Source organism: Melanostigma gelatinosum (genome assembly GCF_949748355.1).
Source record: "Melanostigma gelatinosum genome assembly, chromosome: 18".
Classification (NCBI taxonomy): Eukaryota; Metazoa; Chordata; class Actinopteri; order Perciformes; family Zoarcidae; genus Melanostigma; species Melanostigma gelatinosum.
In genome coordinates, this window is record NC_136651.1 from 10,620,688 (window position 1) to 10,681,635 (window position 60,948).

General features: G+C 43.7%; 7 protein-coding genes across 8 annotated transcripts in view; 6 read left to right on the forward strand and 1 right to left on the reverse strand.

The window, feature by feature from the left end:
* LOC306792858 (uncharacterized protein) overlaps positions 1 to 2,684 on the reverse strand; it is a 3,770-nt gene extending 1,086 nt beyond the window's left edge. Inside the window, exons 1-2 of the mRNA XM_079290208.1 lie at positions 2,589 to 2,684; positions 1 to 2,092 (exon numbers count right to left, since the gene is read on the reverse strand). The exon at positions 1 to 2,092 is cut by the window's left edge and continues 1,086 nt beyond it. Of these exons, the coding sequence (XP_079146334.1) occupies positions 751 to 2,085 (1,335 nt within the window). The 5' untranslated portion in view covers positions 2,086 to 2,092; positions 2,589 to 2,684 and the 3' untranslated portion in view covers positions 1 to 750. The remainder of the gene's footprint in view (positions 2,093 to 2,588) is intronic.
* Positions 2,685 to 5,999: 3,315 nt separating this feature from the next.
* Positions 6,000 to 12,781, forward strand: LOC306792835 (protein phosphatase PTC7 homolog). The gene is made up of 6 exons (XM_079290175.1): positions 6,000 to 6,494; positions 7,571 to 7,750; positions 8,526 to 8,724; positions 9,736 to 9,859; positions 9,974 to 10,103; positions 10,359 to 12,781. Exons 1-6 carry the CDS (start codon positions 6,293 to 6,295, stop codon positions 10,415 to 10,417), a joined length of 894 nt encoding a protein of 297 aa, XP_079146301.1. The 5' UTR covers positions 6,000 to 6,292; the 3' UTR covers positions 10,418 to 12,781.
* Positions 12,782 to 14,088: 1,307 nt separating this feature from the next.
* On the forward strand, positions 14,089 to 20,864 carry LOC306792156 (TBC1 domain family member 10A-like). Of its 2 annotated transcripts, none has more exons than XM_079289181.1 (9): positions 14,089 to 14,481; positions 15,668 to 15,767; positions 16,067 to 16,174; positions 16,387 to 16,493; positions 16,596 to 16,710; positions 16,936 to 17,001; positions 17,655 to 17,844; positions 18,351 to 18,505; positions 18,697 to 20,864. In XM_079289181.1, the coding sequence occupies exons 1-9, from the start codon at positions 14,333 to 14,335 to the stop codon at positions 19,096 to 19,098; spliced, it is 1,392 nt and encodes a 463-aa protein (XP_079145307.1). In that variant the 5' UTR covers positions 14,089 to 14,332; the 3' UTR covers positions 19,099 to 20,864. The 2 variants fall into 2 exon arrangements, with proteins under 2 accessions (XP_079145307.1, XP_079145308.1); XM_079289182.1 differs by having other exon boundaries at positions 18,351 to 18,496.
* A 10,313-nt stretch (positions 20,865 to 31,177) lies between these two features.
* On the forward strand, positions 31,178 to 33,106 carry LOC306792691 (apelin receptor B-like). The gene has a single exon (XM_079289959.1). It carries the CDS (start codon positions 31,251 to 31,253, stop codon positions 32,316 to 32,318), a length of 1,068 nt encoding a protein of 355 aa, XP_079146085.1. The 5' UTR covers positions 31,178 to 31,250; the 3' UTR covers positions 32,319 to 33,106.
* Positions 33,107 to 37,795: 4,689 nt separating this feature from the next.
* Positions 37,796 to 40,558, forward strand: nfkbil1 (nuclear factor of kappa light polypeptide gene enhancer in B-cells inhibitor-like 1). The gene is made up of 4 exons (XM_079289923.1): positions 37,796 to 38,146; positions 38,235 to 38,347; positions 39,179 to 39,290; positions 39,374 to 40,558. Exons 1-4 carry the CDS (start codon positions 37,873 to 37,875, stop codon positions 39,964 to 39,966), a joined length of 1,092 nt encoding a protein of 363 aa, XP_079146049.1. The 5' UTR covers positions 37,796 to 37,872; the 3' UTR covers positions 39,967 to 40,558.
* A 1,315-nt stretch (positions 40,559 to 41,873) lies between these two features.
* atp6v0a2a (ATPase H+ transporting V0 subunit a2a) lies at positions 41,874 to 50,591 on the forward strand. Its single transcript, XM_079289876.1, has 20 exons — positions 41,874 to 41,990; positions 42,502 to 42,580; positions 42,758 to 42,858; positions 43,956 to 44,093; positions 44,239 to 44,336; positions 44,442 to 44,568; positions 45,468 to 45,550; positions 45,648 to 45,741; positions 45,813 to 46,025; positions 46,600 to 46,750; positions 46,846 to 46,985; positions 47,089 to 47,246; positions 47,360 to 47,450; positions 47,526 to 47,644; positions 47,958 to 48,168; positions 48,262 to 48,381; positions 48,468 to 48,590; positions 48,978 to 49,095; positions 49,200 to 49,371; positions 49,713 to 50,591. The coding sequence occupies exons 1-20, from the start codon at positions 41,880 to 41,882 to the stop codon at positions 49,813 to 49,815; spliced, it is 2,550 nt and encodes an 849-aa protein (XP_079146002.1). The 5' UTR covers positions 41,874 to 41,879; the 3' UTR covers positions 49,816 to 50,591.
* Positions 50,592 to 51,704: 1,113 nt separating this feature from the next.
* Positions 51,705 to 60,700, forward strand: osbp2a (oxysterol binding protein 2a; the record flags this gene model as incomplete). The annotated part of the gene is made up of 14 exons (XM_079289092.1): positions 51,705 to 51,871; positions 52,944 to 53,149; positions 56,475 to 56,719; positions 56,846 to 57,014; positions 57,656 to 57,776; positions 57,857 to 57,923; positions 58,025 to 58,162; positions 58,266 to 58,511; positions 58,629 to 58,749; positions 58,944 to 59,047; positions 59,234 to 59,329; positions 59,705 to 59,889; positions 60,020 to 60,240; positions 60,558 to 60,700. 14 exons carry the CDS (start codon positions 51,705 to 51,707, stop codon positions 60,698 to 60,700), a joined length of 2,229 nt encoding a protein of 742 aa, XP_079145218.1.
* Positions 60,701 to 60,948: the final 248 nt, after the last annotated feature.

Below are 60,948 nucleotides of genomic sequence, written 5' to 3' on the forward strand. Positions count from 1 at the left end.
AATTGTCGTGGACCTCATCAGTTCGAAACCTCAATCAAACCCCAGCTTTCACCAAACTACATGTAGCACTGCTGCACAGATTCAAAGCGCCAGGTTCAACAAATGCACCTATTGTTGTCAACAGCTGCAGGCACGGTAGCACATCAAAGGGCACATGCTCAGTGACGCCGCTTTACTATCAAGGGCTATTACATGCAACAATGAGTGAGTGTCATGTAGCTGCTCTTTACTTTGAGGACACCTTCAGTCTTATTTAGATTGTGGTCATACACGTTTTTAACTGTTTGTTGTGGGATAGTAAACCATTGCGCTTGGTCATTACACAACAATGCACATTTTCATTTTACACAATATCAGTCATATATCGTCACCATAAATTGTTACAAAAACTGAACTAAAGTACCCTGAATCTGCTCTCTATGCATTCAGTGCATTATAATGTGGAGCACATAAAAAAGTGAAACAGATGCTAAATAAATTATTGAAAGAGTTAACAGAAAGAGATTAGTGCAGCTTGTACGACACACAACTGATGATCTAACTGTAACATTTTAAAATAACAGCTGGCTCTTAAAAATGGCATCCTTTCTTAACATCATTTGTTACCTGCGGCGATAATAGAGGATTACATGAGACCCAGAGAGCTTGCTATGGAGATAATATAATTCAGCAGTGGTTTGGACGTGCAGATATAATGGAGGAAGCGGAAATCCATTTGGGATTTGATGGTAAAAGGAAGACTAATTGCTCTCACTGGAGAAGGAGCATGCTGGACAGCAGCATGAGGATGGAAGTGAAAAGTTGAATCACCCCGTAGCTCAGAGAGCCGCTGGGATTGGACTTTGACTGGATTTGTTGCTCGGCTTTTCGTTCCTCCAGAAAGCTCTCAGAGTACACCATGAACTCCTCGACACAGCGTCGGGACTTCACTTGGTCAATTAGGGCGGGGTATCCAATCTCCTCGATGCTGACGGTGTCGCCGTCATCTTGGCCACCTCCATCCTGCCTTTTAGGCATGGTCTTGTTGTTCATACAGCGCTCCATGAACTTGTCGTAGGACTCTGCCCGTGGAGGAGGTTTGTAGACATAATCACGGCCGTAGTCTTTCTTGTCTGTGGATTTGGTGCCATACTTGTTGTACATGTAGTTGTTGTAGTACTGCTCTTCTTGAGGGTTGTTGAAATTGAAGTGTGGTCGAGGGAAGCGCCCTAGTCCATATCCAACGGCCATCCCGGCCACAGCACCGACGCCTGCCGCCATCATGGCTTTTTTGGCAAAACCTGAAGAGCTGGGCTGGTAACCCATGCCCTGGACAGAACGAGAGAAAGGAGACCCTCCCATCCCTTGACCACCATAGCCGCCACCACCATAGCCTCCACCACCATAGCCGCCGCCACCACCATAGCCTCCTCCACCAAAGCGGGGACTGAGGATCTTATTATTTGGGTTCCAGTTGGTGTAACCACCAGCCCCTCCACCAGGGTAACCACCAGCCCCTCCACCAGGGTAACCACCAGCCCCTCCACCAGGGTAACCACCAGGCTGACCCCAACCCTGTCCTGTATTTCCCCCTCTGACTGGGTAACCTCCTCCAGCTGGGTACTGGTTGGGATATCCTCCTGGGTTGCCAGCTCTGCCTGGATATTGGTTGGGATAGCCCCCAGCGGGCGGATATCCACCTCCAGGGTTGCCAGCTCTGCCTGGATATTGGTTGGGATAGCCTCCGGCAGCTGGGTTCTGGTTTGGATAACCTCCAGGATTGGCTCTACCAGGATTCTGGTTTGGGTAACCTCCAGCTGCTGGATAACTCGGTGGGTTTTGTTTGGGAACTTGTTTGGGATTTGTGTTGCCTGCTCCTGGATAACTTCCGCCAGGAGGATATGGGTTGGGGTTGCGATTGGGACTCTGTGGCTGTCGAGGGTAGTTCGCTGGCTTAGAGGATGGCTTTGACTGCGTCCCACCCCTGTTGCTGGTAGAGGTTTTCTTACTGCTGCTACTGCTCCCTCTTTTAGCCCATGTCGATTCAGTGTTTAGGAGAAACACAATAAGAAGGGACACTAGGATCATCTCACCCACCTTTCCCATCTTGGCCCTAGAGAGAAAAGTGTGTCAAAGTAATGACCATAACAATAATGAAGCATCCAAAAAAACTAATATTCCTTTCCTTGTTATTTAGGATGGCACGCAAAATAGCCCAGTGCTGCATTTTCATATACAAATGAGCGACAATTTATTATTATATCACCATGTATGTTATTATATAGGCCATATAGCAAGACGTATTCAATCCAAAAATAGAATGTTACAACGATATTCAAGCGGAGCACTCACACCATTATTCCCTCGTTATTTATTTTATTCTAAAATAAATCGGCCTAGATGATTTAAATCAATATAACAGACATAACCACCGAGTAAGCGATGACCTGTTTTTATTTTTCAAATGGTGACCAAGCATTTCAGTATTATCCTGTCCAGTCGCTGAGATAAACAGAACCCTTCATCACACAGTGAGCCGCTTTGTTCTCTCGACTTCCCACAAAGACAAATCTAACAGCAACATGGCGTATAACGGAATTATTTCCTACCGTGAACTGTTTGTCTCTGCGCTTCGATGGTTATTCGGGGATAATGCCTCTCTCTCTCGGCTTCGTTGTGCGCTCTCTGGCTAGGGTGGATTATGTAGCTGGGGTGCGCTCGATTTTATGTGCAGCAAGTACACTGTGCAGGGACGAGAGGTGGGGACAGTTTGCTGTCACGCCCATGCGACGATCATCATGTAAACAAAAAAAAGCCAATAAAAGCTAAATGTAATATTTTCAGATGTGTTTTACTTTAACATATCTGTCTGTATATATAATATTGTTAGGTATATTTTAATAACTATTGTGTATTTTTACTTTTTTACTTAGTTAATATTATTTACTGTTTATTACTTATTTACAATACTTGTTTTGATCTTGTTTTTTACTATGTGTCTTGTTTGCACGATCCACTGTGCTGCTGTAATCCGGGACTAATAAAGGATTCTTTTATTTTACTTTATTTTATACACCACTTTTATAGACAGAGAAAAGTATTTGCTCCATTTTGGAGCTCACCTCTACAATTTAACCATGCTAACAACATATTTAAAGTCAAAGTCAAAGTCAAAGTTCACTTTATTGTCAAAGTTTCCACATGTGTTATGCATACAGAAAAATTTGAAATGCCGTTTCTTGCAGTCCCACAGTGTGATATAGACATGAACATATAACATATAATAGAATAAAATAGAATAAAATAGAAAAAAAGTTAAGAACATAAGGGCCTAGATAAAGGATTAACAAGAAGCTAAGTACTATCTAAAGATCTATCTAAAGATATATATCAAACTATCTAAAGATATATATCAAACACAATATACATAAAGGATTAACAAGAAACTAAGTACTATCTAAAGATATATATCAACACAGTCAACAGTAGTGCAGGTTATTATTGTCTTTAGTGCAAATATTTCTAGTGTAAGAGAATATTCCTTAAAGTATTTTTACAGTAGCAGCAGAGAATAAAAAGTGACTGGTGCTGGATGAGGGAAGGGTGTGTGAGGGGGAGTAGATGTCCTGGTATGTTCCATTTGAGGCAGTGGGGAAAGGTGGATGGGAGGGAGGGTAGAGAGGTCAGGGGAGAGATGGCAGAGATGGCAGGGGGGGAGAGAGGGGGAGCGAGAGGAGAGAGGGAGGGAGAGAGTTCAGCATCCTGACCGCCTGGTGGAAGAAGCTGTTCCTCAGCCGGGTAGAGCTCGAACGGAGACTGCGGAACCTTCTCCCTGAAGGCAGGAGGCTGAAGAGGCTGTTGGAGGGGTGGGTGGGGTCACCCGCAATGCCGAGTGCTTTGCGGGTGAGGCGGGTGTTGTAAATGTCCTGTAGTGTAGGGAGTGAGACTCCGATGATCCTCTGGGCAGAGTTCACAATGCGCTGCAGGCTCTTGCGGTTGGAGGCGGTGCAGCTTCCGAACCACAGCGTGATGGAGCTGCTGAGGATGCTCTCAGTGGCGCCTCGGTAGAATGAGAGCATGATGGGGGGGGGCTCCTGCTCGCTTGAGCTTCCTGATGAAGTACAGGCGTTGCTGGGCCTTCTTTGCCAGTGCAGTGGTGTTGCTGTTCCAGGTGAGGTCATCTGTGATTGTCACACCCAGGAATTTGGTGCTGCTCACCTGCTCCACAGCAGCACCATTGATGGTCAGAGGGAGGGGGGGTTGGGAGTGGGTTCTCCTGAAGTCAACAACAATCTCCTTTGTTTTCCCCACATTGAGGAAGAGATTGTTATTTTGGCACCAACGGACCAGCTGGTTCACTTCCTTCCTGTAGTTAGTCTCATCGTTGTGGCTGATGAGACCTACCACGGTAGTGTCGTCAGCGAACTTCACGATGTGGTTGGAGCTGTAGTTGGGTTTACAGTCATGGGTCAGCAGGGTGAAGAGAAGGGGGCTGAGCACACAACCTTGAGGGGCCCCCGTACTCAGTGTTAGTGTGTTCGAAGTGTTGTTGTTGACCTGAACAGCTTGTGGTCTCTCTGTGAGGAAGTCCAACAACCAGTTGCAGAGAGAGGGGCTGAGGCCCAGGTCTGTAAGTTTACACACAAGCACTTCATGATGGTAGAAGTCAATGCGACGGGGCGGTAGTCGTTGAAGCAGACTGGAGATGACTTCTTCGGCACAGGAATGATGGTGGTTTCCTTGAAGCACGTGGGAACAACAGCCTGGCTCAGGGAGGTGTTAAAGATGTCGGTGAGGACATCCGTGAGGTCCTCAGCCACACTGAGCTCCTCAGCCACACCCGTGCCTGCTTGAACATGTCCCAGTCTGTAGTACCAAAGCAGTCCTGAAGTGCAGCAGTACTGTCCTCCGGCCACACCCGTAACTGTTTTGAAACCGGTTTGGTAATCAATGCACTTGGTGATGTAACCTGTGACTGTCTCTGTGTATTCTTGAATGTTAATGTGATGGTTGTAGGTGGCTGCCTGCTTGAACATGTCCCAGTCTGTAGTACCAAAGCAGTCCTGAAGTGCAGCAGTACTGTCCTCCGGCCACACCCGTACCTGTTTTGAAACCGTTTTGGTAACCTTTACCCTTGCTCTGTAGGCCGGTTTCAGCAAGACAGTGAGGTGGTCGGAGAGGCCAATGTGGGGGAGGGGGGACACCTTGTACGCTCCCTTGATCGATTAACATACAAGGACTATGATTGGGAATAAATAAACTACGGTGAGAAATAACCATCATTGCAATTCAATTTCTTCTTAAAGCATTATTAGTTGTGTAATCAAAGAGGAACAAAAAATGATTATTGTTTGAAGAAAGTTAAAGTTAACTTGTAATGTGTTTATCGAAAAAAAGACAGAGCACATGAGAAAACCTGCTGCATCTGTGTCTGTCCCCTCCAACATGACTGACGGAGTTAATGTACTTGCTGTATATCAAAACGAGCGCACCCCCCTGGTCGGGTGCCGCATTTGGCAAACATTTACAAGTGAGGCTCCAAACTGTTGTCAAGGGAGGTCCAGTGAGTGGCCGAGAAAACATATGACATTAGTTATTACATTATCAAACGAATATCTTATATGATAGTGTGTGATTTGGTTCGGTAGGTAGACGTTTTTTTTCATAAACAAATAAATGCCGCAGAAAGAGTTGTCAATTGTTGAGTATGATCAAACAACATCAGGATCACATGGGCATCCAGGGTATGTAGGTATTTTTTTGGTGGGTTTACACTTTCTGGAGCCCTTCAATTGTAAAGTGACGTCATTATTCACACCGTCCGTTCCGTCCAGTTACTCAGAACAAGTGCACATCTAACATCGGCCCAGTGGCGTAGCTGCGCTCTCGACTGGAACCAGGAATTGCGGAAGAAGCTGCTCTGTCATTGGATGATGTCGCTGAGCCGTGACGTCAACGTTGTAAACGGTCAAAGTACCCGTATGTACTCCCGAGCTCTCTTATCCGGTACTTCAGCGGAAACATGTCGGGGAGGAGAGAGCCTTGCGGAGGAACTGCGTTTTTGAAATGTACACCTGAGACATAAACTGAACGTTTAATCTGTCCGGACGGACGAGTTAGCAAACTGCTGGGGCCAAGTTACTATTTCACGGAAGCCGGCTAGTCGGGAGCGAACGGACGGATTAAGACAAGACAGCCCGGGGATTGAGTGAGATAGCCGACTATCAGCAGGCAGGGACCGGGTGGGTAGAGAGATCGGGGGGATACAACGTGTGCGTGCTCAAAACAAGCCGGGCTTGCTGCTTAGAAGGGGATGTTATCCGTACTCTCGTATGGCAGACTGGTAGCCAGGGCTGTCCTGGGCGGACTCTCTCAGACGGACAGTCGGGACTACAGCCTGATCACCGCCAGTTGTGGCTTCGGCAAAGACTTTCGAAAGGGGATCCTGAAGAAAGGGATGTGCTACGGAGACGATGCCTGCTTCATTGCGCGCAACAAGAACGCCGATGTTTTGGGTAAGCTCTCTTGGCATAAATGAACTGAGTGGCTTGCACGAGCATGGATGGACCCCCTGTGTGCTCAGGTGACCTTCAGTGAGCTGCACGTGTACTGACCCCTCGGATGAAAACACAACAGCCCCCACCCCCTCTAAAAAACACAGCCACAACTTTTACCCCCGTGCCACCGTTATTTAAGCCGCGTTTAGCTCACTTGAACCCGGGTGATTGCTTCCAGAAGATCGATACCTCTTCAACCATGTGATTTATATGCATGCGCAGCGATGGTGCCGCGTCGTTTGTGGGTTGTTTTAAGGTGAAACACCGGGACGACCTTTCACCTAGTTGAGCTCCACATGAAGACTGCGTGGCGGTAATGCAAGATATTAAACACGTGAAAATCGGAGACATAGATACGCACAATTAAAGGTGGACAGGAGTGGAAAAATACATTATTACAACGTCGCAGACTTTGCACGACAATGTCTTGCAAAGGTCAGAATGGTTGAACATGGAGGCAGCCATGTTGCTAATAGCGTCGCTAGCCTGCTAGCTTAGCTGGGAGTAATTGCTTTGTTCTCACGTCTTACACATGGCGAGGTGGTAAAATGTGTAGTAAACTCCTCAGAAGTGGACTAAAGGTTGTCGTCATGACATTCTTTTTGGCTTTTTGCTTGATAACAGTAATCGATGCTGGTCCTTCATACTGCAGAGGGACATTTCAGGAGTGTTTTTTGTTAGTTTCTTATTTGAGGGAACTTGCACCTGTAGTTCAGAGAGAAAATGAAACTAAAGTCAAAGTGTGTCAGTCGGATGAGTGAACACAGGGAATTAGTGGAGATTCGTGCTCCGATGCTCGCTAACCAGTGATGTACATGGACAAGAAATAATAAGGCACTATAAAAGTGTGCTTTTAAAATCCAGCTCATAGCCTTTTTATTATTGTTATAAGACTTTCCTCCTTGTTCTACAGCTCTGATTTTTAATTTTTTTTAATTTTTAACTATTTAAAAAAAAAGGATGTTGGATGATGGAGAGCAGCATTTTAATTGACTGCCTGCTGTATTAAAATGTATTCCCTTTTCGTTCACCAGGTGTTGCAGACGGTGTAGGTGGCTGGCGGGACTACGGTGTCGACCCGTCCCAGTTCTCCACCACATTAATGAGAACCTGTGAGCGACTGGTGAAGGAGGGACGCTTCACTCCCAGTAGCCCAGTGGGCATCCTCACCTCTGGCTACTATGAGCTTCTACAGAACAAAGTCCCCCTGCTAGGTGAGTACACACAGATGATACCTCAGTGTACACACACACGGACGGACGGACGCTTCCCATGTGACCAGCCATTCTCTGAGCAATACAAAACGCAGCTGCAGGATGAGTCACAAAATTACTTAATAAATTAGACTGTATTTTGTAATGCTGCCGCTTGGAACTTAAGACTCTGGGACCTTGTGGGGATTAACAGTTTTCCTTTTACGCGGCCTGAACATTTAGTAACATACCAGTCGTCTGAAAGGTCAATAATTCCTCTGTAACTGACACTGCAGGACGGTTGAACAACGTTTAAAACCGTCCACACGCCCAACATGTGACCAAGGTCACATTTCTCCATATCTCTGAGTTACAGCGAGCACATGCGCTAAATATTAACCTCCTCCCCTCTTGTCACGCTGTTTATCAAGTGGCCTGCTTTTATTTTGGGAAGCTGTTCTGAGGTCTGCTCCTGACCTTCACTGCTTCGCGGTTGGCGCCTAAAACTGCAGTCACTGGGGATCTGGGACAGGCACGTTCCATGACCCCGGTGTTTTTTAAACATAATCTCGACCCACCACCATGGAAGCACGAAATTCATGAGGAGGGTGCACACAGAATTAGTGATGTACTGCTTTAGCAGCATTCTACCCCTCTCGAAAGACACACACTCTGTGCTTCTTTTCGATCCTAACTGGAAAATAAATGCCATCAGTTTCTTTTTCTTGATCTTTCATCACTGTTTACTCGATATAATATCCATAACCTTACTCTTGCTTTGCACTCCTCCCTGTAGGGAGCAGCACAGCCTGCATCCTGGTTCTGGATCGACGGAGTCACCGGCTACACACGTGCAACCTCGGTGACTCGGGCTTCCTGGTGGTTCGGGAAGGAGAGGTGGTTCATCGCTCAGACGAGCAGCAGCACTATTTCAACACGCCCTTCCAGCTGTCCATCGCTCCACCTGGATCTGAAGGGGTGGTGCTCAGTGACAGGTCAGTGATGTATAGGAATACAATGATTCATTGCTGGTAGCTTTACAAGACGCTACACAGGCATCTTTATACAAGTGGATCAGAGAAAGGTGAAAGTTAAATCGCCCCTTCTTTTTTTTTTTAAGTTCTGTTGCTGAGCTGCATCAGATTTGAACCTCTGCATGTGGAATAGTTGGATGTGCATGCCATTTTGCAAAGAAAATGTTTAAAAGAAAAGTGTGACCTTTCATTTTTCGTAAAACTCGATTTGTTGAAACATGCCTTATCCTCATGTGGGCAGCAAACATAGTTGCAGTTGGAACTTTCAGACGGTGTTTGCAGGATAAACAATACTTTCTTTGGCGTCACACTGATGGCCAAACTAAGCACCGCCTCCGCATCTTCTTATATGGCCAGCATGGAAAATCCCCTCATACCCTGTTTTTATAGTTTTTGGTTTACATTTGAGTGATTTTATTAGTAAACCCGCCATCCATCTTTTATCATCACAGCCTGATAAAATGCTACACTTATCAACGATGTCATTCCAAAATATTGCCCCATTTAAGTAATATTTTTAAGTTAGCCAGATACTAAAGGTGTCTCAACATTGAGAGTAGCATCATTGTTAACAAGGGATAAACCTTTAGACAAGTCTCACGGTCCTGTTTTCAAATGAGCCCCCCACTCCACTGGTTTAAACCTGTTCAACAGGGAGATGTTTTGAGGTACATTCGTTGCTCCATGCAGTGCCACCTTAAAATAAAAAAATCCTCAAGGCGAAGCATGAACATACGGTGAAAGGCTCTCAGTTTATAGTCTTGGGTAAGGCGCCAGCAAGCAACAGGACCTCCTGCAAGGACACACCGGGCAGTCTGCTTCCGAGTCAGATGTCGTAACAGAACGTGTTGGCAGAGTGACCTCTGACCTGCTTTTAATTCCATGTTGGACATTCTTGGCAGCAGCTCACGTGCCGCATGCTCCTATTACACTTGTGACTGATCTTTCCGTGCCTGTCCGTTTTCCCTCCAGCCCTGAAGCGGCTGACAGCTCCTCCTTCGACGTGCAGCTCGGTGACATCATCCTGACTGCGACAGACGGCCTGTTTGACAACATGCCGGACTACATGATACTCCAGGAGCTCAAAAAACTCAAGGTGTCTCTCCTGGAACATCAGTTTATTCAAGCATTCACACATACGGCATCCAGTATGTGTCGACATATTTTATGTCTTTTCAAATTTAATGTTCTTCTCTTTTGATCTCTTCAGACTTCCAACTATGACAGCATCCTGCAGACTGCACAGAGTATTGCAAAGCAAGCGCACGATCTTGCCTACGACCCCAATTATATGTCTCCTTTTGCACAGTTTGCCTGTGACAATGGTCTGAATGTAAGGGGTAAGTACACTGTGCTTCAGATGCTGTGTCTTTGGTAGTACAAATATTAGAAGTGGGGATGTTATTCTAAAATGTACAATAGACTGTCATTTTTGTATTTGATTGTAAATGAAAAAGAGTCCATAAAATGGTCAGATGTTTTAAAAAAAGCATACAGTCTACAATATTTAGACATGGATTACACATGTTTAGGGTTATTTTTTGGCTGCATTCACACCATAGATCCTCACACATTTGTTTTGTCTTGTTGTGCAGGAGGGAAGCCAGATGATATCACGGTGCTGCTGTCCATTGTGGCTGAATATACAGACTGAAAGTGTGTGTGTGTGTGTGTGTGTGTGTGTGTGTGTGTGTGTGTGTGTTTACGCTTCTCTGGGGCGAATCCTCTCTTCCTGTCTGCCTGAGTCTTCCACCTGCAGCCCTCCCAAAAATGCACTGCATCCCGTGGGCTGACGGGGGGGGGGAGGCCCAACAACACGACACACAGTCCTCGCTGCGGGGGCCGGCGTCCACCTGTGTACATTTTAGTTTTCTTCCACTGTTTTTGTTTTGGTGCTTGAACGGTTGAGGGGAAGCAGGCAGCTCGGACATTTCATGTTGACCGTGATGCAGGAGAAGCAGAGTACGACGGGCTGAGCCGTACCTTTCAGTCTCATTGTGGGGCATAAACACTTTTTAGGTGATGTGACTGGGAGACGGTCAAGGACGGGGCTTTAAAACCTGGTCGCCCTGATGTTAAAAAGTGAAAAATAGCAGGAGTAGGTGAAGGATTTGGATTCTTGGGAGAATAGTGATAGAGTTGAGTACTGAACCCGGCTAGCTGTTGTTCCAGTTGTTAGTCTGTTCCTCGTTGTAAATGTGTTTGAACAAAGCATCGAGATGGGCTGAGGAAGCTGAAGCTAGTAATGGAAGGGAGCTCTTAGAGAATAGGATTTAAAAGTTGGGTTTCAGTGTCTCGGTTTTGGGAATGTGAACGATGGAAGAGCCAACTAGTAATTGCTCCGATCAAAGAAACCTGCAAAGGGAAACCATAACGCTCGTTGGAGCTTACATGTGAACGTTGATCTTTTTTCTTTTTTTTGTCACTTGGCTGTACATATTTTTTGTGTTTTTTAGGGCCTGGTTCTGGCCTTTCTGTTGTCTTTGCTTCGGTTGTTTAAAGCTATTTCGTTACTATAGTGGATGATGTATACATGCGTTCATAAACATTTTTTCTTGTATAGATGTTGATCTTGAAGTGAGTTTTCTCAATCCTACACTTCCACTCGCTGAAATGAACAAGAGAGATTGATTGCTGCAACAGTTTTGTGGTAGGAAGGATGGTGAAGTGTGTGTGTGAGTGAGGTATTCATGTGAGAAGTCGATATTGGAATGTGCTGTGTATTTTAATGTCTGTGTCGCCACACAAAGCTAAAGCTTGCATCTGGGAATGCTTACAATTGCAATGATGGGTCAGGCACGAGTTTAAAGGAAAATATGTATTTTTTTTGTTATTTCGTTTTAAAAGTAAGAGTTTAAAGTGTTTGCTGACATGACATATGTGTGATCGATGACCGATCGAGCTATCTTAACGAGAATCAGGTTTGTGTACGCGCGTGTCTAAATGTTTTTTTAAATTATTTTTCTGTTCCTTCTTTCCCTTTAATTGTATTTGCTGGTTCTCTTTTGTAATCCAGATGTCTGTACATGAATTGACATGATTCATATCAACATGGTCACAATGATTGCGTGTGTATGTAAATTAGTGTGATGCGTCAAACAACATTTATCAACTGATAATACTGTTCTGCTCATGATAGTCTGCTCACCCGAGTGGTTTGGACAACGTCTTTACAGTTTAAAAGCAGGTGCACCAAAGACTCATTTTCTTTGTGTATGTCATACGCAACGCTTTGTTGTTACAAACATCATACAGCAGTAGTGTAAATTCCTTGTGCTCTGAATCTTGCGTGGTGGCCAGAGGTGCAAATGTTCAGAGGGGCATTCAAATGTCTTTTCTGTGCCTAAAGTTTGTTTTATCAGTGCAAAAGCTGTATTATATTGTGGGGTTTAAGTTATACGTGACTGGTTGCAAAGTATAAGACAGGTTTCTGAAACCAAAGAAGGAAAGCCATATATACACATAAAGGACATTATTATTATTATTATTATTATTATTAATAAAATATTATCCGTTATTGCCTGCACTGTTCATTTTGCATGGTTTGTCTCAGCTACGGGCACCATTTACGTTATCTTCACAGTTTTTTCCGTTGTCTTGGTGGTTTATAAAGGTTGTGAACTTGTATTTACTGCAACGGTAGCCATATACTTGACAGAGATGTAACCCATATGCAGAAGGAGTGGTGTGAACTAACAGTATTGGGGTGAGCACAGTTTCAGCCTTAACAAATAGCTAGACCTGTAATCAAGAGGCCTTTCCCGTCATTGCAAGCTTGCGATGTCTCCGTCATGTTGCCCTTGTGTTTGCTGTAAATGAAAGCCTGCCCCCGTCTTTCTCTCCTGTGAAAGTGTGCTCAAAGGTGCTTCTGCAGTCCGTATGGTATGATTGTCCTCTTTTCAGCAAGCGATGTTTGTATGTATGAGAGAAACACCTATGTCTACAGTGTAACAATGCAGGTCTAATTTATGTAAATATGTTTTGAAATATGTACAATATTTAAATAAAGAATCTAGTATTTATACTAAATTTGCTTGACTATTTTCATGACGCCGTTCCGTGTTTCATCTTCAGGAACAGATGTGCTGTTCATAAGAGACTCATCCAATCTTGCAAAGTGATTGACTGCTTTAATGAAGCGCCAATGACAAAGTGTGCAAATGCCCACAAACGTGCACTTATACCTTATTAGAAAATGGATTAAACGGATTTGCAGAGCGGTCACTTGTAGAGCAAAGCACATTTAGTCAAGCATCATTTTGAAGTACCTGTACTCTACATGAGTATTTCCATTTCTTGCTATTTTATAATTATACTCTATCATATTTCACAGGGAAACATTGTGTGTTTTACTCTATTTCATTTACTTGACGTCTTTATTACCATTGAAAACATTAACGAATAGAATATTACATATTTGACGACCTAGGAGTATAAATTAGCCCCAAAGCAGCTACAACAATAATGTGCTGCTTACATGTCAATGCAACAATAGCCCACTCAAACTCAATAAATCAAATTATGAATGCAGGACTATAACACATTATTACCATGAGCGCCACAGCCTAAAACAAAGCCCTGCTGAAGTATTTTGAATTATTCATTAAAGTAAATATGAAGTCGGCTTTATCGGCCAATCAAGTGTGCATACAAGAAATTCTGGTTTTCTTTAATCTCAAAACACACTGACAGACATAACGGCTAAAAACAAGGAAAACAAAGCGGAACTATGTAAAAATAGAATGTATATCATAAAGTATAATACTTAATGTAACTGTCTGCTTGTGTATATTAAAGGCTATTTTTCACCGATCATGCCCTTCATTTCATCTTATTAGATGTCATTGCTACCTTTAAATGGACCTAGTTAACATAAGATTTAGTTATTTGTCTCGGGAGGACAGATACTGCTGCATGCTATTATTAGACTATTAGTACCTCAAACATAAAATCACAAAATGAAGTGAAGAAAAATGGTGGATAAAGCCAAATGACATCCACCATTCAAAAACCTATCGAAGGACATTTAGACCACAAAAAGCTATGTAATAACAGGAGTTAAGCCTGCATGTGTGGTTTTCAGCAGTAGATGGCAGTGAAGAGTTAAAGGACACCATGGATGAATGTTGTGTTAACTCGTCTGTTCCAGCTCCTCTTCCTGCAGCCACCAGCTAACCTGCTGACAGCACAGATTCTGTTCAACATCAGCTGACAGCTCTGTGATGCTAGCATGTTAGCTTCAGAGCTAGCGAGCCGACACTGCACTGATTTACGTGTTTATCGACACAGCTGCATTTGCTCTCGACCAATTGTATTTCTGACTGACCTGGACATTGATTATGTGAACAGGTGTATCGTGAAACCAGCTCACGCCGTCTTAACACAAAGTGGATTTGTTTAGCACTAGCGAGCTAGCAGCTAAGGAAGCTACATCTTCCTAGCAGCCATAGCTAGCTGTGACAGGAGGGCGTCTTAATGGGGAGCTTTAAAGTGTCAGCTGAGCTTCCAAGAGTCGTCGGTAGAGTGAGTTAACGTATGTGAACACACTGCTGAGGTAAGTCTTGATTAAATGGCAAGAATTGGGCATGGCAATGGACTTGCCTCGCGCGACAGCAAAGAGAAGCTGACAGATGATGGGAGAGGATCCGACCCAGAGACAGAGACACAGGTGGACAAGTACGGGTTCACAGGAGGGGCCCAGCAGCACCGCGGACAGTCGTAAGTGGAGCTTCATGCGTGTTCTTATGTTCGTTGATGTATCCACAGACTGACTCGTTTCCTTCTTGCACCTAAGTGAAGACAGGTAAAAGTGAACAAAAATGCATGCTGTCTCTCTCTCTGTCTTTTGCTGTCCTGAAACCTCCCCCATGAGGCTAAGTCATCAAGTAACTGTTGGGAGAATGTGCCACTCCAAGAAGGAAAACAAAACATAGATTACTCAAGTACATAATTGGTTTATTACCCTCATTTTTAGCTGAATTTCTTTAAAGCAAATGTATGTCACAGGTTAGATAGAAATCTTTATTTTCCAATGTTGTGAATAAACTTGTGAGCCCCCAGATTGGGAACTACTAACATAGACCAGTGTAATTCCATATGAATGAGTCTGTAGTCTTTGTTCCTACGTTCCGTCTGTCACCGAACAGAGAGAGACCACATTACGTGTGCGTGCTGATCTCTCTTCACTGGCTTCCAGTAATGATTGTTTTTTGGGTACCAAATGGGCCTGCCAATACGTACGTCTCATTTGGACCCACACAATGTCCTCGTCTGTACTCTTTATCTGTGTTGCTTTCGACAAAATGGTGACACTGGAAGAACCAGGAAGCTCAGGCTCAGCTAAGACATTTATTTGATGGTTGTGTTCTGATTTAAAGGCATAAAGAAAACTGTCCTAATCGTAGTTCTTTAGACTCATTCGATCAGCCAAGTCACTGTTGTATCTAATAGAGATTCGTGATGCACGACTTGCGAACTCTCTTTAGCTTTTTTTTATGCAAAAGCATGTCCGTCAGCTCTTAAGTGTGTTTGTTTGAATTTGTTTGAAAGATCAGGACGGGAAAGTGTGTGCATAACAATATGACGGCTCCGATGTTCGATAAGACTGTAGTAAAGTGAGACGTTGATGTGGTTTTGTGTCGGAGGTAGTAGGGAACTGAACTCGGGGAAAGTTCTCCCGCGGCTTCCTGTTTTCCTTGTCCTTCGCTGCCGATGGCAAATGTTCAACCGTTTTGTCTGAGGTTAGGTTTCCTGTGTGGACAAGGAAGAGGTGAGCCACTGTTCCCGCCCCCTCTCGAGACAGGATCCCTTTGTCATAAGTACAGGGAAGTGACACAGCTATTGTCTATGCGTATAAAAAGAATATGTTTGCGTCTCTCTGTGACATTGTCCCCCATCTCCACAGTGCTGAAGAAATCCCCACTGAGGTGCTGAGGCAACGGGAGGCAAAATGGCTGGAGATGCTCAACAGCTGGGACAAGTGGATGGCCAAAAAACACAAGAAGGTGTGCTTCATGAGCTGTGAATTAAATCTGACTGAATGTTCACGTCTCTCTTTCTTTGTAAAGTTCCTCCGTGGACATGGTTCTTGTGGCGGCAGTTTTGAAATGGACGTAACAATATGAATTCATGTCAGATACTTAGCTGGAGAACCTTTTAATCACTCCATTATCATGACAGTTTTTTAAACGTAATCTTTGATCAGTTGCATCACACTGTCTTCCAATGTCTGTGGTTTCCCGTCGACTGTCTTTCTCTTGCTTTCTGCAGGCTCTTGAGTAACTGTGCATGTGTTGAATAACAGGTGAAGGAGCGCTGTCAGAAGGGGATCCCTCCATCCCTGCGTGGCCGGGCCTGGCTCTACCTCACTGGGGGCAAAGGGAGAAGGGAGCAAAACCAGGGCAAATTCCAGGTCAGTCGTATGTTTGTGATCTCTACTGACATCAAGTTATTCTACTTAAAACAAAAATCCTTTTACCCAAACTCCTGGAGAGGGGCTGGACTCTCTCAAGTCTTAAAACTTCACTGAGGCTTTGAGTTCCACGATTGACTGCTTTGCGATTTAAAAAGTGGCTCAAAACTGTCAAGTATAATCATGCAAAAGCTGGCGAAATGTGTTTTTAGGCACTGGACAATCAGCCAGGAGACCCTAAATGGGTAGATATTATTGAGCGGGACCTCCATCGACAGTTCCCCTTCCATGAAATGTTTGCAGCGAGAGGCGGTCACGGGTAAGCACTGCCATCCAAAGTCCTGTCTCAGGGGCCCATTGGTTCGCCAATGCGGCCGAACATAGTTTCTGAACATAATTTTACACGCGTTCGTGTGTTCAGGCAGCAAGACCTGCTCCGCGTGTTGAAGGCTTATACTCTGCATCGCCCTGAAGAGGGTTACTGTCAGGCTCAGGCTCCCATCGCTGCTGTACTCCTCATGCATATGCCAGCAGAGGTAAACACACATTCAACCTTTCCACAAGTCTTTTTTTCTCTAATACATCATGACAGTTAATACCGGGTACTCGCTGCCCTAAAGATACGGTTAAGAGGAATAGCGATACCTTAAACAATACTTCCCTGTATCAATGTTACACACACATAATAGCCACTATGTTTTGTTTTATTTCACATTTGACCATAATAAAAGCCTACTCTTGTTTCCTTTTCTTTGTCCTAGGATGCATTCTGGGTTCTTGTCCAGATTTGTGAGAAATACCTTCCTGGATACTACAGCACAGGGCTGGTAAGGGTCCAGACGGACACACTGTCGCATCATTTTGAAAGAGGACTTTGATATCATAAGAAGAACTTCTGAGTACAACCTGGAACAGGATTACATATTAACAGTGTTCAGCATGTCAATTATTATCTGAACCCTATACATATTGGTAAAAAAAGGAACCTATTGTCTGTTGTAAGCAAAAATACTCTCACAATACAGCAGCGATGCCCAAGAACACTGGGTTTCTGCATATCCGCCACATTATCGTACTGAATCTTTGCATATTTATATTTTCCAGGATTATCACTGCCCAATATTTATTGCCCACGTAGATTCTGCCCCAGTGTTCAAAATGATTGAAAGCACCGACTGTTTAACCAGCCAAACGGAAGTTCGAAAGATAAAACAGTCGGTTAACTTCAGTTTTTAGAGTCATTGCGTTGTATATGTGGCTGGTGGGGGTGTTAGATTTCTCAGGCCAGCGTGTCTCCAACTTGACACTGATATGCTCGCGACTTAATAACATGGACGAGATAATCAGAAAATGAGATTAAGCAAAGAGAAAGGTGTCTGTCTCTCCCTCTCTGTCTCTCCCTCCCTCCTTGGGTTTATATGTGGCTTCCCTCCCCTCCCCCCCTCCCTCCACTGACTGCTCTTCCATGCTGTCTCCACAGGAGGCGATCCAGCTGGACGGGGAGATCCTGTACGCTCTGCTGCGGCGGGTGTCTCCTGCGGCCCACCGTCACCTGAAGAAGCACAAGCTGGAGCCCATCCTGTACATGACGGAGTGGTTCATGTGCGCCTTCTCTCGGACTCTGCCGTGGGCCTCGGTGCTTCGCGTCTGGGACATGTTCCTTTGTGAGGGTGAGATACTACACTCATTAAACAATTACTGATGTCTTATTTTACGCCACATGAAAAAAACATAACATCAAAGTGTTTTCCCCTGATCTCACAAGTCACCGTCACGGAGATTGCTCAGTGAAAATATTGCTTAGACGGCAGCTCAGTTTGATTGTATGATGAATAATTGTTTTAGAGGTAAAACACCAGAGTTAAATACACAATAACCGTATTTAATTTTCCTCCAGGCCCTGCCATATGCATATTATCCTTTTGTTTAAATTTACCTGCAAAAAACAGAGGCCGATTCCCTTTTTAAAGCAGCGAGGCAAATGTTGAATACATCTTGTTTGGGATGACTACCACAATATATATGAAATAGTTCACCACCCTGCAAGATCGTTGCACCCAACACCACAGTTATCCATTGAAGTGTCCATCAATATCGGTCTACAGCAGTTATGTGCGGCTCTCAGATGGTCCCTCTATTAAGATATAAGTGTAATCTGATACGATGCTCTTCTCAGGAGTGAAAATCATCTTTCGAGTGGGCCTGGTGCTCCTAAGATCCATGTTGGGATCCCAAGAGAAACTGAAGGCCTGTCAAGGTCTCTATGAAACAATGGAGCTGCTCCGAGCCATCCAGCCACAGTACATGCAAGAAGCCTTCCTGGTGCGCGAGGTACAGTAATACTCTGTCATGGTTGTAGTCTTTATTGTTTTGACTCAAACGCTGTCTTTCTCTTTGACTTTGCCCTCCTGTGGTTGTGTAACAACAGCCATGTTAAACGATAATGAGGGAGAGTACTTTAAACCTCTGAACCCAGGCATTACCCACATGTGATGCACTCTCATTCTCCCCGTACGCTTCAGATTATTGAGATCGTGGTGTCTGAGAAAGACATTGAAAAGGAACACCACGCTCAGCTGCGGCGCTGGAAGGAGACTCACGGAGATCTGCACTGCAAGTCCCCTCCCAGGATGCACGGCGCTAAGGCCATCATGGCCGCCGAGCCGCCCAGTCGACAGGACCTGAGACAGAGGCCCACCATCGTCGTGGAGTCTCCCTTGGCACCCGAGACAGACGGCAAGACAGCAGACGGCGCCAAGGAGAATGGAAAGACTAAACCGGAGAAACAGAAAACAATCCTAGCGCCTAGTATCCTAGTTAATCCTTACCTTCCTCCCAGTGACCCCTCACCTCTCCTCAAACACATGACTATACAAGAGTCCAAAGAGAGTCTGAGCAGTGCAGAACATGACACGTACCTGTAAGCAGGGTAAGTGTCACCCGTTTACTAACACAAACCTTTCTATACAGCCTTTACTAACGTACTCATCACAGGTTTCAATCACAGTCCTCACGTCGCAGTGAAAGACAAACCTTTCCATGACGGAGGTTGGCAGGTGTTTAAGTAAATGTGGCTATTTTTGCTATCGAGAAAAACAGTAATCACATTATCAAAGCTGGCAAAAAAATGCCATTGCTCAGATTACTGAGCAGCCACTCAACACATTCGTTGGTGTCATTTCATGTATGCAGGTTTCCATTTACTCTTCTTGTAACTACAGTCGTGGAGATTTGTGCATCAAAGTATATGGAAGTCATAAATGACTGAACTTGTGGGGATAGACACTTACTAACTCACTGTAAACAGCTACTGCTGCTAATTACCTCTTTAGATTCTTTCCCTTTGTCATAAATGAAGTCTGATTTCTGTCTTGAGGTCTATTCTAGAGCACTTTACCTTTTTATAGTCTTCCTCTTTGAGTCACTACGTTGCCAGTGCAGAGATTCGTATCCTTCCTGCTTTGATAGACTCGCACTAAGACACGCAGTTTATCAGCGTGTCGGTTAAGCGCTGTTGTGCTGCGTCCGGCAGTTTGCCTCTGCTGCCGTTGAACACTTGAGGGCGCCCTGAGATCGTCTCGCAGCCGCAGTCGTGCTTGCGAGAGCAAAACACTGACACGATGAAGTGAGAAGGGACATTTCTGTGCCACTAAGCCAAAGAGTTGGAACGCATATTTTTACGATATATTTTGTTCAATCATACTGTGATACAGTACAGGAATTTGGAGAGGATCAGGTTTATATTTATAGTTTTGAATGATAAAATGCCATTTTGAAGAACGCTGATACAATGCTGTTTTTGTTTTGTTTTTTTACTATCAAGCTGAAACACTTTGTCTCTTTGCGATTTGAAATGTTTGACCGTACATTATTTTCCCTACATTTCTGTGTAGAAAATAAACTGAACTGTCAAAAAAAAAAAAAAAATTGAGCGACAAAAGACATTAAAAGTCAAAGGAGCCACAAAGCTGAGATAATAACCAAACAGTATGTGTTGATACTAATTGTATCTGAGATGTTTCAATGAAGAAAAACTCTTGACGAATTCAGGAAAAAACAGCATTTAGCTCCCAGTCCATGAAATTCCTAAATTAGCAGTTAAACGTGTAACTGCACTTTTATTTCTGTTTATAGCAGAACATCGTTGTGGGTCTATGTTGATTTTGAAGTATATGCTACGGGTTTATTTTAGGAACTACTATTTATCTACCATGTCTTCTGACGCTTTTAATATTTAGATAAAAGACGTACTAATCTGTAGCAAGAACACGTATCGCATTGAACCAACGTGCAGTCCAGCAGTTGAATTGCTACAAGGAGCTACATGACCGTGTAGATACTGTCGTGTAGATACTGTCGTGTAGATGGTGCCGCTGAGCTTCATCCAGGGATTCAATGGACTAGTTTTCCAGGTTTCTGTAGGACACAGGATCTACAGAATGTGGTTTGGCTTCTAAAATACTGTATGTTGATTTTTCTGTTTCAGTATCTATCAAAAGTATCCATCAGGGATGTCTTGTTCCTAATCATTGCACTTACAATCATTAAAGAGAACATTATTTAAGCCTCGTAAATGTGCAACGCATCCTGCTGTGTTCCTCGGTATATAGGACTTTATTATGGATCTGTTTGCTTATTTGATATTAAATCAACTTTTCATATCGAGCTGTTTTATGCCAAATTGCATTGAAATCAATAAAAAGTTAAACTCTTAGGTTTATGCAAATCTGTCGTGTTTTTCCATTTTACTGTGACATCAAATTCCACTTCTTTTGCCTTCATTTAATATGAAACAAAGACGAGGAGACAAGAGAAGTGCCACACTTGATTGGTCTGAACAAGCAGGAGGACTTCAATGCACCCTGTGTTATCATTCAGCGCCCTCACACCCTCCCTCCCTCCCCCACGCAGCAGCACACTTCCTTGGACACCTGTTTCTCCGGCTCTTTCAGCTCTTTGAGGAATTTGCATCTCAAATAGGGCTGATTCCCACAGCACCATCCAAAGCGCCTCGCCCAGCCACTCGCCTTTGGTCTCTGAATGGAGTCTTCTGCATGTGTAGAGGCCTTCTTCTTCTTCTTCTTCTTCTTCCTCGACAAGATCCGGCTGCAGTCCAAGAACATGACAGCTAAGAGCTCTCTGCTCTACATTTCAATATACCGAACCAGTGAAACTGCAACACTTTATTTAAGTACGAGATGTGTCCCTTTGGATATAAATCCATTGCTGTTGTCAGTGGAATTATTTATGTCTTGTCATTTTAAGTAGAGAGGCAACACTTGATGGCAAAGATGAAATATTTTAATTTGTCACACCCGGCAGACTTTCGCTGTCTGTAAACAATGTTTGCTTGTCACCCCCAACTCCACCCGTCACCTCAATCCAACCCCGCCCGACAACCTGCCTGTCTCTCCCTGTGCTGGTGCCAGAGAGGGTGTAATGGGAGACTGGCTTCATGGCAGGTCTGCAGAGGAGGAGGAGACGTGACCCGAGCAGTATGTAGTACATTAGCTCGTTGCTGGGGCCGTGTTGTATACAAGAACATCGTGGTACACCCTCTCACACGATTGAGGAAATGTGTGTACTCATGGTTCGGTGCGTTTCTCCCAGTCCGTGTGGCTACTGAAAATAGGTCAGCCATGTTGGTGTGGACGTGTTGCTACTCGTGCTGGTGACAGGATGGAATATGATCCAGGCACTCCGCTTTGAGTGATGATACTCGACGTCTATGAGCTTTAAGACTCGTCGGACGCAGAAAACTCTACTCTGCAGTTTATTGTACTCTTGAGACGGGATTTTAAAACTCTGGGAAGTGGTTGCAATCATTTTATCTTCCCTCTCGACAATTGCAAGGTTCACATTACAAAGTAATCTACCAGGAAAGTGCTCTTGCACGCATTTGGTTGGCCAATGCAGTTCGTTGTCGAATGACATTGCATTATATTGCAGGAAAAAACTGACCAAGCTTCTGGGTGACACGATGGTTTAGGGGGGTCTCACCTCATTGCATCTCTCCCCCTCCCTGTCCTCTGTCCACTATGACTGGCTAATGTCAAGGTATATCCAAAAAATATTTAAGCATAATCCCAGCTGCCCCAATGCAGTGATCTCTTGCTGGTGGATTAAAATATATGCGTCGGTCAGTTATTTACCTGGTATGGTACAGCTATGAAACGTCGACATGTACTATTACTCTGTGATCAAATATTCTGGAGTCAAGAATGAATCTCCGTGCTCGTGTTTTACTTTTTGGTACAAAAACGTACCGACTGCGTACTTCTATTTTTCCGATTGTACAACCATTTCCAAAGCTCATGCACTGAATGTGTGTGTGTGTGTGTGTGTAAGCAGATACCCCACCCATGTGATGTCTGTTTATGCACTGTAGCTGTTTATGGGGGGCGGGTGAGGTGGAAGATCTCATGAGAACATATGTGTGAAGCGTCTGGGAGATTAAAGTCTGGCTTCATGAGCTGCACAGCTCCGATAAAGCTTTTTTGGTAACGAGTCCTGAGGGTCTGCACCTTTATCCCCAGTCTGCCATCCCCCATAGTGCCCTCTGCCCAAAGAAGGATTAAAAGGGGTAGCGGTCAGGGGCACAGAACAAAAAACACAACTGTCACCTGTTGATAATAGTCTGAATGGTTCAATTGGATTGCAGCTGCCATGCCTTTTCTGCAGTTTGTGTTTGTATGCATGCTGTGGTTTTTGTCTATTACAATAAATGTGTGTGTGTACAGGTAAAATAGTATAAATTCATGTTGTGAACGGAGGACTGAGACCTCATTGGTGCTCCTATTTGGGACTTTTCCATGTTTTGGGGGGGAAAGGCTTTGATGAAAAGTGTCAAGTAGCAGACCTGCACGTGTGTGACAGGAAGCAGAGTGGAAGGTGTCGGGGGTCAGACAGATGCTCGTACAAAGGACAGTGGACAGGATGTGTGTGCGTCCTCGGGTTAAACAGTAGCTGGACGTGCACCGCTAATGATCTCAGATCCATCAGGATTTTTGACACTGGGCTATGATTCGTAATGGGAAATGATACGCTGGGTATCCCCCCTCATCTCCTTTACACTAAGGTCCAAGCAGAATCATGAATCGTCATAAGACTTATTTATAGCTACTACTTCAGATCCACATCCAAGTTATTGTTATGGGAAAGGGTCATTTTCTGTTTAAAAGTAGCAAAATTGAATGCAGGCCTTAAGGCCATTGATTCTGCTAGCAAAGAAATGTAAGACATGTTTCTTAAAATATGTGTAAATAGTCTATAGCTGGAGCTTTGCAATACAATATATAGAGATGCAGTGACGTTATGTGCAGTGCTCGGTGGCTTAAACGTGTGAACTTTTGTCTCTTGTAGTTTTAAGTCAGCGTAAAGGTAATCTGTTTCTTTATATTCACATTTCACAATCAGGCCTTGCTTTCATTTAAAGACTTGGACAAAGTCATACTTTTAGTTATATTCTCGATAGTGGATTACTCCAAGTCTCTGTGCTTTGGTGTTCGTTTGCTGCTATCGTTTTTCCTGTTTGCAGCTGATCCAAAACACTACAGATAATCTTCTTGCTTCTTTCCACTTGATTTCAGTATGTTTGAAGTTGGGCAGGCTCCTGGTTACACATTATACAACCACCAGACCTATCAGGTTTTCTGTTTTAGGGACCTTGTTGTGACCTCTGAACTGTTGAACCACCTTTCCCCTCTCCAACTGCAACCACTGTTGACTCTGCAAACTGCCTGCAAACAACTTGCTTTTATTTTGGAGGATTCTTGATTTGTCTTTGTGTTTCGATGCACGTTTTTATTTGTTGATTTGCCGAATTGTAATTCTCTTTGGCTTGTGCTTAAATATGATTTAATGGAGCTAACGGTGCAAATCTCCAAATCTTAAGACATATATCGGGTGCATGGTAGTAGCACGGATCAATGGAGACAAAAACCTGGCTCTCACTAATAAAGGGTATTTTTATTTATTATGTGCAAAAAAAGAAAGTCTTTTCGCGAGAGGCATAAGAGTTCATAAGCCGGGAAAATATGATCTAAAAAAATACATCGATTTCAGTTCACAGGAATAAATAACCAGGCCTGTTAGTTGATGCCTATAATAGCTCTCAGATCTCAGATCATGGTTTATTATCAATCAGCACATTTCAAAAATACTGAGCAGTGCCTCATAACTTCAACAATAACTTAGCAGCAACTCTTTGTGGTTAAACCATTTTAAATTTAACATATGACTCAAGTAGTTGAGGATATTTACTCGGTGTATGTTTAACACAATTAAATTGTAAATCAGATGGCCAACAAACATCTTCACAGAATCCAGAAAATGTTTTCAAAACCTCATTTGTTGCTAATAAAAGAAGAAGAAAAGTCCCGTGCCACGTGACGAGTGGCACTGCTGTCTTAAAGGGTTTCTTTGTGGCCTTGCCACATTTATTTGGCATTGTTTGTGTTGCGTGTTTATCTCTTCGCCGGGGATGTTTGTTAGCTTGGTGATTCTGTGTTGGTGTGTTTGACCTAATCTGAATCGATCTGAAGTCACTTCCTGCCATTGTTGTGTCACATCCCCGCTGTCTCCTCTCTTCCCGTCCATCTAGTCCCCTCTCTCCCCATCAAGGAAGCCGGTGGCTGAGAGAGGATACGCAGGAGGGGTGGGGGGAGTGTGTGTGTGTGTGTGTGTGTGTGTGTGTGTGTGTGTGTGTGTGTGTGTGAGTGTGTGTGAGAGATAAACCTGGGCCAGACTTATCTGGGTCCGACTGATATTGATGGTGAGCAGGAGACGCACAAGCAGCCTGTGATAACAGTGAGAGAAATAGATGGATCAAAACATCCCCCAATAAAGTTAAGAATTGGAGATTTTTTGCCCATTGTGAAAAATCTGAAGCTTGGAATCAAGCAGTGATCTGGTGCATGCCTGCAGGAGAGCTCCACAGATACTGAGCGTCAAAGTTCCCACCAAAAAGAAATAGTTAAAGGATCATGTGGGTTAATCCAACTTGGATCGTAGGCTGCAACAAAATAGCCAGAACCTTATTTCGGCATTCATTGTGTGTGTTTTTGTGTGTGTGTGTTCCTGAGAGCGAGTTAAGGGATGTATGTCTTAACACACATCAGCGAGTGACCTCATAACCTGTTATAATAGAGACTAATGACAAAAGCATATGGGCGTCAAGACCTTTGGTTTGAGGTTACAATAGCTTATTGTATTGCGTCCAGCGGAGTCATGGCTGTTACATAGTGTGTGAGTGTATGCGTGTGTGAACTTGTGGGATTGTGGAGTGTGTTCTATGCACGTGTGTGTATGTGTGTGTGTGTGTGTGTACATGTCTCAGCCTCGAAAACTAAAGTGGAGGTTTGTGTTTCAAAAATCTGTAATGTCCGGGCAGCCATAAAAATCTATAAAACCTCTCATGTTACACGTGAAGCATAAAAGACTTTATGAATCCTGCAGTGCATTTTAGAATAGTTCACACAGTTTGTAGACGACCTCCTGTTCCCCGACACCCATGAGTGTTTCACAGGATTTTGTGAATAATATCAGTCTTACATCGAGGAGGAGCAGTGCAGGGAAGTTGCTCGCCTGCTGGACATTCCTCACAGGAAGTGGGAGATGTGTGTGCAGCTTTTACTGCAGTGTGCTGGTGTTTAGACAGCAGGGAGGCTCTAGACCAGGGGTGTCAAACATACGGCCCGCGGGCCGGACCCGGCCCACCACGTCATTTTATGTGGCCCACGAATCCGCCAGCAAAAAAAAAATAATAATAATTTCTTTTTTTTTTTTTTTTACAAAAATTTAAAGTTAGATGTGAAAATAAAAATATCCCCATGGTCGAAATTATGAGATAGAAAGTCGAAGTGATGAGATGGCATGTTGTCTGTGTGCCGACATTAAAACTATCACAACAGGTGGACAGGAGATGCAACAGCCCATAAAGAGGATTTTCAACAAGTTTCTCAACATGCGTACTTCTCTGTACTGAAACGTCATCAGTCTCAGCCCAAGTACTGTTCCAATTCAAAGTTAACATCGAGCCAAGCACGGCCCTAATGCCCGGATGTGGCTCGCTCTGCCCATTTTACCCGGGATGCATCAGAGGTGACTTGTCTGTACTTGGGACAGCCAAATATCCCAGAATGCATTTTGCACCAGCAACAGGAAACAATGGCGGAGGAGAAATCACACAACTGGAAGTACGTGTTGTGGAAGTCACAGATATCCCGGGAAACTAAACTAACTATGTTAGGAGTACCGTAGTTACATTTACACCGTCTTACATTTACAACCGGCCCTTTGAGGGCGACCGTGATGCTGATGTGGCCCCAGAGTGAAAATGAGTTTGACACCCCTGCTCTAGACTTTGTCTCTGTTATTCACAAGTGGTTTGGCTCATCCTATTTATTTATTTTTATTTTGAGTTTGTTTCGCATGTAATATTGCTCTAAATTCAGTAGCTGGTGCGCAATAAAGCATGCAAACACGCTAGCGTGTTGTTGTTTAGCAGGCACAGTGTTTTCTATGTTGAGCAGGCTCACATTTACTAACTGAGGGAAAATGCACACGTAGTCTGCTGCTGGAAAAGAGAGCACGCTCATAACTCTAAAGTCTAGAGCATTAGAACAACAAGAACATGACCAGTTTATTGTTACAGTTGGTTCTATGAAAGGCGATAGTTGGCCCTCTGTACATCCATCAGCCTCTTTTCATGATGTCAAGCACGTTGTAAGTCATCTTAATTTGCCTCGGTAGACTGCACCCGTCACCCAACTAAAAAAAACCTCTTTATACAACTATTTGTCCATGTTAACAACCACAGATGACTTGCAGCAGCAGTGTTACCTCACTGCTTCTATGAATGATGAATGAGCCTCTCGCTTATGTTCCCTCTGATTGAAACTCCTCAGCTGTCCTGCGTGAGAGAGAGACGAGGACGCGCCCCGCCTTTCTCCATTTGTTATATTTTCTTACTGGTGACCCTGGAGTTTGAGCTGTTTATACCTTTTCATGAAAACAGTTTGGGATTTCCCTCTCCTGTCCTCACATTCAATTAGATAAACAATTCTGTTCAGCTGCTGTGCTGGCACAAGAAGACAACAACATCTTGAAAGCAGGAAGATTTATATCAACAGAGTCCTCCGGCTGCCTGACCTACAAACAGAAATTGGACATCCATGTGTGTGTTAGCTGCTGATTCAGAATAGCTGCTACTGCCCTGGAGGAGGGACTGCAGTGGGGTCAGCAGGGCCGTAAGGTCGTGAAAACATTGCATGTGCATGCGCTGAGTGAGGTCAAGGAAGTGCACGTTATCATATAGATACAAACTCGGCAAGAAGACTGCACCGGCTGCTTCCTGCCGTATCAAACGAGTAAGACCTGGACGCTTTTCCCACAAGTCTCTACGTATTGGTTTTCTGAAGAGCACAAGCCAAGTGGAAAATAATGGATGAATGTATGATTGAGGAAAAGAAGAAGCAGTTAGATGATATCGTCTATTTCCAGCGCTTATTGCATTATCATGCTTAGATTTAGATTTGAGCCAATTTCGACCGAAGGACAGCTCACGTATCGTATCGTGTTGTATTCTGTTCTGTCATGCCCAATCATACCCAATCCTATTCCATGCACCAGCTTCAGGAGACCCACAAACATTTCTCCCTCACACGGTCTGACATGCCGCTAGCAAGTTGCCGGTATATCAGACTATTTAAGGTCTGTTTCGTCCACGCAAAAGGCTGTAAAACTCTAGCTGAAGCCACATCAGTCATTACTGGAATAGTAAGAAAAGGCGTGAATCTGTCGAGTCCTGGTGGCCTTTGTGTCTTAACAAGCTGGTGTCAAGGACTTCACCGTCTTTGCTGAAAAAAGTAACGGGAGAAGTTGAGCAGGCGGTAACGACGCCCAAATGCTGAATCTTTCCAGCCGTGCTGCTGCAAGCACCTTTGGCAGCACTGAGATAATTAAAAGAACAGATCAGACTGATGTGGTTGGTAATGTAAATTGTGCTGGCTCAGGTGTTTGCCCGTGAGTCTGTCTGTCATCAGGGCTGTCGAGCTGCTATCAGGTCAGACGTGTGATATCATGAATCTTCAGGAGGGCTCTGACTCAAGAGTTGGTCAGATTGCAAACAAAGCCTCAAGTAACCAGCTGTCTCAGTGCAGGGTGGGGGGGGGGGGGAGTGCATGTGGTCTGTGGCAGCTTAACACACACATCAAACAACTGTCGGACCCCCACCAACCCTCGAACACACCTAGACAACAAGAACACACACCTCACGCTATTTTGGCACAGCGAGTGTCACCAAAAAACGGACCCATAAACTCGCCAACACAAAAGGTCACGATAAAAGATCAAAGAGACGCTGTGCAGCTCAGACAGACCGTCGCTGTACTGAGTGTGTTTGTGTCTTTTCGCCCTTTGTGTATATTTTGAGAAGCCAAGTACTCGTACTTTCCGATGACCCAGGACAGTCGAATGAAGGATTGGTGAGACGCCTCGAGGTGGTTAAATAAGAGTGCATAAACTCTGTCGGGGCCTTCATGGTGTGTGGTTTACAGCACGTGGCCACACACGAGAGGACAGCATCAACAACAACAACAATCACTTTGAGACACAGCTGGGCTGTTAAGAGGACAAACATGAGCTGAACGCAACGGAAACCGGGTCTCTGGCATGCTGAATGAAATGATGGAGGCCCCGCAAGGAGGATCAAGCTCAGTCCAATTGGAACTCGTCACTATTAAATGCCATAAAGATGAAGAATTGGGATTTTTGTCTTGCTGTGCATCAGATTCGTCTCTATCTGCAGCAAGATTATTTTCCTTTATTCCGTGTTTCTTATCCTGCCATTGTATTACTGCTCTATGATGGCTACTGAGGGGATTTTTGGAAAGAAAAGTGAGTGGGTGGCTTGATGTATTCATCAAGGCCTTATGTTTTATTTAGCTGTATATCCACATCCCTGTCAGCGAACACAGCTAAAAAAAAGACCTCAGTCCCACCAGAGCACAGATAGGAAGCTTGCTTTACGCCTTTTTTCCTGTTCTGCCGGACGGACAAAGAGCTGGACGGACAATCAGCCGAGCGAGAGAGCACAGAGTTCAGGATGAGGCACACAAACACCATCCCATCAGTTTCATTTCACGAATGCCAAAAGATCGCATCACAATAGCACGCAACAACAAACGGTTCTCGGAGAGTAAATGATGTTGGTGAAAGCGGAGGAAGACGGGAATCAATCCTCATCTTCATAATCGGAGGAAGGTGGAGATGAGCGGGGTGGGCAGATGAGGAGGGTGGAGGGGTGGAGGAAGGGATCAGCAGAGGAAAAGATCGTTGAGTGATACAGTAGTTGTGTCTAAAGGTTGTTGCCCCGGCGCCACTGCTGCCTCTCTGCTGAAAGACGGAGCAGACTGGAGACTGAGCCGACCCACCTGGGCCAACAAATACACCCATGAGACAGCAGGGACGAGAAAGAGAGAAGAAGAGTGTTACTTACTCTTAATGAGTTCTCCACTTTGTGTTTCCCCTTCAGTCGCTTTAAAGTTGACAAAATCTCTTCATTCTATACGGTCTGACACACTTGTATTCTGTTACAACTCTTTAAAGCATTAAAGCAATGCTGAAGGATGCTTACAGTTAAATATTTAATCTATCTTATGGTGGCACCATTCAGTCATAGAGAAAAATCCAATGCGTCATTTTGTACACATTTCCCCAAAATTCATCCTGAGATATTTGGTATTTCTGGAAACGTTGCCCAATAAAAGTGAATATGAAGTTTTTGCAACTCAAAACAATGTTTGGCTGCAAGTTTAAAATGTTCACAATTGCAAATAGTGATACAAATACATCACATTACTCTAGTGGCCCACAGTGTTGCTTGTCTTTATGCATTTGAGTTTTACAATACAGTTTAGGACAATAAAGCCAAAGCCAGGACTTTTATTTATATATATATATATATATATATATATATATATATATATATATATATATATATATATATATATATATATATAAAAATATATATACATATCAGATCTTTTATTGTGTAGTTTTTATTCGCATGTCTTTGTTTATATTACATGCTACCTCTGCTCTAAATGAATAATTGTATCGCTTTATCAATTAATTTTTTTCAATTTAGGTGTTCATTAGTCACCTACATTTGACAATTATTAAATCTTGCCAATTTGACTTTAAAAAGTTGAAATATAATTACAATACTTGAACTGAAGAGTATTCAATATGTTTCTCAGCATTTGGCTTTTGCTTCAATGCTCGGTATTGTTGTATATTTTTCATCAAAAGTCTGAGGCTAAAGTTTTGTTTAACCTGCAGTTCATCAACACTCAACACATCTTGGCTCTAGTTTGTGCTTTTACTTGTACGAACATGTACAGGCATGAGAAAAACAGACATTGAAATGTAAATAGTGCAGCTCATTCGGATTTCAGCAGAGTGCTCCGGTGCCAGAAGGACTCTCGATTGATATTGAAATTGATTACTTCTTGAAAGTCATGCCCAGACTTGACTCATGGGCTACTGTCCAAACATGTCGAATGAAATATCATTCCCTGAAGTACCATTGTTGCAGTTATATCTGTGGCAATTTGGAAAAGATTTATACTTTGGACAGAGTTTTATTTCACCCCTGAATTCATGTCGCCCATAAATTTATATTTACAGCTTTATGCATAAAATGTGAGGGAAAATCTACTAGTATTACCGGCAAAAGAATACTAGCATTTTCAACTTATATTACATGCATTAAAGGGACTCCCCTGTGCATTATGTTGTATACAAACAAAAATGAATGGAGAGAGAGGTGGGCGTGTACGCAGTGAGAGAGTGTGTTCTTCAGAGCAGAGAGGAGGAGGGCAGTGGGAGGGGGGGAGGGGGGGGAGGAGGAGGGGCGTGCTGGGAGGGTACAAGTCTGGGTGGGGGGTATATAAGGGTGGGCAGATTTCACATGTTGCAATAGACATCAGAGTGCTGATAACGATTGCGGATCTATCTGCACCGAACAGATTGTTCCTTTGCTTAAAAAACAGGACAATAACAAAAAACAAAGATGGAGCCAACTGAAGCTTATGACTACTACGACTACGAGGATGCCGAAAACTCCACCATGTGTGACTATTCTGAGTGGACGCCGTCATACTCCGTCATCCCCGTGCTGTACATGCTTATTTTCATCCTCGGCCTCTCCGGAAACGGGGTGGTGATCTTCACCGTGTGGAGGGCACAGGGTAAGCGGCGTGCAGCTGACGTCTACATCGGCAACCTGGCCCTGGCTGACCTCACCTTTGTGGTCACTCTGCCTCTGTGGGCCGTTTACACCGCCATGGGCTACCACTGGCCCTTTGGGGTGGCCCTGTGTAAGATCAGCAGCTACGTGGTCCTGCTCAACATGTACGCCAGTGTCTTCTGTCTCACCTGCATGAGCTTCGACCGCTACCTGGCCATCGTCCACTCCTTGTCCAGCACCCAGCTGCGCACCCGTGGCCACATGCAAGCCTGCCTGACGGCCATCTGGCTGCTGTCTGGTGTCCTGGCTGCCCCGACTCTGGTCTTTCGCACCACTATATATGATCCAACCAGCAACCGCACGTCCTGCGCCATGGACTTCAGCCTGGTGATGACACGGAAAGATCAAGAGAGCCTGTGGATCGTTGGTCTCGGCATGTCCTCCTCGGTTCTGGGCTTTCTCCTGCCTTTCTTGGCGATGATGGTGTGCTACGGCTTCATCGGCTGCACCGTGACCCGCCACTTCAACACTCTGCGCAAAGAGGACCAACGTAAGCGGAGGCTGCTGAAGATCATCACCACGCTGGTGGTGGTGTTCGCCGCCTGCTGGATGCCCTTCCACATTGTGAAGAGCGCTGATGCCCTCTCCTATCTGGAGTTGTTTCCCGCCACTTGCAGTTTCCTGCGCTTCCTGCTGCTGGCTCACCCCTACGCCACCTGCCTGGCCTACGTCAACAGCTGCCTCAACCCCTTTCTGTACGCCTTCTTCGACCTGCGCTTCAGATCCCAGTGTCTGTGCCTGCTCAACCTCAAGAAGTCCTTGCACGCGAGTCCCGCCAGCTCCCTGTCCTCTCAGAAGACAGAGACTCATTCTCTGGCCACCAAGGTGTGACGACAGCTGAGGGCCCAGATGCATGCTGGGGAAGAGGTGAACAATGCAGAATAAAGCAGGTAAATCAGCGCTGGGTGCTTTGCTCACGGATCAGGTCCTCGTGTCCGTTTCGGAGTGTCACCTTTGCTCCTCTCTGACTCTGTGGACTACTGTGGCCATTTGCCTGAAGACGACAGTCAGGCTTGTGGTTTTGGGCTCTGACCACACTCAAACTCCAGCCTCACTTTCAGGAGCAGGGGGAGCGAAACTGAACTATTTACTACAAGGGACCAAGCATAAGCCAGACTTTTTGAAAAAGTGGAATGTATTATAAATGGAACACATGCTTGTGTGGTTCTCCTGTGGACTTTTATGCAAAAATACTGAGCTTTTGTTATCCGCAATCCTGTCGTCAAGTCACTCATTTGCCCCGGCTGTTCTTGTTTTCATTTGTCAGCACTCGAGGTGTGTTATCAACCAGACTACCCCACTCTCCGACTCAAACTGTAGTATCTGCATCACAGCCAGCAGTGTTACGCATGTGTGTGTTTACGTGTAGAAAGGGTGTGTCAGTCGGTAAGAGGTGTTTGAGTCTGATAAGAGTGTTGTAAGGAGGGACGGGGAGAGGGGGGGGGGGGATCCCAGACAGACAGACAGATGGCAGCTGACAAATGTTTTCAGGCTGTTAGAGCGCCCAATTAAAAGGTGACTGCTCTGACAGTCTGCGGTCGTGTGACTGTGTGTGTGTGTGTGTGTGTGTGTGTGTGTATGTGAAGGAATGACTTTGTTTACTCAGCGTCAGAATGGCAATGAATTTGTTCCTGACAAATAAGCATTTTGTGAATGCACGTCATTTTGAATTGATTGTTTATGATTTGTAATTAAAAAAAAGTGCTTTGAAAAAACACAAACATTCCGTCTCCCTCTGTCCCTTGTGATAGCTTGTTACGTCTCGCTGGAATGTATTTCCTCCTATCCAGTGAATGTGCTTCTTCCTGTTGAGGGCAGGCAGTCTCCCTCCTATTGTGTTTCGCAGGGCCAAAATCAAAGCATGTGTCTGGAGGAAATGCAAGTTTGACTTCTGTTCCTCTCCTCCGGCATGTTTGTTTCTTCTCCTTACAATTCGATCACAGATGAGAATAAAAGTTGAAAACAAAAGTTCCTAAATTGGATCAACCACCAGACATTTGGCTTTCTTCCAGAGAAGTTTAAGTCTCGAGGGTTCATTACCACAAAATGAGGGTTCTTTTTTCCCGTTTCAACATCCCAGTATACCCCTGAATGTGTCCCTGTCTTGTTAGTTCATCATAATTAAGCATAGCAAACACACGCCACAACAGCTTGCTGAGCTTTACATTAGAACTCAACAATGTTGACTGTAAAGAGCTTTTTACAGGATGTAATCAGCAACAGCAGGGAGACAGAAGGATTGAACTAATCCTTGGTTACTCATTTGTGGTGGGACTCCACTATCTGCCCCTGTGTATTACCTTTGACAGAGACGCTTAGTTGTAATCACCTACAATTACAGTTCGCTACAGTGTGCCGTTAAGTCAGGGTTTGGTAAAGGTTCAGTAAATGTGACAAAAGCCGATGGACAAAAGTAATCTGCGTCCTAAATTTCTCAGGTGAAATCTGAAAGCTTCCTTGTCATTGTAGGAAAAAAGAAATCCAGCAGCTGCAGCGACATTCACTCCGGCTCCTTCATCGCTGTCTCAGCTCTATAACCTCATCTGAGCCAAGACACAAAGAGACTTTACACAATCTGTATTTCATATATCTTGATTTAGTCGACAGAAGATGAGGAATTTCCTGGAAATTTGTTGCATGCAACAATGGTAACTTAATTAGTGGCACAATCCATGCGCTGGAGAGTCTGTGCAACATGTTTTATTGGTGAAACAGCACACGGTACAATTTTAAATTCCATGCAGCAGCAGTTTTTTACAGGATGACTTGTCACATAATCCTCCACCTGTCGGTATCAAAGTCAAAGCCTGGCATGAAAGATAATCTGGATAGATTATTGACATGGGTTTTCAAATTTTATGAAGCTAATGTGGATCATGTTACCAGTATTTCATGGCATGAACTCAACCAAAGCGAGACAACAAAGTGCAAGAGAAAAGGGGCTTTAAGCCCTTTGATTCTCTCTCGGCTGGGTGTTTGTCTGAGATGACATTCAGAAATGATTACGCAAATGCTTTCATTCCTCTGTAATAACAGAGTGTGAAAAATGAGTGTGTCCTCGCTGGAAGTAGGCTTGCCACGGGGAATCCCGTGGGTATAAACAGTCTTCATTCTCCTTTTCTAAGAAATGAAAAACAACTAGAACAGCTTTCTTGACAAATTTCTTGTTAAATTATCATTGAGCCTTTACAGCCAAGAACGATATAAAGACGAGGCATTGTTCTCTGTATTGATAATGTGACTGAAAGAATGTTGTGTTGGTATTTTCTGCAAGGAGGCCACAGTAGTTCTGTCTGTGCAAAGACGAGCGCCACTGCTGTCTGAAGACACCGCTGAGAAGAGAAGTCAAAGCTTCATTAAATGTCAAACGTTAACAAACTCAAACCACCAATTATATCCATAATAGTGTCTTGTAGACACAACTGTCTTATTAAATGCTTCTTACAACACAAATCTCTATATTTGTATATTTACATCACACTAAACTATACTTGGTTCTCATTATTTGCTGTCTCCAGTGGAAATGAAGAAACCAGTTGAAGCGTCAGTCCACACTTGTCAAAACAAAACCACATCAGAATTTGATTTATTGTCAAATAGGTTTTCAAGGAATTTGCCAAGAATGACAACAAACATAGTCATAGAAAATAAAAATACAAAGCAAGTACTGCACAAGTGAAGAGTCATAATATAATATAAATGTACAATAAATAAGTATTTTCAAAAGGATATGTACAAGTTTTTCAAGTGATAAGAGGTGTACTGTGTTTGAAAGAAAGAAGGTGGAATGTGCACAATATTTGCTAAAGAATCTATAAAAGTTCACAGAATAAATAATATGTGCGTAAATGAAATGCATTGAGTCAGATACAACTGGGGGGTAAGTTATTAAATATGTTTGCTGGGTTTGTTTTGTTCGTTTTTTTATTTCCTAAACTGACCCTTTAAGTCTCGACGGTGAAACAATCCTCTCTCTCTGAGGACGTGATCTACAAACACAGCGCAATGCAGACACCAGACTGCACAGTGTCTGTTTTGCAGGTAATGCATATCAACTGAAACTAAAGGCAAAGGTGAGAAGGCCGAGTTTCTATAGGGGTGCTCACTCGTTCGTTTTCATATCAATGGGTGACAATCGCCTTTGTGTTGTTTCAAATCAGACTTGCAGCCAGACCTCCTGTATCTCAGCAGCATATGTTCAGCTGTCATAAATCACAACCAAATAAACCAGGTCATGCAGAAAATAGACAGAGGAAGTGTGCACCCCTTTCTCCACCTTCCTCCTTCCACAATGGTGGCTGAGCAGCACAGCCAGCGGACCGGACCTGAAGCCTGGTCTGCCCACAGTGTGGTAGGATGAGATGCTGACCCCTGGAGCGTCTTGGAGGACCCTCAGCTTCCTGCCGCCCGGTCCCTGCAGCGCTCCTCCCTGCACCGTCCCAGGAGGACGACAGACCTCACGGACAGGATAGGAGTCAGCAGGCCAGGCAGGAAAAGAGAGGTAGGGGTTCCTGACCGGGGATATCCTGTCTTTCAGAAGCATGTCTCTGCTTTTAAGGGCCCTCTGTGAGATAGATAGAGATGCATGCTCCGTCTGGGGTCTCGGAGGACAAGGGTGCTTGCTTCAGACTCTGTGTGACAAATGGGAGCTATAGAAAAAATAAAAAGGACAATACAGCTTAAAGCACAGCATAGTGGCACACATGTGACTCAAACACCTGAAGTGAGAAATCAGAAGTCTCTTTCTCCCTCACTCTCTGCTCTCGCTCCGTCTCTCCTGAGATGTCCGGCATTTCAAAGGCGTTCACACAAGACGGCCATCGTTAGTGGAGACACGTCGTTTCCGACGGCAGAAAAGAGCGGAAGTGCCCACGCTTTGGGGTGACTCCGGATCTCGGGTTATGTGGGTCTCAGAGAAGATCATCCTCTTCACAGGGCACAAAGTGTCCCTTCATTCCCTCCTCTATCCTCTCCATTGTGCATCCTTCCCTCCCTCGGGCCTAAATGGATGCCCTGTCATCTGCAGCAGGACCGAGCCAGTTCAGAGGCTCAGCTGCACTGATCACAGGTAAAGATAGCTGCACATGTCAGCAAGAAATTACACAAGGACAACGCCAGTCTTCATTGATTTGGGAAGTAACTGCAGTGCAGCTGACAAAGTCAGACTGTGGCTTTAATCGTGCAACACATTAGACTGCAGTGATTTTTCTAGACTTGTGTCAGCGGTGCAAACATAATGCAAACTGTCCTCTGTTATCGCAGCCACACCTTGAAGGTCTCAGTAGAACAATCCACACGACATACATGATTTAATCACGTTGATGCGTTTGCATTGTGGATTGTGGCTCAAAAGACTTTGTATTAACCAAATAAAACGTTTAACCTCAATTTCCCATCCAAAGATGTTCTAATCTAAGACACATTAAAAAAACAAAGAAAAAAAACTGAGTAGAAATGAATTCCTTCTACTTCCCACAAATTCAAGTAGATCTTTTAAGTTGAGAATATTTGCGAAGTATTCAAACTCATTACAGCTGGACAAGGTGATGTAGCACCAAAGGTTAAGTCCTTAGACTAAAGTTATAGACACCTATTGAAATAGAAGTAAGTGTAGGACTCAAGCTCTAGTCTACAGAGTGACAATTTCTGTCAGATTTCAGACAGCTGAAACAGTTTAACACTTACAGCCACACACTGAGTCATAACACATCCTGTAGCAGTTCATAATGAAATGTTAGAATTTTACAAAGAATTGTACAAGATTGTATTACTGTAAGTTATATGATGTTAAGGGAAAAAAAGGGTAATTTGAAATACTTCTAAACCACTGATGTATGAACCCACATACAGAAGCACACAGAGGACCTCTCTGCATGACATTTTCCTGACAGGTGGCATGTTGAAAGGAGGCTGAGGCACAGGAACCCAAAAACACCAGGCAGGGCTTATGACTGCCGAGTCATTAGCCATGTAGAAGATAGCGACAGAGCCCTGAAAGTATGAAGAACATCACTGTTGTTCCAGTTTTCTGTCAGCCACATTTCATAGGATGAATAGCGGGTCTTTGTCTTTGAAATACACGTTGTATTTCGGGGCATCCTCTCTAGCTGGTGTGTGCTGGTGAGTTAATAAAAGTGGTAACATAGGTTCACTTTATAAATTGATGACTGATTTATAAAGATAGTCAAATACTGACACCTAGTGGCAACACCGGAAACATTCTGTCCCCGGAACTTTGGGATCCGAGCTGCTGCTACCTTCGGAGTTATTAAGGAGCAGGACCGGGTTAGCCGTTGGCCCTTCAGAAGCTAACCGAAGCTAACTCAACCCACCACAGGTCAAATTAACCTGCTTTGTTTCACAGTCTGGTCCGTGTTTAGTCCGCATGTTGTCTCGCAAACAGAAGCGGGTGTGGAAATACGTGGAGGAGGGCGACTTGCTGAAGCTGAAGTCGTACCTGCGGAAGCACCGGGACCTGGACGTGAACTTCTCCCAGGGCAAGAGGGAGAGGAGCCCGCTGCACCTGGCCTGCTGCCTGGGAGACGACGCTGTTCTTCGGCTGCTGCTCAAACACGGAGCCGATGTTCTCCGGAAGGACCGTAAAGGAGACACGGCGCTACACAACGCGGTCAACAGGGCTCTTAAACACGGCAAATCAGGTAAGGAGAGACACGTAAAAGGAGCTGTTGTTGAATTATAAACGTTGGCCGCCATTTGTCATATCTTTGCTGTTTGTTTTCCCCACAGCGTATGAAGACCTGGTTGAGCCGCTCAAAAACAGCTGTCCAGGGGCTCTGAATAACCCAAACAGCGCTGGAGTCACACCTCAAGATCTACTGAACTGGAGGAAACAGAAAAAGGTGAGTTAGACCTTTAGTTCACAGTGTTATGGTCAGAAACTATATTTAGTAGCTATTATTAAGACATGTCTGCAACTAATGACAGTTGTCATTGTAGATCAATCTGCTTGTGATCATTTTGAGTAATAATTATGTCCTAAACCAAACATCAAAGCAACTTTTCATGTTATTTAACAGTGAAAGAGCTGCAACAGTTAGTTTATTAATCAGTTACTGGGTCATCAGAAACATGATCAGCATCTAATATATTGATTTGTCGTTTATTTGTTTTACAAAATAAGAATCCACACTTTTTGTTTATTATGTTTAAATAAAGTTTTTTCTCTGTGTTATCACGTGACATTTAAACAAGTTATCATGGTTTTAACTTGGTATTTTGGTGCAAAACGTTCACAATAAACAGAGTAAATGAAAAATAAAACAAATACTACAAAGGTCAAGAATCATAAATATGAAATAGAAATTAACAGCAATAAATATATCTCTGTTTTACGATGAAAAGAGCTGTGAAAGTGATCGACTTCTCTTCCAGGGAGCCATTGTTTTCCATTCATTTCAGTTTGGTATGATGATCAACTCTCAGTGAGGGTTCAGAGGTATCCTTGTTGAAAGACAGATTAGTCATTAAATCTCTCAAGCAAGTTTCAGTTCTCTGTACATTGATTTTCATATCACGCACAAATGAATCACAACCATCGTCTGCCTGGAAGGTTGGAGCACCATCTTTGTGTAATTTGGGTGATTCCTTTGCATCAGATGTCAGCTGAGTAACATTTGATCTGTTTGTTAGTGTTGGATCATATTCACACATAATTCCCTTAAATTCCTCAGACTGCTGAAAACATGAGCCGCCCATCTGAAAGAGACCCTGAGAAGGAGTGGATGGAAAAGCTGTTTGGTGAATGCGAGGATGAATTCTGTGACACCTTTGGTGTCTATGATGGTACATTTAAACTCATTATTAAACGCAGAATTCTATTTTGACTTTCCCTACATAAATAACACGGCTGTACTTCTTTCACACAGCTGACGATTTTCTTCCCGTTGATGATGACGAACAAGACTTCGGGGACTGGGCTGACCGCATTAGAAAAGAATATTTCGATAAAAAGCACGCCGAAGCTCAGAGGCTGGTAGCGTCGTCCTCCGGGTGGAAAAAGAAGGAGAAGAGTAAACAAGAGCGAGAGCAGGAGGCGCAGAGCCAGAAGGAGCTGCACGAGAGGCTGCAGAGGGAACATGAAGAGTATCTGGCACGAGCGGCATGCAAAGAGGAAGAGGCCCGGCAGGGTAGGAAGCGCATGTACGACGAAAGGTGCGCTGCAACTTTTAGTGGTGGCTCCTCGTCCGGCGTCGCGAAGCTAAGCTACAGCGATATCCCCTGGCCCGCTCCCCGAGGAACAGTACAGGAGATGCTGGATGTGATGCTGCACGGCGTGGACAGGAAGGACGTGCCGGTGTTTCGTAAAATGCTCCGGAAGCAGCAAACGCTGTGGCATCCGGATAAATTTGCTCAGCGATGCGAAGCTCGATTGGAGGAGAAGGACAAGCTACGCATCCTGGACACAGTTACAGCGCTGTCGCAGGAGCTCAACAGGCTGGCCCATAGCCTGAGGACTTAAAGTCAAGCTAATAGTATCGTATAGTACTATGTGCTTTTCTGGACAACTCTATAATTAAACTGAATTCGTACCATGAATGCAAAAAAATCCAGCACACTGTTTGACAACATTTTGGTCCTCTATACTTTGTTCAGGTGAAATTCATCCAGACACACAGCACCAGGATGTAAATGTAAACGTAGCCCAGGGATTCATGCAAATTGAGGAAAACACATCAGGTGCTTTGAGGTTGTACAAACACACCTGGAAGCTGCCTAGGGAGCAGCTGAGGGTTAAGGGCCTTGCTCAAGGGTACACAAGAATGGTAATAATGCCTGGATCTGTCATTCTAGTTGTCTTTATCCTGAAGTAGATCACTGCTGTGCTCCTAATTTGTGGGGAAAAATGAATGTCAGTAGATACAAAAACGTCTGCCGTTATTGTGAATATTTGCTTTTTTCCCTGTAATATGGGAGTGTACCTGCAGGATTGAAACAGTAGAGATTGTACCCACAGAGGACCAATCAACAGATTGAACACCGAGCAGTGACATGCTTCAGATAAAAGCCTGATTTAATGAAAATAAAATTAACTTTATCCAGCTTTTTCAAAACCCTGAGTTGTGTTGAGTCATACCAGCAGTAAAACAGCCCGTAGTTAATTAAAGATGCTCCTACGTGTGGTCAGTAGGTCTATTAAGGCGTGCAGTACTAACTTATCACGAGGGAAGATTTTCTCTTATAAAGCAAAACTGAACCCATCATTCTGAAACACCTTAAATAAAGGATTTCACACGAAGAGCAGACGGTCGGTCCGCTTTCAGCGATGGAACAGAATTAGAAGATGCGCAGGTTGCCAGGTTTGTGAGCAGACCACCTTTTTAAGAAAATAAACTTGTCATTTACAAGCACAGTATCAAACGATACAAAGGAATTAACTGAAAGTTTTTTCTAGGGCTAATTCACAAAAAAGAGCAAAATGTGAATGAATAACACATTTACGACATCATATAGAAGCAAAATTAGAGGCTAGAATACTGTATAAAATAATGTGCCTCTATCTTCAAAAATATTTGATCATTGTGGAATACAAAATCATTTATTACATCTGTTCACATAGTTTTGAACACAGTGTCCTTGTCTTACTGGTGTGCTTTATTGCGTTTAGCACATTTTGTCTTGAGGCTACCTCAAACAACTGCTGTTTGCACAGCAGGGCGTGAGAGCTGCCGGTCAAACAACATTTTTCTACAGACATCGTACGAACTGTATTTCTCCTCTTTAACTGTCAGATCAAACCTCTTTCACGCGAGTCATTTCGTAATTCACGAATCAACGATTATTGCGGAGGATGCGACAATATCTGGCAACCCGGAGACGCAATCTGTCAATTGCCGGCGCGACGTAGCGAGAATAAAGGCCGTAGCCTATTTCTGACTGTCTTTTATAACGTGATGCTACCTTCAGCCCCACTTGTCTGCATGGAGGGTTGAAGGATTTATCGTATCGTTCGCCTGTTGCTCGTTACTTTGCGGCCCCGCGTTGCGTCGTCTCCGCGTGTGTGTTTTCTTTGCGCCGTAATGTCAGGTGTTCAAGGTAAAGAGTCCACAGGGTGACTCGATGTACAATGTGCATTATGGACGTTTCTGTCTTTGTTTTCATCTTGTTTATTTTGTAGAAAGCAGACGGGCTTTGCGCGGAGACAAAGCGGAGCGACACCCGGACCCAGAATGAGGAAAATGTCCCTTCATTATTAATAGACAATAACTAATCCTCGAGGCGACGTTGATTGGTTAACGGGGTTAAAGCCACGCACCGACTCGTCGCATTGTGTGATGTCCTATATTCGCTCGTAGTCGACGGCTCGTCGTCCAGCAGTCAGAAGGCTGCACACCGGTGAACAGGCGGCGGAGGAGATCTGTCTGGCAGACAAATATGGTGTTTCGGAGTGAGGAGATGTGCTTGGCGCAATTGTTTCTGCAGTCCGGCTCTGAATATGACTGCATCAGTGAGCTCGGGGAGCTGGGGCTGGTCGAGTTTCGAGATGTAAGTAGAAATGATGCACAAACACTCTTTTATTCAAATGTATTTTAATGTAGCCTATCTATTCCCCCCCTGGTTTAAAAGTACGTGTGCTTATGTATTCTTTTAGAAAGCCTATCTGTATTGTTTTAATGGAGAATAAATGAATTTTACATGTGCTTTTCTCTCTGGGTGCATGCATGCTTGAGGGATGGGGGTGAATGTTGGAACGGCCTCCTATAAATAGACCCAAATGTTCCTCGACTTTATCCATCCAGCTGAATGTCTGCATTATGACTGACTTTTCATGTTCAATTTGTACACTGGTTTTAAAGTCAAATTGCTCCACATTGCACTTGACTCGGGGAGAGTATTATTACAGTATTTTAAAGTATGATGAACAAGAATTAACAATACTAGAGCCGGACTAAAACTCTGTAAAGATGCCATGTTGAACCTTGTTATTGCACATGCACGGACTGATGCAGCATAGCTCGCAGCTCACCTGACCTGTGATGCTTCCTCTGGTTTCCAGCTCAACCCAAGTGTCAGCTCATTCCAGCGGCGCTTCGTCAGCGAAATCAAGAGATGTGATGAGATGGAGAGGATTCTGGGTAAGAGAGCACCTGGGGTGGTTCATGTGGGTGTAGCCTTGACTGAGCACACATCGTCAGGGGAAGTAAGCAACTCATGGCTGGTTGGGGTTTTTTGTAACAACCTGACGGCTTGTCTGACACTCCAGTTATAATTACCGTGAAATAAACTGTCAGCATTTTTAATTTGTTTGACAGGCTACCTGCTGAGGGAGATTCAAAAGACCAGTATAGCCGTTCCAGAGGAGGATGACGACAGCCCGCTTGCTCCTCTCCCCAGACAAGCCCTTGAGATCATGGTGAGTGTCACTTCAACCACATTTTACTGTAAAAGTACCCTCTTTGTACACTTTTCATGGTGTTTAATGGAGTGCATTTATATGCATAGAAATATATATACAATATATGTGGAACATAGAGAAACCTGGCTATCCTATCTCTGTATATATCCTAATAATAATCAGGTTTTTAGCGACAGCAGTGCATGCGTTGCGTCGCTTCCTCCAGATCTGTTAACCTCCAGTTTCCTTTAACTCTATGGTTGGAAAAGTAATTTATTCTTCCACACTGTGTGGCGGTAGCATATATACTGTATCCTCTTGCTTCCGCTCTGATTCTTGCTGCACCAATCCATCAAGTGAAAATATTCTAGATTGTTCTCCAAGTTAAAGCCTGACTCATTTGCTGTCTTTAGAAAGGTTGGGACTTGTAGTAGATGATACCTCTTGCCTGGATTTAGCGTCTCCATGTAGTCATCAGTAATGGAAGATGAGACGGTAAAATTGATCCTCTGCATTCCTGACATCAGACTTTCACATTCGCGTAGCCCATCATGACATCATGTATCGTCATATGTGTTGTTGTTCTGACCCGCTGCTACATGACCTGAGTTGAGCACTCACCTGCACACATGGTGGAAAATTATAAGAAACCTGGACGAGTTGTTCAACCGCAACAATATCCTGGTTTCAGTGCTCCTTTTAACATAATGAAGTTTATTAAAACTGAGACAAGAATTCATCCAGGTGTCTGAAACTAGGATATGATGTTTAAATGCACATCAAATATTAATACATTATGTTCTTATTTCGTTCATTATTTATCAATTCTATAATTTTTGTATCTGGTCTTCTAAAATTATGTTTTTCTTAAACATGATATATTTAACTTTTTTTGAGTCTGGCTAATGTAACAATGCAAGTTTTGTTCAGTTAATAGTTCGACTCCCCATCAATCAATCGTTATCTACAGTGATAACATATATATTTATTTATTTTGACTGTCTTCCGATGCCGGTCGTCTTCATGTTGCTTCTCGTCTGCCTGAGTTAACTGACGAAGTCAACTTGCTGCTGAGCGCAGGCTTAAGCTGGTGTTCAATGTGTGGTGACGTGCAGGAGCAGCTTCAGAGGCTGGAGATGGAGCTCAGCGAGGTGACCCGAAACAAAGAGAAGCTGCAGAGGAACCTCCTGGAGCTCACCGAGTACACACACATGCTGAAGATCACACGGACCTTCATCCACAGCCGCTCCAGAGTAAGTGTGTCTCCAACCGTCTCTCACGTCCCAGCGTTTGTTCCAGTCCCACTCTGTTTGCATCTCAAGGCAATAGGCTTTGTCTTAATAATCCTTATGAGCAGTTAATGTAAGCTGAATGAAACATGTTCCCTTTCATAATTAGCATGAGGCTCTTGGTCCCCAGTATGAAGAGTTCCCCACGATGGAGACGGACACGGTGACGGGGTGCACCGGTATGCAAAGACTCGGCGCCAAGCTGGGGTGAGCTGCAATACGTGTCATTTACATCCACACGACAGGACGTCATAATGTGTTCCACCTTTAAGAAATGAACTTTGAGCCTAACCCGATTCTCTCTGGCTGTAGGTTTGTTTCTGGTCTCATCCAGCGGGTGAAGGTGGAGGCCTTTGAGCGCATGTTGTGGAGAGTGTGTAAGGGTTACACCATCCTCAGCTACGCAGAGGTGGACGAGAACCTCGCCGATCTCGACACTGTGAGTAAAATTGCGTACTTCAGGATTGAGGTCAAGAGAGATATTGTAACATTTGTTGTCATCAATCAACAATTGCTGTTTATTATTTGTTATTTAACCCTTGAAACCCTGTTTCCTCTATCAGCTTCTTACTCTGAGCAACGGGGTCTTACATGAACACACCTATTTGCAAAAAAAAACTCTTTTGGTTATTTCACACGAGAGATTTCTCCATTTTTATTCTCACTTTTCTCACTGGTTTGTTTTTGGCAAGACTCGGTTGGACAAAGGTGAAGTCGTGTATTTACTTGCACCAATCAGTTGAGAAAAATTAGAATCAAAATGTGATGATCAGTGTGGGGAAGCTGGCTTTTTGTACAAATGTTGCTGATGTAAATCTGGTCAAACCACATTCATATATTTGGGTTATGTTTGAAGAGCCGGTGAAGCTCCGACACTTACAAATCTCCTCAATCTTATGAACAAAGAGCAATGGGGAACATATAGATATAAATAGATATTATTTCCCAACTGTCGCTAATTAAAATGACAGATACCACGTTGGCAGATGAATGCAGCGATAGCGAATTAAAGTTGAGGCTGAAATGTTCCCTGCTCTTCGCAGCTGATGTCTGAATTCAGCCAAGTTAGCGAGTTACTGTAAAAGAAACATCACGTTATATAGTATAGTAAATATTTAAAGTTGCAAATAAATAGTTTCTTAAGGGCTTTAACCTAAAAGTCCATGACCCGGACTTAGCTGGCATGTCAATAAATGACGCTGCGCTAATGATAACGCAAGTGAGACATCCTACTTGTGTACCAGCAAAGAGAAAAGGTATTGTAGGGATTCATGTAAAAGTCATTTTTCTTCTTGGCTTTTTGTGAAGCGATAACTTGCCTGATCTGTGTTGTTTCAGGGTGAGATCAGCAAAAACATTGTGTTTCTAATCTCTTTCTGGGGAGACCAGATCGGACAGAAAGTACAAAAAATCTGTGACTGGTAAGAACACCATCATCACATGACGCCGCATGACTCACGAGCTTAAATTCCCGCCGTATTCTCTATCAGCGCACATGTCCGTCCCTGTTGTCTTCAGTTACCACTGCCATCTTTACCCGCACCCTGACAACGATGAGGAGCGGGCAGATGTGTTGGACAGCTTGAGGACTCGCATCCAAGACCTGAACCACGTAAGACCGATAAAGACGGCCGTTTAACTCGCTCTCACTGAGTTTGTATAGTAATCGCTGTGTTCCTCCAGGTGCTGCACCGCACTGAGGACTACCTGAGGCAGGTTCTGCAGAAGGCCTCGGAGTCGGCCTTCACCTGGGTTGTGCAGGTGAAAAAGATGAAGGCAATCTACCACATCCTGAACCTCTGCAGCTTCGACGTCACCAACAAGTGTCTGATTACTGAGGTGTGGTGTCCCGTCAGTGACCTGGCAAACCTGCGGGGAGCGCTAGAAGAGGGCTCGGTGAGGAAAATCAGGACGCCAAAATACTGTTTGCGATTAATATTTGACATTATTTGATTAGTATTGCGTAGCTTTAACAGTTAATTAGATTCAGGGCTCGTTATAAGAATCAGTGTTGGCCTCTAAATGGATTTGACACTGTTATCAGCTGTTAAGCACTCAAATTGTATCACCAAGAGGCAATTTTAATTATTTTCCATTAATACTGGCATTAGGCTTTTTGGATGACACCCTCTCCTAACCCACTCCATCTGTCGTGTTTTTTTAATTTTGTTTCGTTGTTGGCTGTGTCATTTGTTGTTGTTGTAGTTGAGCAGTTATTGTCACTTGCTATCCAGTATGTGTTGGCAACTCCTACTGCTGCAGGCTGCATATCCGATTTTTACCCAGAATGTACGAGAGAAAAGCTTCCTGGTCAAAGAATCACTAAAACCTGTGAATATTTGACAAGAGACAGGAGTGAGCAAAGGGAGCTCCTAACATCATCAATGTGTCGTTTTCTGTGAATATATAACGCTGGTTACTCATTTCAGAATCGTCCTTTATACATTTTTTGTCTTTATCTTTCGAACAGAGGAAAGGCGACGCCACCGTGCCGTCCTTTGTGAACCGCATCCCGAGCACTGACACTCCGCCCACCTTGTTAAGAACCAACAAGTTCACATCTGGCTTTCAGAGCATTGTGGAGGCGTATGGGGTGGGGGACTATCGCGAGGTAAGCCCAGGTAAGAACTCCCACTGTGTCATGCAAAGAATAAACTTTGAGTTTGCTTTGGAGAAGGTCAGAGTGCATTAAAGCTCTTGTCTCTTTAATTGGCAGCTCCCTACACCATCATCACATTCCCCTTCCTGTTTGCTGTGATGTTTGGCGACCTCGGCCACGGGATGATAATGAGTCTCTTCGCCTTGTGGATGGTGCTGACGGAGAAAAAGCAGAAGAAGAAACGGTCCGATAATGAGGTGGGAATGAGCCGTTCCCTTTGGTTGTTCCTCTCATCCATAATGCAGAGTCTTATGATTGTAAATTAGTTTTGGCTGATAGTTGCGTCTCTGTTGATCTCAGATATGGACGACGTTCTTCAGCGGCCGCTACATCATCCTGATGATGGGGCTTTTCTCCATCTACACCGGGCTGATTTACAATGACTGTTTCTCCATGTCGCTCAATATATTTGGCTCTGGCTGGAGCGTCAAGGCCATGTTTACAAATCAGCAGTGGACGTGAGTTGGCAGTAAAATACTCTCACAAACATTTTTTATATTTATTTTGTCTGTACATATGTGTTTTAATACATTGATCTATTTAATACATATCTTTTTTTTTTACGTGGCAGGGATAAAACCCTCCAAACAAATGCTTTGCTCACGTTAGACCCCAACATCAGCGGTGTTTTCAGTGGGCCGTACCCATTCGGCATCGATCCTGTGAGTAAATGCACTCGGACATTACTGTCAGAATGTAACTGACTCATTTTCACTGAGATGCCTTTTTAATGTCAGATATGGCACATGGCGGTGAACCGGCTGTCCTTCCTCAACTCCTACAAGATGAAGATGTCAGTTATTATCGGGGTAATCCACATGAGCTTTGGAGTGGTGCTGAGTGTCTTCAATCACTTGTGAGTGGCTCGAGATAGAAGATCCTGGCAGCAACCTTGCATCACTTTTATTAATGTACATCCATCGGTGTCCATCAGCATGTGAACGTGTGTATATGTATGTATTTATATAAATATATATATATATATATATATATATATTAGTGCTGGGCAACGATTGCAATTTTTAATCGCATGATTTTTTTGCGATTAACCATTTATGTATTATTGTTGAAAAACAATGTATTGTTTTGATCGGCATTCAGGGGTTCAATCATTAAAGCCACTCTCTCATCACTTTCTTTATTCCCATACTTTGTTCTCTTCCCTTCAGGCACTTCCGGCAGAAGTGTTACGTCTATCTGCTGTTTCTTCCTGAGCTGCTCTTCCTCCTCTGTCTCTTTGGCTACCTGGTCTTCATGATTCTCTACAAGTGGTTGGCATTCGGTGTACGAGACTCCAGCGCGGCTCCCAGCATCCTGATCCACTTCATTAACATGTTTGTCATGCAGGGGAAGGATATCACTCCTCTCTACCCAGGACAGGTGTGTGTTTGACGACGTTTATCTGAAACACGATCAGCTCCGGATGCATTTTCATCCTCGTCAACACATTTTCTCATTTTCTTGATTCCCCAGACTGGGCTGCAAGTTTTCTTAATCGTGATAGCTATGCTGTCGGTACCTGTGATGCTGTTAGGAAAACCTCTTTACTTGTACTGGCTGTACCGTGGAGGCAAAGGCCTGCGCAGACGCAGAGTACGTGAGATCAGACATATTTTAAACATATTTTATATGTTTTTCGGTCATTTGTCAATAAGATCAACGTTGTTGTCTCACCTCAGGGTTATGAGAGAGTGAGGCGTGTAAGTGAGGATGACAACTCCACAGCACCGGCCTATGATGATGATGATGATGAAGAGGAGGGACTTGATGAAATGCCAAGCAGAGAAGCTCTTCCCAAAGAGGTCAGAGACCCACCAGCACCTAAATGACCTGACATTAAACACTGTCTGTCTGTGATTCATGTCGACATTTTGCCATTTGTCTGATATTTTCGTTTGAATGGTATTCAGGACTTGTGTTTGTGAGATGCGCTGTATTTGCACATTCGAAGATATTAATATTTACTGCTTTGCGAGGCTGCATTTACTGAGTAGTGGTTTTGGTCATTGTGTTGTTGCCGTGTGTGCTGATTTTTTTGTCATGTCGCTGGTTTTGCAGAAAAGAATTTCGGAGCTAATTTATCATGATGTGAACACCTGCATTGTCTTTTTGTAAATTTCAGAATGCTGTTTTAAATCGGTATGAATAAAGTGTAATATCTAATGTATATTTTGTGACCTGTTTTGCAGTTTGACTTTGCGGATGTGCTGCTGTACCAGGCCATTCACACCATCGAGTACTGCCTGGGCTGCATCTCCAACACTGCGTCATACCTGCGTCTCTGGGCTCTCAGCCTGGCTCACGCCCGTAAGTGCGGGCACGACGACTGCTTTGCATTTCTTCACCTTTTTAGATATTCATTCATTTTTGTGTGTGTCTTTGTGCATCCTTGTGTCCGTATTGCTTTTCAGAGCTGTCAGAGGTGTTATGGGGCATGGTGATGCGCCTGGGTCTGAGGATCACCACCAGAGTGGGGGTGGTGTTCTTAGTCCCCGTGTTCGGCCTCTTCGCCGTGCTCACCGTGTCCATCCTGCTCGTCATGGAAGGCCTATCGGCGTTCCTCCACGCTCTCCGACTTCACTGGTGAGTCTCATCAGCCGATCTGAATGATCGTATCGTTCTTTCGTTCGGGAGTATGATCTTAATACTGGGATACGAGACTTTGCATTGGATTGTACAGATTGTAACCAGCCGATTATTTTCTTGATTAATTGATAAATGTCTTTCCTACTCTGCTTAAGACTGTTCTAGTCTATAAAGTGACATTATTAAGACTGAGACATTGAGTTACAAATGTGGTAATATTTGATTTTAGTTTTTTCAGTGTGACCTAGCTCTGCTTTATTCAATTTCCTGTTTGCATTCACCTTCCTTATCCTTTATTAAAGAGCCTCTAATCGCTCACTTGAACACTTGATTTTCAGGGTGGAGTTTCAGAACAAATTCTACCACGGGACCGGTGTCAAGTTTGTGCCCTTCCACTTCTCCCTCCTGCCCTCCGTTTTTGAACAAGATGGCTTGCTTTAAAAAAAAAAAAAAGAAAAGAAAAAGTGACTCTGAGGTGTTGCTGCATATGAGTGGAAGCAGACTTTAGAATTGGGAAGGTGTGCTGGAAGCTGGAACAATTCACACTGTGAAGACAACAAACCTTGAAGACGATGGACTGAAACTCCCTCTCGTAGCAACGTTTTTCAACATGACAATTTTTAAAATGTTAGCGGCTGTGCTGACTGCCTTACTACTGTACCCAGCAAGCCTCTGAATAAACAGAGCTTTGGAAATTCCTCTTCTGTTATTACTTTAATTTTGTTGGCGGGATATCACTCAAAACTACTTGCCACACCAGTTGGGTGAATATTGTATTTGCATTGTGCTGTGTAAACTGGTTTTGTATTCATTACACCATGGTATTTAAAATGAACAGTTATACAGTGCAATGTAAAGGTCCAACATTATCCAAGACCATATCAAGCATCCTGATGTAGTGCCATAGAGATATATTTCTGAAGATGATATGGGGGATGCGTTTGGGTCTTTAAAAATCTTCTTCCGCACGGCGAGAGAAAAATAAAAACTTTCAACCCTTTTTTGTGAGGCATATAGTCACAAAGCACTTTGCAGAATGATTGTACAATGACAAGTTTTCACTCATGACTGTGATGATGCCAAATGAAAATAATCTTCAACTGTTAGCTGTTTGCTTATTTGATTATTACTGCATTTATTTAAGCATAACCTCCCCTGTAATTGATAGAAAATGTCAAATACTCCAGAAGAAGTCAAGAAGCCCTGGGCCTGTCTTTGATGATTCTGCTTTGTTGCATTTGTTAATGATAATTAATAATGGTATTTATTTAAATTATTGTCTGTATAAGAGTCCAATATTTTACCATTTTGATGTGTTGAATAAAGGTTTCAAGAAATGCAAGTAAAGCATTTATGTTCTTGTGTTTTAACTCATAATAATCATATAATAATCATCTTCACTTACAGGCTGTTCTGCCAGAATGGGAAATCTCAATTTTCCAGAGTTCTGGAAAAAAACCTTAAAATATATAACTCGTCCATAAAACGAGTGTAAAAGTAGCTGTTTTTTTTTAAATGTGAAATGTAAGCCATCTTTGGAGGTGCCCTCTGGTTGCTTTAACCTCACAGTGCAACTGAGTGCCAGGGAAGCAGCATACTGTATAATGAAAGCATTTGATTCTGATTTGAATCTAAAACTTTACTTTAGTTGTGAATGTCCGTGTTGAATCTTAGACTATGATTATAATCTCTGAATCACGATGAATTAAGTCTTTTGAACTGTTTCAATTGGAAAATTCGACCTCTTAGTTGCTTTTTTTCTAAATTAAAAAATAAAATGCAAATCTTTTTTTGTCACGGCCTATTGTTGACATGAGCATCAAACCCTTTTTCTGAGGCAGTATTCATCCTCCAACTCTCTCCTGTCCTGCAAGGATGTAGGAAACGGCAATGTCATGTGCACACACACACACACACACACACACACACAGACTTGCACCCATATGCTACAATCCTGTAATAAGGACGTCATCATGATCTCTCTCTCTCTCTCTCTCTCTCTCTCTCTCTCTCTCTCTCTCACACACACATCTACACTATTACACGCAGTCAAATTGCAGGCTCAGCCGTGATATAATTGCATGTACTAATGTGTCTGTCATCTGATTTTAGCTGACGCCTGGTAGATATTCCTCACACTGTCTCAGGAGGACACTGACACAGCTGCACCAAACAGCTGCAAGCTAACGGTAGCTTTAGCGGAGGATACAGTGCAGTGCAGCGAGCTAACAGCTGTACAGCTGTTGACAGGCGGCCAACCGCACCGACACGGAAACACCGAGTCTCCGTGCATCCCTGCAGAGGGCAACGTAACCGGCCGAGAGGAGCAAATGAACGAGCTGGTGAAGGGTCTGCCCTCCCCGACTCTCCCGGGGCTCCAGCTGCCGTACTTGGACACCGGTAACCACAAAGGCTGGCTCTATAAATGGACCAACTACCTGAAGGGTTACCAGCGGCGGTGGTTCGTCCTCAGTAACGGCCTGCTGTCCTACTACAGGTAACGATTCGCCTATAAAATATAACTTTAATGGAGATGCTCAGTCGGACACTCCGGACACTATAGTGTTTATCACATACAAAAGTTTAGAATCATAATGAAATGATTTGTTGCAAATGGGATTTAGAAATGCAAAATATAACTTTTTAACGACCGAGGAGGGATTGCTCTGACTGATGCCAGGAAAGCAACCACAACGATTTCAGCCATAAGATGACAAAATGATTTATGAGTTGTGAATAATAAGTCTGTTAATTGAACAGCTATCCTACTGTGTCCTTCACTGTCTTAACCTATTTAATGTGGTTTTCATCAAAGAGTAAAACGTTAAGATAGCATTCAATTATATAACAAATAAACAAACTGTACATTGCGTAATGACAATGATACATATAGGGAGAGAGGAGACAACTAAATAAAGGAGTCAACGAATAGTGACTCATCTGTTCTGTATACATTTTGAATATGACTGTTATCCCAAATGTATAGTTTAGAGATAGCATGTGTGTTAGATGTCATATAAACCATAACAGAATGCTGAATACCTTGTAAAAGCTGTCACTATAATAATATATCGATGGCCGAAGTGCAAAACCTCCTATCTGAAAAATGCCTGGATCATTTTGCAGATAGGATCTTTCCATTTGGTGCAAGTTGGAAGAGGTTCTACAACATGATGCTCTAAATTAAGTTTCAATAAAGGGCGGGATTATTTTAAAACAGACTGAATATGAACAGCCTTCCTTGTTCTCATCATCCAAAATGAAATCCGGCAATCAGAAAATTCTGCAGATAGGAGGTTTTGTGCTTTGGCCGTCGATATGGAATCTTTATGAAAGGGAACATAATCACGTACGACTAAAGAGCAACGTGTTAAGCAGCACATATTGTCTAAAGCCTCGGGAGAAATGCCTGCACTTTGTCCAAAGCATGACAGGAGAGGAAAGTCTTCACAGACTTATTGGGATGCTCTGCTATTTCAACATGTGAACTCCTTTGAAATCGAACAAAAACTGAGCTGCCCCATTTTGCTGATCTTTTCTCCGACACTTTTTTGGTTTGTTTCCCTCAGGACTCAGGCGGAGATGGCGCACACCTGCCGGGGCACCATTCCCTTGGCCACAGCACACATCGAGGTGGGTGACACCTGTCACCTGGTGTTAACCAGTGGAGGCCGAAGCTACCACCTGAAGGCCACCTCTGAGGGAGAGTGTCAGCGATGGGTCTCAGCCCTGCAGCAAGCGAGGGCCAATTCCACTCTGCTGATGCACCACTCAGGTCAGATGGATATCTTATATTCTGGGTGGTATGATGTGAGTGTCAGTGTTCATTTTGGGTGTCCAGCTCCACTGATGCGTGTTGAATGTTCACACACAGTACTGTCCAGATGCAAAGAAATGTGACTTCTAAAAATGGGCAAACTAGCCTGTTTTAAAAAAAAATAGATTTGTTGTTCCTTTTAAGAAGTAACTTGCAGAATGTCCCGAATATGTCCCGAATATGTACTTGTACTAAACATGGTTCACCTTTTAAAGTCCAATGTAGACAAACCAATGTATCTGTTACCTGAACAGCTCATGCAACCAAGACCCAGTTACCTAAATGCGTATTTATTTTTATTTTTAATATTTATTTATTATGTAAACAACAAGCCACAAGAGGGCAGTGTTGTTCCATGTGTCCACAGTCATCAACCTTCTTATATAAAGTCTATGGTGTTAACGCAATATTTGCATTTAATCATGTCATTTTGAATTACCTTGCCTTATAATATTCACTTTTTACCTCCGGACACTATCACACGATATGATATGATATATTTGTATCGACATCTGGCTGTTATTTGTTGAAAAGAGAAGAAGAAAAAAGAGCACCAGGATGTACAGTGGATTTGTTTCCTCTCTCTTTCTCTCCCACTCTTCCGCACAAATGTGCACAAACGCACGTGCAGCTGCCACATCCCCTCCCACACCGTCTCCTTCCTCCCTCCTTGTCTCCTTCAGTATGACGACAGTGGGAGCTGAATGAAATGACCTTCCTTTAGACTCCACCTCCCGTTCTGCTTGCAGGAGGGGTAAAAAAAAGAGAGAGGGTGTGAGGATTTGCATTGAAAATATTTTTCACCATGCACTGTGGACAATAGGGAGACACGAGTGTCGCCTTTTTCAATGAGAGTCACCTTGTAAGTAACCTTTTCATTATTTTACTGAGACCAGAATACTAATTAGAAAATAAGCTGTATGAGCTTGCACGCTGGCTTCCTTGCTTGCATGTGTGGGTTTGTAACTGATGCAGTGAGTGTCTGTTTACGGAGTTCATTAAGTTGGGCTGTATTTAGTTTAAATGTCAGTGTAAATAAGCCAATTGCATTCCTCACAGGACAGAATTTGCCCTAAAGTTGACAGAATGACACCGTAATTATCAAAGTCACTGCAGAACAACAGAGCAGTATTTCATTTGATTTATCGGCCTCTTTCAAATGTGTGATTTTTCTCCGGATTATTGCTGTAAATACAGCTGCTCACTGATTGATTCCTAAGAGGAGTGTGCCTTTAAGCAGCCTTTACTGCTGAGTAAAAGCTTTGCACCTGCAAGATACAAATCAATGTTTTACATTTGTCTGCCCACATAAGCATACGGAAACCATGACTGATGTGTGAGGTGTTCATGCTGTTGTTTAACAATGGACTGTGCCTCATTGGGAGTGATTACAGCCAAAATACTAAACCATATTTATGGAGCGGAGCCCTATAGAAGATCCTACACCGCCTAACTTTCTCCCTGAGGTGCTGTACAGTGCTGTTACTGTTTCGTCTTGATTGATTTCAACGATTCGTTTTCATCATAGATTTAAAATCTGACCACGGCCGTGCATGTGAATATCCTGCGAATCGAATGTATTATTCTTGAACAAACATTGGTTGTTCTGTATGACTGCTTCACCCAATTGTGAGCAGAATAGCCCATGTCCTTTGATGCACGTGTACGTGCACACACAAAGATCCTTGTGTGAAAGTTCAACAAATATCAGTGTGAATCCAAATAACTGCTTTGGGAGGGAAATAGTGTAGCTCAGGTTGTGCTCTTCAGGATATTACAGTCAGACTTTGATTGCTTCATCTATTGCAGACGCTTACAGTGCATCCTCTGATATTTAATGCCGATTCTCTCTTCCTACACTGTGTCCAGATTGGCGCTCCATCTATCACCTGTGGGTGTGTTTTCATGATTCAACGATGAATCACCAATTTGCCTCAGTGTCCTGCATGAAAAAGAACCCATTAGTACACAGAGCAGACCAGTAAGCCTCTCCCCATGTATGTTATTATGATATTATATTATTGTCATTATTCCATGGATGGGTTTTATGGCTGTAGGAAGAGTTGCACTTCCAGATTCTTTGCTCACTTCTTAATATGGGTCATGAAATCATTACAGATGCCTGAAGGAGAAAGTCTCCTCCTCCTGAGACTTTGTAATTCTAGTTTATTGTATTTCTTTTCCCCTCTAATAGAGTAGTAGTAGTTTGTCTCCTGGCTTTGGTAATCACTCGCAATGCAGACTCTGGCCTAGATTCAGTGCTCGGGAGTTTTTTAGATTACACACACACTTTGTTTCTTTCAGCAGAGAAGAAATGTTTTGACCGAGAAAAGTACCATTTCCATACGACTGAGGCAGTCATTTGCATATGAAGATGGCTTTATCTGTGTTGACATTTATAACTGACTCGAGCATGAAACCAGACATTATCTAAATTTGTACTAATGATAGTAGAACTTTTTAGGCGTCTCAAATCTTTTAAACAATGTTTTTTTTCGCTGAGTGGCTTTAATAGAGCACAGCTTGCTCTTTTACCCTCTCCAACCCACATATTCTTTCTCAGGTCCATTATTACAAGCACTACTCAAAGCGTCAGCGTGTCTTTAAAGGTCTTTTTAAAATCCCACGGTCTAGTACTGAATGGTTCATGGCATTTACAGTTTCTATTTGATGTCACTGCAGCCACAAAAAGGTACATAATAGTGATTTAGCTTCAATAACCAAGTTGAACCAAGTAGATATAATATAAATCTAAATTATAAGCTAAAAAAAAAAGGCAGTTTCCCTGCTCTGCTTCTAAAATCCATGAGACTGATTGCTCAGCTCATGGCAAAGAGGGGCAGAGCGAGAGAGAGAGAGAGAGAGGAGGGGAGGAGAGAGAGAGAGAGAGAGAGAGAGAGAGAGAGGGTAGTGCGTCATCGTTTATTCTCCCTTTTCTTCTAAAAATAGCTGAGCCTCCTGATTGCATGGGCCTATGTTTCCAGGGCAACGGTGTTCATTCACAGCTTTCCCATATAGAGGAAGAGGTGTGTGTGTGGGGTGGGGGGGGGGGGGGGATTAGGGTGTGAAGTGTTATTATCCTCCTCCGTCCATTCCCCACAAACATTAAGTGTTAAAATAGATTTTCCAGATGTCTGATGAGACATGTACTGTTTACAGTGTACAAATACAACACCATGAACACCCAATCTTTCCAGGCGTAAAAACCTCTGACGATGTCATCTTTGGTAAAGTATGACATTTGAGCCCTGCCTTTTTCTTTTTCTTCTGTCCTTGTGTGAAGATGACTCAGGAGATGAAGTACCTCAGGAGGACCGAGCCCTAACCCAAGGGGTGCTCAAGGCTCTGGCCAGCAAGCTAGATGACCTGAGCACCTGTAATGAGTTGATAGGAAAGCACGGCGCCGCCCTCCAGCGCTCCCTCAGCGAACTCGAGGAACTGCGCGGATCCACTGACGGCACGGACAGAGTGAAAGCTGTTAACGAGCGAGCCACCCTTTTCCGCATCACCTCCAATGCCATGATCAAAGTGAGTTTTGCTTGATGCTGTAGCCAGTAAACTGGAGACTGATCCGTTTGTCCCTTTTTAATGAGGAGATGCTGCTTGGAGGGCCCCGTCTGCTTCTTTTGACGTGTGTTTGTGTTCACACCTCAGGCTTGTTGCGACTTTCTGGACGTAGCAGAATCTCACAGCCGAAGGTGGCAAAAGACACTGCAGTATGAGCGAGAGCAGCGTCACCATCTGGAGGAGACCATCGAACAGCTAGCCAAACAGCACAACAGTTTAGAGAGAGCTTGGAGGGAGAACCCCACGTCATATACAGGTGAGAGGCATCACTCTCTTTAGTGTGAGAGGCAAAGTGTCGTCTCGCAGAATCAGAACATGGCCCTCTTCTGGCCAGCAGTAAAGATGCATATCTATCACATGAATGGGGCTCAGTCAGACTTATCATTTCTTAATTGTTTGTGTATTTATTTGTATGGGAAGTAAAAAAGAAATGCCAAATATTTGAACTCCCAGTATAGTGAAAAGTTTGTCTTTTGATCAGATTGTCATATATATATCTTACTAAACGTCTTCCAATTAGTGTGGTTGAGGGTCTTCGTGTTGTTTTTTTGTTGGGCACACATTATCAGTTTATTTTACGTTCTTTAAGCTAAATTACATGACTAAAACAGTTGCAACTTAGTTGTAATAAATTCAGCATCTGCTGTAAATCACAGTTACAAAGGCCAACACACAACTGACTTAGTTGTGACTGATATTTGTTTTGTTTCCATGGCAACATACGCTGTTGCATCCCTTGCAAACAATTATGGACGAATAATTCAGTTTTTTTTTTGCTATTATGTATTATAGTATGGTGTCCCTGTTATTTGGCCACCCCTTGTAAAGCAGCACTGTAATATGCTGCTGATACATATTTAAAACATTCAGATAACTGTCCCGTGTTTGTTGCCGTAGGTGTGGAGCGTTCTCAGGAGGGGGACGCGAGTGATGACAATGACGAGGCAGAGTTCTTCGATGCGATGGAGGACTCCCCTGCATTCATAACCGTGACCGCTAGTGGCAACATACAGCACAAGTGAGACATCATCTCCACACAGATCAGCTACGAGCACCGTTACTTTGAGCTGTGTTTTAAATGATGTTGCTTTCTCTCAGGCGCTCGGGGAGTAATCAGAGTATGATGAGCGGAGGAATGTCCAATGACTGGACTCACAATGAGAATGTAGGTCCCGAGCATGATCAGTTGTCTCACTAGTTGTTTCTAAACACACCCATATGCCCTTACATTAAAAAAAAAATGTATTAATAACGTATTTTTTTCAGGACACCTCAGGCACAAACCACATGCAGCTACGAAGAACAAGACGCAGTCGTATCCCTGACAAGCCAAATTACTCCCTTAACCTGTGGAGCATCATGAAGAACTGTATTGGCAAAGACCTGTCCAAGATACCCATGCCTGTAAATGAAGAAAAAAAAACATACAGTACAACATGGCTGTAATATAGTTTTTGAATTCGAGTGACTTACAAGAAAACCCTTTTCTGTCTGTGTGTGATTGCAGGTAAACTTCAACGAGCCGCTGTCGATGCTGCAGCGTCTGACGGAGGATCTGGAGTACAGCGAGCTTCTGGACCGGGCCTCTCGCTGTCACTCCTCTCTGGAGCAGATGTGCCTGGTGGCTGCCTTTTCTGTGTCCTCCTACTCCACCACAGTGCATCGCACAGCCAAGCCCTTCAACCCTCTGCTGGGGGAGACTTACGAGCTGGACCGGCTGGAGGAGTATGGTTATCGCTCCATCTCTGAGCAGGTGAGACAAACATTTATCCTTGCAGGTATATTTTACACACACACAGATAAAATGATCCCGTAGTGAAGGATGTCTGTATTGCCTCTGCTCACACCAGCTGATACCATTCGCCATCAGGTCAGTCATCACCCGCCAGGTGCTGCCCACCATGTGACGTCACAGCGAGGATGGACCCTGTGGCAGCATATCGCCATTGATAGCAAGTTCCGTGGCAAATATATTTCTGTCTTGCCATTAGGTAAGAAACAAGTAAAGTAATGCGTTTATGTTGAAAATCAGTATAATAAATACCTCTACACATATGACCTGTAAATACGCACAGCATATTTGTGAGAACACAAATAATGAACCGTATTCAAGTAATGTAAAACTGTGATTTTTTTAGTTGTTCACCGTTTTGATGTTTGTGTGTCTTCCTTCTCTTCACTGCAGGAAACATTCACCTGGAGTTCCACTCAAGCGGAAACCACTACGTGTGGAGCAAAGTGACTTCAACGGTGCACAACATTATTGTGGGGAAACTTTGGATCGATCAGGTGTGCTCCTCTTTAACTGTCAAAACCACAACCTGTGTGTGTGTGCGTGTGTGTGTGCGTGTGTGTGTGTGTGTGTGTGCGTGTGTCTGTGTGTGCGTGTTGCTCAGGAAAGTAATTCGGGTCATCATACACTTTTAAGTCACGTCTGTTTTTCTTGCTGCTTTCCCGTGTTGTTGCTGTTGGCAGTCTGGGGAAATTGACATTGTTAACAACACCACCAAGGACACCTGCCGTCTCAAATTCTCCCCCTACAGCTACTTCTCCAGAGATGTCCCACGTAAAGTAAGTCTGTTGTACTGTCCGTTTTGTAAAGAGTCATTTCAGATGACGGAAACCGACAGCTAGCATATTTCTTGATCGTCTTCATTCAGATGTCATTGCATTTACAGTTTTACACTGCAGCTACACGAGCCAGTGTCAGTCACATCAGCAGTTAGTGAGGAGCAGGAACCTAATAGTTTATATAATCTCTTCTGTTTGACATAGTCTTACATGCACAATTGTTACATGATTCAAACACCCTCAAACTCTAAAGCCCAAATTAGAATTTGAAAATGAAGTAAAGCATCACCCAGCTGTGAATACGTCAGTGCCTTGCAGTCGGAGCCTGCATGTAACTGATCCGTTCCCGTGTGTCATCTTCTCTGGTGCCTCTAGGTGACAGGAGTGATAGAGGACAGAGAGGGCACGGCCCATTACATTCTGTCAGGAACCTGGGATGACAAGATGGAGAGTGCCAAAATAGTGGACCGCAGCCAAGGATGCGGAGGCTCTGAAGGCAAACAAAAGACAGTTTATCAGACTCTTCAACCCAAACTGTTGTGGAAAAAATACCCTCTCCCGTATGTTTATCTTAACACATTTCTACTTCGAGGATTGAATGTGTCTGAAATGACACACTGAAACACCTTCACCCCTTTGAGATCTTTCCTCTTTTTTTTTTGTCTTTCTCGTTTATCTTTCACTCTTCAGAGATAATGCAGAGAACATGCACTTTTTCTCCTCCTTGGCTCTGACTCTCAACGAGCCAGAAGAGGGTATTGCGCCCACCGACAGTCGTCTGCGGCCAGACCAGCGGCTGATGGAGGCGGGTGTGTGGGATGAAGCAAACACTCAGAAGCAGCGTCTGGAGGAGTGTCAGAGGCTGGAGAGGAAAAAAAGGGAGGCGCAAGCCAATCAGGCCCTGGAGGAAGGTGCGAACAAGGAAACCCACAAGGAGGATCAAGGAGGATTAAAGTCCCCTTTTTGATACTTCACTTGAATGTTTGAGCCTCACTGTGCAGAATGGTGTCTGTGCAAAAGCTAAGCTGCACCTTTTAACTGCAAGATTACAGTTTCAGTGTGTATATATCTGAAATCCAGTCATTTGGATTTAGCTTTCCCCCGACAGAGTTCTGACTGTTTTCAGAGTACAATAGCTAGAAAGAAAGGAGAAACTAAGACTGTGATATTATAGAAAATAGTATACATTCGAGCCATACCTTGAGAAAACATGCCTCTGTGTCATCAGGGCAAGACATCGAGGGTCACCAGCCACTGTGGTTTGAAAAGAGGGCAGATGATACAACAGGAGAAAGTACCTACGTCTACCGGGGCGGCTACTGGGAGGCCAAAGAAAGACAGGACTGGAACCAATGCCCTGAGATCTTCTAGGAAAAAAGTTCTCCTTACACCGTGCATCAGACTAATGTAAGGATACTATGTGACATATGGACAGTGTGTGTGTGTGTGTGTGTGTGTGTGTGTGTGTGTGTGGAGCTGAATGATATATGCTTTACATATGCTTTACAGAGAAATGATTTCTGCACCAAGACACATATTTCATTGGGTGTGTATGGGGATAAGAGGGCCGTGGATGTTTTGGTACAAGCACTGAATGTTCTCCTCGAAGTGGGAACAGC

What these genes read in the sequence shown, in the direction of transcription:
- LOC306792835 (XM_079290175.1), top strand. Translation starts at nt 6,293, where the DNA reads ATGTTATCCGTACTCTCGTATGGCAGACTGGTAGCCAGGGCTGTCCTG. An exon ending in CAAGAACGCCGATGTTTTGG is followed by an intron (nt 6,495 to 7,570) that starts GTAAGCTCTCTT and finishes TTCGTTCACCAG; the next exon opens with GTGTTGCAGACGGTGTAGGT. An exon ending in AGGAGCTCAAAAAACTCAAG is followed by an intron (nt 9,860 to 9,973) that starts GTGTCTCTCCTG and finishes TGATCTCTTCAG; the next exon opens with ACTTCCAACTATGACAGCAT.
- LOC306792156 (XM_079289181.1), top strand. Translation starts at nt 14,333, where the DNA reads ATGGCAAGAATTGGGCATGGCAATGGACTTGCCTCGCGCGACAGCAAA. An exon ending in TCATGCATATGCCAGCAGAG is followed by an intron (nt 16,711 to 16,935) that starts GTAAACACACAT and finishes TCTTTGTCCTAG; the next exon opens with GATGCATTCTGGGTTCTTGT. An exon ending in AAGCCTTCCTGGTGCGCGAG is followed by an intron (nt 18,506 to 18,696) that starts GTACAGTAATAC and finishes CGTACGCTTCAG; the next exon opens with ATTATTGAGATCGTGGTGTC.
- LOC306792691 (XM_079289959.1), top strand. Translation starts at nt 31,251, where the DNA reads ATGGAGCCAACTGAAGCTTATGACTACTACGACTACGAGGATGCCGAA.
- nfkbil1 (XM_079289923.1), top strand. Translation starts at nt 37,873, where the DNA reads ATGTTGTCTCGCAAACAGAAGCGGGTGTGGAAATACGTGGAGGAGGGC. An exon ending in TCTTAAACACGGCAAATCAG is followed by an intron (nt 38,147 to 38,234) that starts GTAAGGAGAGAC and finishes TTTTCCCCACAG; the next exon opens with CGTATGAAGACCTGGTTGAG. An exon ending in CACCTTTGGTGTCTATGATG is followed by an intron (nt 39,291 to 39,373) that starts GTACATTTAAAC and finishes TCTTTCACACAG; the next exon opens with CTGACGATTTTCTTCCCGTT.
- atp6v0a2a (XM_079289876.1), top strand. Translation starts at nt 41,880, where the DNA reads ATGGTGTTTCGGAGTGAGGAGATGTGCTTGGCGCAATTGTTTCTGCAG. An exon ending in TGAGATGGAGAGGATTCTGG is followed by an intron (nt 42,581 to 42,757) that starts GTAAGAGAGCAC and finishes TTTGTTTGACAG; the next exon opens with GCTACCTGCTGAGGGAGATT. An exon ending in GACAAGCCCTTGAGATCATG is followed by an intron (nt 42,859 to 43,955) that starts GTGAGTGTCACT and finishes GGTGACGTGCAG; the next exon opens with GAGCAGCTTCAGAGGCTGGA.